Source organism: Homo sapiens, chromosome 20, assembly GCF_000001405.40.
Source record: "Homo sapiens chromosome 20, GRCh38.p14 Primary Assembly".
Classification (NCBI taxonomy): Eukaryota; Metazoa; Chordata; class Mammalia; order Primates; family Hominidae; genus Homo; species Homo sapiens.
In genome coordinates, this window is record NC_000020.11 from 57,034,260 (window position 1) to 57,097,925 (window position 63,666).

Consider the following 63,666-nt stretch of genomic DNA (forward strand, 5'->3'; position numbering starts at 1 on the left):
TACTTATGACTCTGAAGTTCTCTTGCTCAGTCATTTGCTGGCTTGTGTCTTTCGTGGCTCTCTCCATGTGGAAAGCCAATTCCAAGGTGCCCCCACCTCCTGCTATTCATGTCCTGTAAGAGCTTCTCCCCTTTAGTGTAGGCTGGCCTAGGGACTTGCTTCTAGCCAGTAGAAGATTCTAGCCAACAGTAGCTTCCAGCCACCTTGCATAGGGCAAAGTGATGAAATATCACTTCCATTATTAGGTTATGAAAGATTGTGACTTTCATCTTCCTAGTAGACTCTCTCTATGGCCTTCTAGCCTTGCATGCTTTGAGGAAACAGTTTGCCAGAAAGGCCTGTGTGGCAAGGAACTGAGGGGGGCCTCCAACCAGTGGCCAGAAAGAACATGATGACTTCAGTCCAACAACCCAGGAGGAACTGAATCTTGCCAACAACCACTGAGTGAGCGTGGAAGTGGATCCTCTCCAGTCAAGCCCTCAGATGAGACCTCATCCCTGCATGACACTTTGATGACAGCCTTGTGAAACACCCTGCAAAGTGGACACAGCTAAATTCTGCCCAGTTTCCTGACCCGCAAAGACTGTAAGATAACACATGTGTGTTGTTTTGAGTTGCTACATTTGCTGGAAAGGACTGTGTCCCTGTTTCTGGGGCAATGCCTGTACACAGAAGATGCTCAGCAAATGTTTGAGGAGTAAATGAATGAGGAGTTTATGCCATGCCCATTGCCTGGCAGTGAGGGTGCAGTAACGGACAAACGCCGCCCCTGACTTCTCAAACTTAAAATCTGGCAGAGGAATTAGGCCTGGTTATTCCTATGTTTCTCTCCCAACAGATTCAAGGACATGATAAAGAATTATAAGCCTAGAGAAAAGAGTAGCAAATTCTGATCTCAGTCCACGGGTTGAGGTGAGGCTATGGGAAGTACGATGGAGGAATGAGGGTTTAATTCAATGAGGATGAAGTAGCTACTATGGGTCTGCATGTGGGAGATCAAAGGGCAGAACAAAATCGTTCTTCTCCACCTGGGAATTTCTAATTAATACTACAGAGGACAGCATCAGGAAAGAAAAAAAACACTTTAATAATGAAGAAAACCACTGAAGCACAAACAATGGAAGCAAAGAACACCTGGGTTTAAAGCCCAGCTAAGCCATTTCTAGCTGTGCAACACAGAGCAGGTTCTTTGCCTCTCTGATCCCTGATTTTCTCACCCATAAAAATCAGCAACCTGCTGATAGGGTTATTGAGGGCAGGAGAGACCATGCCTGTAAAATGCTTTAAGGCATTTCTCAGCACAGAGGAGGTGCTTAGTACATAGGAACCGTGGGGACCACCCGAGGGAGACCAAGGGTGACGTGGAGCAGTGGAGGTGGCAGTAAGGGTTGTTCCATTCATTGCTTTCTTTGAGAGTTTATACCCTTTCTGATCCTTTATTTGCATTTTGGTTGGAACCTGCAGTGGGAGAAATGGTGAACATTGGTGATTAACCCACCATCTTTACCCAGAAGTCCTTTCTCTTTGGAAAATGGTTTTCTCTTGATGTTATGGTCCAGCGTTCCCACAGTCTCCTCCCCGGGCTGCTCCTTCTCTGTCTCCTATGGACTGAGGGTTTACACATTGGCTTTCAGGTCCAGTCAGGGAACCTCCATTCCTCTCACTCTCACTTGCCTCAGTGGTTTTACCTGCGACCGTGGCTCCAAGTTCCACCTCTGTACTGTGACTCTCAAACACACACATGTGCCTAGGGCTTTCCTCCAGGCTCTAAACTATCTGTCCAACAGCCTGCCTGATGTGCCCACTGGGTGGGTCAAATGCATTTCCGACCCAGTGTCCTCTAAAACCACACTCATGATTCTGTCCTCCCTGACATTTCCAGCTGCCCAGCTCTGTGACAGAATCCATATCCATCCTGGTGAGGCAGCCAGGATCTGAGGAGGGGTCTCAGCCCCTTCCTCTCCTCCCCACGTCCAGTTCATCACCAGATCCTCTTGTTTTTTCATCAGACCTTGAATCCATGCACCCGGGTCCTTCTCTTCCTCTGCCACTTAGCTGGAAGCATTCAGCTGGGACTGCACAGTCACCTCCTTGCCCTCTGTCCATCCTCTCCCACCAGAGCAGCAGAATGATCTTTTCACCATAAACATCAGATAAGGTGACCCCCCTGCAAAAATCCCAGCAATGTTTCCCGTTGCTTTTAGGATAAACACCAGACTCCTGGGAAAAATCAAACTCCTTTTAAGGGTCCATAAATTCCTGCACAATCCACCTCTGCCTATGTCTTCAGCCTCATGGGAAGCTACCCTCCTGCTCCCTGCTGGGTTCTAAAGGCACTGGGCTCCCTTCTGAAGGGCAGTCCTGAAGGCACCCACCCGTCCTTCGCCCCAGCCACCTTCTCTTAGTTGACTCTTCCTTCAGTTCTCAGCTCAGCCTTAACTCCCTAATGGAGCCCTCCCTGACTAGGTCAAATCCCCTCTCCTAGGACAGCGTGCATCTCCTATCAGTCGCACACCATCGTGATATTTCTTTCTTTCTTTTGTTTTTTTATTATACTTTAAGTTCTAGGGTACATGTGCACAACGTGCAGGTTTGTTACATAGGTATACATGTGCCATGTTGGTTTGCTGCACCCATCAACTAGTCATTTACATTAGCTATTTCTCCTAATTCTATCCCTCCCCTAGCCTCCCACCCCCTCAACAGGCCCTGGTGTGTGATGTTCCCCACCCTGTGTCCATGTGTACTTATTGTTCAATTCCCACCTATGAGTGAGAACATGCAGTGTTTGGTTTTCTGTCCTTGTGATAGTTTGCTCAGAATGGTTTCCAGCTTCATCCACGTCTCTGTAAAGGACATGAACTCATCCTTTTTTATGGCTGCAAAGTATTCCATGATGCCACATTTTCTTAATCCAGTCTATCATTGATGGACATTTGGGTTGATTCCAAGTCTTTGCTATTGTGAATAGTGCCACAATAAACACACGTGTGCATGTGTCTTTATAGTAGCATGCTTTATAATCCTTTGGGTATATACGCAGTAATGGGATCGCTGGGTCAAATGGTATTTCTAGTTCTAGATCCTTGAGGAATCGCCGCACTGTCTTCCACAATGGTTGAAATAATTTACATTCCCACCAACAGTGTGAAAGCGTTCCTGTTTCTCCACATCCTCTCCAGCATCTGTTGTTTCCTGGCTTTTTAATGATTCCCATTCTAACTGGCCTGAGATACACCATCTTGGTATTTCTATTGTTATTTGCACACATGATCCATCAGCATCTTTCCCCCACGAGACAGTAAACACCATGAGGGCAGAGATGGGGATCTCTGGATCCCTAACAATGAGCATAGATCAAGTCCAAGGTTGATGCTGAAACAGAACAAAAGAGTTAAACAATGTGCAAGAAATACAAAATAATAGTAAAATATAAAAAGCATGAATCACTGTAGTCTTTGGTGTCAGGAGAGCTCCCCAGTGTTGGGATTGTGCCCAAATGGAAGCTGGGGCAGCAAGGCCTTCCGCATCCTTGAGTGAGCCCCAGGGCTGTGGAGGTATAGCTGCAGCTCTAGACAAAAGCCAGGTGAGCTCTCCCCAGGTGTTCACTGCATCCACCATCACCGATTATTTCCTTGGCACCCACTCAAAGCTCCCTGCAAGTCAGGACTCTGCCCCTGTTGAAGCTTGAAAACATGCAGCATTAGCCTTGGGAAAAGGTGGGGAGAACTATCTGTCTATGAACCCTCCATGTAGCAGGGTGGAAGCCCGTCTGGGACACAAGAGAGCATGGAGGCTGTGGAGCTGGGTTCACAGTCTTGGCACTATTGATGTTGGGTTGCATCATTATCTGTGGTGGGGGCTGTCCTGGACGTTGTAGAATGTTGAGCAGAGTCCCTGATCTCTATGCACTGGTCATCAGTAGAAGCCCCCTGTAGTGACAAGCAAAAATGTCTCCAGACATTTCCAAATGTCCCAGGGTAGGGGGCAAAATCATGCCGGGTTGAGAACGACCATTCTGGAGAGTGGACCTCATTGACTGATTGATTCATTCATTCATTCCCGAGCTCCTACTGTGTGCCAAGCTCTCAGGATGCTGCAGGGAACAAGGCAGGAAGATCCCTGCCTTTTGAGAGCTTATAGTGGAGCAGGGGAGACAAGCAGACAAATAAATGCCCAAGATGAGTGCAGAGGGTGGTGAGCATCTGGGATGTGATGACAGTGCATCCGCTCCAGGAGCAGGTGCCGTGAGTGTCTTCTCACTGCTTTCCCCAGTGCCTAGCACAGAACAAGTGCCCAATAAAAATATACTGCCTGAACGACTCCCTGAAATAATCCATTGTTAGCTGCCAAAAGGGGCTGCTTTGGATAGGGTGGTTAGAGAAATTCCTCCTGGGGAGGCAGATTCACAGCTGATAACTGAATAGTGAGAATGAGCCACTGTGCAAAGACCTAGGGGGAAGAGTGTTCCAGGCTGTAAAAGCAGCATGTGTTTTGTTCCAGGTCTGGAGGGGGTTTGGTTTGTTCCGGGTGCTTATGTGTAATGTACTTGCCCCTCATTCACCTGGCTAAGTGCCAAGTGTCTGCTGGTTTCAGCTCAAACCCGGCTTCTTCTGGAACCCACCAGCCTGGAGGTGGCTCTGACAGGCACCCCCACAGTATTCTGTTCTTCTCCTTGAGTGTCCTGAGCACATGCCAAGCAGTTCTCCTATGTCTCACTGGATGGTGAGGTTGCTGGGGCCAGAGGGCCAGAGGCCACATCTGTTTCTCTTCACCATTGGAGCCGCAGCTTCAAGACTGTGTGCCTGGTATGCTCAGTGAGCACATGATGAATAAATGGATGGATAATGGATGGATGATGGATGGAAGATGAATGGATGGTTGCATGGATGATGAATGGATGGATGGATGGTTGGTTGGATGGATGGATGGATGATGGATGGATGGTGGATGGATGGATGGATGAATGGATGGATGGATGTTTGGTTAGATGCATGGATGGTTGGATGGATGGATGGATGGATGATTGGATAGAAGATGGATGGATGGATGCATAGATGGATGCATGGATGATTGGATAGATGATGGATGGATGGATGCATAGATGGATGCATGGATGATTGGTTGGATGGATGAATGGTTCGGTGGATGATGGATGGATGGATGGATGATGGATGGACTGGAAAGAGCCTATGTGAAACCCAAGCTTCTGAGAACCAAGAAAGTCCAAAGGTGACTCAAGAAAGAGAATAAGTCTCTTGGACTTTTAAACTCAACAACCTGTGCTCCATTCCCCAACCTGAGCCCAAGTCCCCAAGTTCTTGCTCCACATTCACTGGCAGATGCCAAGAGCTGAGATTAGTTTCAAGAAGAAGACAGGAAGTTGATGTCATCCTACCATTAAGGAGTGATTCAGAGAACAGGTTTTTGGTTGCCACAGCAACTTTAAGTATCAGAGCTCTCTCTATAGACTTTGGATGTGTGTGTGTGTGTGTGTGTGTGTGTGTGTGTGTGTGTGTGTGTGTGTGTTTAGGGATGGGGAGACTAGCACTCTTAAGTTCAGACAAACATTGAGACGACAGGATGTGAGCTGTCTATTAGATCTTGAAGGGTGTTGTCAAGGGGAGAAGCTGAACTTGTTTTCCAAATCCCAAAGTATTAAACCTCAAGGGCTTAGTTTGAGGGCAAATAAATATCTATCAAGTGGCAAGCTCACAAAATCCAGCATTCAAGAGAGCCTTGAAATGGAAGTTAATACTTCCAGTTTGGAGATGTAGCACAATAAGGCAGAAAAGAGGTGGGCTTGGAGACATGCAGATGAGATTTTAAATCCCTGACTTTGTCTCTTATTATTGATCTGGCCTTGGCCAGGACATAAGTCTGCCAAATCTGTTTCTACATTTGTAAAATGTGTAAAATGAGAGTAACTCCCTCTTAAGGTAATAAGGATCGAGTGGGTCACAGTGGGAGGCAGGGACTGCATGTGCAGAGGCCTTGTGGGGACTTGGGAAGCATTTCTGGTGAGTGAGGGAGACCAGTGTGAGACTGGCTAGAGTGATTGGCAGGAGCTGGACCATGAAGGGACACATGGGGCTCAACTGTGGTTGATGGTGGAGGGATTGGGCTGCATCTTAAAAACACAGTTCTCAAAATATAGAGCCAGGCCCAGCATCACCATCATCCTCTAGGAACTTGCTGGAAATGCAGATTCTCAGGTCCCACCCCAGACCTTCAGAATCAGAAACTCTTGGGGGTGGAGCCCAGAAATCTGTTTTAACGAGCCCTCCAGTGCATCCATTTGATGCACTTCTGAGTTTGCAAAGCACTGCTGCGGGCAATAGGAAATGGTTAAAGTGTTTTAAGCAAAGCAATGAGAGGATCAGATTAACTTTTGGAAAAGTTTCCCTTCTGTCTTGAAGAGTTTCATTGGATATGTATCGCCTTTGCTCAAAGAACAAGCACTGTTTATAGGTAGGGTTGCCAGATAAAAAAACAAGAGGCCAGTTAAATTTGAGTTTAAATAAACAACAAATACATTTTTAGTGTGACTATGTCTCAGAGTACATGTTATACTTTATCTGGCAGTCCTACCATAGTCACTGAATTTGGAGTCCCCCAGTGAGCTCTGGCAAAGGCATGGCTGGTTGGACAACGACTAGTTTCCTTGAAATCTTCTGGAACCTGGGGGTCATCTTTGAGATGAGCCCATCGATACAATTGCTCAGTGCACCATGACTTCCACGGGAATGGTCTCAGCATCTACAGAGTGACTCACACTGAACTGGTTAGTTTCAGAAAGAAAAAAATAATAACAAAAATGACTGCGTGGTTGTTTATTACTGGGCTGCATTTCAGACAGCTCCCGTGTTGCAATCTCGTGATTTATAGCTTTTTGCTGGGCTGACCCAAGCTGGGAGAGGAGGCCTGTTCCACCCTCTTTGCCTGTTGGGCCCTTTTCACGTGCTGGGGACATCTGTGAGGTTGTGGAAGCTGTCCTTGTTTAGAGTAGCTGCAGCAGCTTCCACCACAGCGCCAAGCTGTGCCCCGCTTCTGGCCCCTTGGGGACCCACTCTGGGCAGTGGGCACGGCAATCTTTTACTTGACTGCTGTGATCTTTGGTTTACAGATAAATACACCGTGCACCCCTTGCTTCGAGTCATAGAATTTTTGCCTGTTTTCCAGGCAAACACCTATCTGGGGGTTTTCTGTTCAACCCAGAGCTTCCTTCTGGTTTATGGAATTCTGTAAAAGGTTTGGAAGAAGACAGACGTGCACGTGATATTGGCTCCATCACTTCTTGGCTGGAGAAGATTACATGAGTTCCTTTATCCCTCCAAGCCTCAGTTTCCCATTCTGTAAAATGGGAATCATAATCATCAGAGCCCCTTCGTCACAGTGTTGCTGTGAGGTCTGAGTAAGGAAACGCCAGCAAGTGCATCTTTGGAGTAGGAGAACATGTGAGGTCTGGTTGAGGGGGCTCCTCACCCGGGGCAGGCCCCAGCCAACCACCCCGATGACGCCCAAGATGGAGAACATGGGGTGAAGCACTCCAGATGGGGAAAACAGGCTAATGCTGGTAAAATGCTAGGACACCGGAAAATTACTGCAGCTTATTGTGGCTTCAAACAATAGGAGGGAGGGATGAGAAAAGGGGAACATCTTTAGCAAGAAACAAATGAAGTCTTGTTTCTGCGCTTTTGAAAATGGAAGTAGATGAATCTTTTCTCTAGTTGGCATTTTGCTTTATGTGCTTTGTGTTTTGATATCTTTCAGGAGCCTGGGATTATGAAAGTGCCAATGGTTTCAAAAACAATCCCCTATTTTTTTAACTGCCATTTTAAGTTGTGAATTTCTTTTCTTCTAAAGGTGTCTTGCTTTAATGTTACACCATTTCACTGAATCAAATGCACTTCTTCCCTCACACCATACATAATGGAATATACATTCTATTATTTCCCCAAAAGTAAAATTAATAATACGTTTATTCCCTAAAAGAGTAGTGTGCTTATGTTGGAAATTAAGCAGTGGGGAAAGAAGAGAAAGGGGAAAAACAGATTCCTAGCACTCCAAGAGATACTCACTCTTTTAAAATAATGGTTTTGTTCCTGATTTTTATCTGAAGCAAAAGGTTATTAAAGTAAAAAATTTGGAAAATAAAGATATAAAACAGGTAGATTAAAACTGCACTACACAGAGATAATGACTGTTATTTACACACACACACTACAAATTTGAGTTCTAATTATATAAACTCATGACTAGTATAAAATACAGGTTTTAATCATTTAATTTTAAGCTATGAGAATTTCCCATGTTCCTTTGCTCTCTTGGAAAACAATTACTTCTGTGGCTGTACAATAGCCACTCTTTCCTGTGGCTGTGCCACCCTTTGACCACCCCTCATCGTTGGGCCGTTAGGTCGTTTCTAGCTTTTCTCCTTTGCATACAACTCCCCGAAGGCATTTGGCCACTAATCTGTGCCCACATTTCTGAACGTGGCCTAAGCACAGATTTCTCAGATGTCTTCGTCTTCAGAGAATGCAACTATTTTAAAGTTAAAATTAATTCAGTATGAATCTTCTGCTAATTTTATGTTGATGCTCTTAGAGCTAACTGGAATTCCCAGGGTGGGGATATGGAGAACAGGTTGCTGAATTCAATAATTTGTCGAACGTTGGAATGGTCTGAACATCTACCTGGGGAAAGTAAAATGAAATCTCGGCTCTTTCTGAAACATCTGTGCCTATGTTGCAGCTGCCAACACAAACTTTGGTGCAATGAAACCACAATGCTCTCCATCAATGCCGAACACAAAAGCAAGACAGCACTAGCTCGCCAAAAGAGGTTCTGGGGACGCTGGACTCCATTCCCAGAAATACACAACTTGCTCGCATTGCAAAAATGTCTGCCTGGAGTTTCCTCACAGGGCTTGCTCTGCCTGGACTCCACTCCTGCTGACTGGAGCCATAAGCTCAGTCCTAAACCTGAAGAGCCAGTGGCAGCTGTCCCAGGATTCACCCAGTTGCAATTTGGAATGGGTTGAAAGGCTGATTTTTATCTCGAGTGAATATTGCCAGGTTTCCTAGGATGAAAGGGAATCACAAGGATGAGACAGCCAGCAGCAGAGGTTTAGACACATGGTGTGGTCATGCCCCAGCATGAAACTCTAGGCTCCAGGTTCTCCGGACACAACCCTGCCCTCCCTGCTTAAAACTCTTAGCTCAGAGCACCTGGGCTTTTCAAAAGATGCCTTAAGCACCAGGCACTATTCCCAAGCCCATCTTCACCTATGTTACCTTCTCTGACAGTAAGATTAGCACATGCTTCGAACCCCAGGTTCTACTGTGTGACCCTGTGTAAGTCACTTAACCTCTCTGAGCACCACTTTTCTCCTTTATAAATTAGGATAATATTATGACCTTCCTTCAAGGGTTGGTACTAGGATTAAGTACATTAATGCAAATAAAGTACGTGTAAGAGGCCTACCGTGCAGTCATTACTATTTTTGTCACCAGAATGTGAGCTCCACGGGACAGGGACTTTGTCTGGTTTGCTGTGCACCGGAGGTGTGCCTAGAAGAGGTCTGGCACAACTTAGCATACCAAAATGCGTGCTGAACACACAAGGATCACTCACCCTGGACCGGCACTCTGAGCAGGGCGTCTGAGCCTTTGATTCCTATTTTCTGCTTCTAGGGATGCGTGCTGCTGCTTTAACTTCCCCACTGCCTTCCCCTGTCCACAGAGAGGGGCGGACATGCGGGACCAAAGACCGTGTTTCTGACTCTGGTCTCAAAGGTCATCCCTCGTTTCTTCCTCCAGCGACGTTCAGCGAGCCCTGGCTAGGGGCCAGGTACTGTGCTGGGACAGGCACTGGTGCCACAGCAGCGAGGAAAACAGACAAAAATCCCTGCCCTTCTGGATATGGATATTTGGGGCCCTGTGAAAGACCAAGCAAAGATGCACTGATTTTTCTTCTATGCCAAAAGAAAGCCTGAATGTATTCATTCAAACCCACGTTTCCATCTTTTGAGTACTTTCTACATGCCAAGCCCTGTGCTGGACCCGAGTCTAGCCCCTCTTCTCTGGAGCAGCTCTTGCCTCTTGGCAACACCGCATGTATAGAAAATGGTAGCATCTAGACAGTGTCCTGGGCTTAGGCAGCCAGGCTCTGGGGAGTCCGTTATGAGGCTTGGTGAAAAGCTTCATGGCATTTAAAGTACTGTGTAATGATAATAAAGACAAAATACAAAGGATTACGGGGTATATTTAATACTGAGTTTTGTTTAAAGCTTCCAAATAAAATCTTCTTACCTTAAAAAAAGAACTTGAACTTGCTTCCATATAGGTTCCTAGCTTATGCCAGATTTTATGCTTGACATGATAGCACACAATTTCTCAGCAAGAATTTTGTTAGGGATATCTGGAAATTACTAATTGCCACTCTTTATGAGAAATTTTGAATAAATAAGGAATATATTTTTTAAAATCATTTTTAAAACAATATTCAAAAAAGGAACATAAAAGAACAGGTGAAAATTATATTGAAAGAATCCAAAGATTCTTTTAACAACATAAAATATTGTAATTTCTTACGATTGTATGCAAGAATTCCAAACTGAACTTTTCCATACCACGTACTTCGAAATAACAGTGATGCTCTAATTTGGAGAACAGACATGAACTGTGAGTGCGGTGACTCTGAAGCCAGCTTGGATGATGCTAAAAGGACACATCAGCTGCAAATCAACACCAGCTGGGCTCTGGGCCATCTGGACCCTGCCCACCTGCAGCCTCCACCCAGCCTCCTGCCTCCACCTCCCTCCAGCTACACCTGGGGTGGCACATCATTCACCTTCAGCACCTGAGACACGAGCTCCCTCAGCGCCCCCAGGGGCCCTTGTCCATGAGAGCAGAGGTGTGCTTGCTGTGGGATGTGGACGAAGATGCTGAGATGCTGGAGGATCTCCTGGTTGAACCTGGAGCATCAGGCAGAGCAGAGTTTGTGCCGGTTGTGTGGGGAGTATGGGGCAGCCATTCACCTCACCCAGCTTGGGCCATCCTCCGAGGGTCCCTAGAGGAGGCTCCAGGCAGGGGATGGCTGGAACTGGAGCCCTGCAGACTTGGGTCTCTGACCACCCTAATCCCTGAGCACCATGTTATGCACTGGTAGCTCACCTGTAGGGCTAGAGCAGTGGTTCTTGAAGTGGGGTCCCCGGGCCTGCAGCATCAGCAGCATCGGGGAACTTGTTAGAAATGCATATTCTTGAACAAAAAACCAAACACCGCATATTCTCACTCATAGGTGGGAATTGAACAATGAGAACACATGGACACAGGAAGGGGAACATCACACTCTGGGGACTGTTGTGGGGTGGGGGGAGGGGGGAGGGATAGCATTGGGAGATATACCTAATGCTAGATGACGAGCTAGTGGGTGCAGCGCACCAGCATGGCACATGTATACATATGTAACTAACCTGCACATTGTGCACATGTACCCTAAAACTTAAAGTATAATAATAATTAAAAAAAAGAAAGAAAAAAAAGAAATGCACATTCTTTCCCCCCATCCCTCTGCACTCTGCGTTTTAACAAGTCCTCCAGGTGATTCGGGTGCATGTTCAAGTTCAAGAAGCCCAGGTCCAGAATTGCTTCTTGTGTCTTACCAGCCTTCTTCTCAGCTATCTCGATCTGTTGGAGGTCCCCCTCTGCCAGGGAACAGTAAGACCCTGCGAACAAAACTTCGCTATTGCATCACCTGGAGAGAAATGCAGATTCTTGGGCCCCACTCCAGACCCATGGGGGATGATTCAAAGGTAAAGTTTGAGAATGAGGGACAATCTTGTTAAAACGAGTTGCTGGTTTGAGAACCTGCAATTCTTTGTCTTTTCTCTTTTCTTTTCTTTTCTTTCTTTCTTTCTTTCTTTCTGTCTTTCTTTCTTTTTTTTCTTTTCTTCTTCTTTTTTTTTTTTTTTTTTTTGAGACAGGGCCTCATTCTGTCAGTCCAGGCTGGAGGACAGTGGCACAATCTCGGCTCACTGCAACCTCTGCCCCCGGGGCTTAAACGATTCTTCCACCTCAGCCTCCTGAGTAGCTGGGACTACAGGTGCTCATCACTACACCTGGCTAATTTTTGTATTTTTTTGTATTTTTTTTTTTTTTAGAGACAGGGTTTTGCTGTGTTGCCCAGGCTGGTCTCCAACTCCTTGACTCAAGAGATCCGCCCACCTCCACCTCCCAAAATGCTGGGATTACAGCTGTAAGCCACTGTGCCCGGCCAAGAACCTGCATTTCAAACATGCTCCCAGGAGAGGCTGATGCTATGGGCTTTGGCCACACTTTGAGTAGCAAGGTCCAAAGCCCCTAGAACAGGGCTGGTGAGTGGAGGAGGAAAGAAGCTCTCAGTAGGATTTCTCCTGCCTCACCCTCAAGCTCAAGTCCTGGAAACTTCTGGGAAGTGAACTGTAGTTGGAATCTCTGTTTCTCCACTGAGGGGCTGTGTGACCTTAGGCAGGAGACTTCACCTCTCTGGTCCTCAGTATCTTCAGCTATAAAGTGGGTCTCCTGAGAGTGACTCCTCCTAGTGCTGCTAGGAAGGGATGGAAGCAAATGAGCCATCAGGCACAGGGTGCAGGCGGGGGTTCCCCTCCTCACATGCTCTCCTGTGGACTAGTGATGCTGGTGGGTGGCCGAGGACGCATCACAGAGACCCCTCTGGAGTGGGTAACTGGAGAGGACCCAGACAAAGCCCTGGGCGAGCGCCCTGCACAGAGACCCTGCATGGAGGGGGAAGGAGGCCCTCCATTGATTGGGACATGCTCATCTTGACCATCCGTTGACCACCCCCAGCCTCAGGAATGCAGATCCCTGTGAACTGTCCGGAGACCACACCCCAGTGCTCCAACGAGTCTTGGATGTGCGGGTGGAGGGCGAACCCCCTCTTAAAGCTGGGGCCTACGGAGCAGTTGCTGAGATGAAATTCAGGCCTGGCCCCATTTAAATCCAGCCCCCACCTCCCCCTCCTTCCCAATTCGGCCTCCTCATCCTGCCCAACCTGCTTCACACCCCGACTCAGCCAGCAAACAGAGGTCTCCCTTTCCTTCCTCCAAAAGGGAAGGGGCTCCCCCAGGGCCTCCGCTGGAGTGGTTCTGGGTCTCCAAAGTCGGAAGTGCAATCGTGACCAACTCTCAGCTGCACCCTCTGCTGCCTGCAGCGGGTGTTTCACTTGCTCAGCAGGAATCCTGCCCCTGGTGACACCTCCACCCCAGGAGGCCAGCAAGCCCCTCAGGGAGCAAAACCAGTTGCTCTGGGAGACCTGGGCCTTCCCCACCGCCTCCCCCTGTCCACAGAGAGGGGCGGACATGCGGCACCAAAAACCGTGTTTCTGACTCTGGCATCAAAGGTCATCCCTTGTTTCTTCCTCAAGCGACGTTCAGTGAGCCCTGGCTAGGGGCCAGGTACTGTGCTGGGACAGGCACCGGTGCCACAGCAGCAAGGAAAACAGACAAAAATCCCTGCCCTTCTGGATATTACATCCCGGCAGAGAGACAGAGACAGCGTTCCAGTTACTTAATAAGTAAATAAAAATACAGTGTGTCTGGTGACAAGTTTGTTGGAAACAAAGCCTGATAAAGTCACGGGGGCCCGGTGCTATTCTAAAGAGGGAGTCCAGGCAGGCCTCAATGAGAAGGGGACATTTGAGTCACGACATTAAAAAGGCAACGCCTGAGCCAGGCAGGTATCTGGGGAAGGGCTCATCCGGGAGAAGGAACAGCCAGTGCAAAGCTGCTGAGGGCTTAAGAAACAGCAAGACCGCCAGCGTGGCCACAGCGAAGTGCCGGAGGGAGGGGAGGAGGGGAAGTCAGAGGCTCTCGTCACCTGCGGTTCTCAGGGGACATCTGGCGACATCTGGAGACATTTTTCCATTGTCATAATTTGGGGAGTACTACTTGCCATCGAGTGGGTGGGGGCCAGGGATACTGCTAAACACCCTGCAATGCCCAGGGCAGCCCCTGCTCAGAGAACGGCCCAGCCCAATGTCAAAAGTGCAGTAGTTGAGAAATTCTGCTCTAGGGCTTGGCTCTGCTCCGCTTATAAGTCACTGCGATGACCTTGCTGTCACCCTGAGAGGGGAGGAATCCATTGCAGGGGCTGGAGCATTAAGATCACACTTTGGTTGCAGCAGCACCCCCTGGCTGCCAAGTTGAGAATGGGCAGCCCAGAGGCCAGGAGGGCAGCAGGGAGCCCAGGGAGGAGGCCGATGGAACGCCCAGGTGAGAGGGTGGTGGCCCAGGAGAGGTGATAAAGGATCAGAGTCCCCACCTGTGATTTCATCTTCACCCAGTAATTCCAACCTGGGGCGCCAGCCTAAAGAAATAGGCACATACTGAAAAAAAAAAAAAAGGTTCACAAAGGAGGCTAGTATTATGATTGAAAGACAAAATTGGGAGTAACATCTCCATTCATTCAACAATAGGGGCCCAGACAGGCACAGCTGGGGTGGGAACTCTGAAAAGGTAGCCTGCTCTCCAAGGTGCCTCCTTGCCTGGAGAGGGGCTCCATCACTGTGTGTCACCTGGGCCATCAGGGAGATCATGGCCAGCACCTCCATGGGCTCCCACACACCCCCTCTGGAGGAGCTTGGGGGATGAACCTGTGGCTGGAACCCGTGGCTGGAAGGATGTGTGGAAAATGAAGACAGAGCTGGTTGAAGGATTTTCTTCTTTGTTTTGATATTTATTCAAGTAATAAAATCCAGGCAATGAGTACTCAGACAAAAGAGAACAGCCACACTCACCAGGCCCACCAGAGGCATGAGGGAGGCAGGAAGAGCCTGGAGGTCTGGAGAGGGGCAGGCCCACCTCTGGGGCGCGACAGGGGCTGGCCTGAGCCTGAAACCAGTGGGGTGGGGGTTTGGGATGGGGTCAGCACACAGCATCGCACCCTCTGAAGACCTGTCCCTGAGATTCCAGGGCCGCTCCTCCGCTTCGCTTCCCACTCATCATCCATGCCTCCCCCCACCCCCCACTCTCACCACCTTCTAGACCAAGTAGTGTAATTAAAGTCAGCAATTTTGTTGGGCTCAACCTGAACATGTGGGTACACGGGCTCCCGATTTGGCCTGCCTCCGAGCGGCGGGAGGTGTTTCCAATAAACTTGGGCGTTTTTAATGAGTCCTTTACAACTGCTAAATAATTAAGCCAAAGATTGACAAGAGCAACTGGTAGCCCCAAATCTTGGCAGCAAATAAGAGGAGCAGGGTCCCACCCTGCCATCCCCTCCAGCGGGCCTGTAAATTACGCCGCAAAGCACAAGTACAGCTGTCAGAGCACGGCAGCTTGAGCAGCTTAGGAAACTAACAAGCACCTATAGGTCTCACAGTTACCTGGGAGGCCTTATTTTATTTTTTCCAGGTTTGATGGGGATCTGCATTGAGGATGGCGTCTATGCCACTCGTACGGCGGAGACCCAGAGTTCCGCAGATGTGTGTGGTCAAGCCTGCCCAGCAGCGTGGCCAGAGACAGAGCAGATAAAATATAAGATGTCCAGGTCAATTTGAACTGCAGATAAACAATGAGTAACTCTTCTTCTCAGCACAAGCAAGTCAGGGCATACTTACAGTAAAAAAAGTTATTCATTGTTTATCTAAACACCCAATTTAACTGGCTATTCTGTATTTGATCTGGTGATTCCTTTCCACATGGAAGGCCTGTTTGAAAAAATATTTACCTGGAGAGAAATCCAAAACATGGTCACTGCTTTCTCACTGGGCCCTTCCACGGCGTATATCTTTGGTGGGTGCTGACACAGTGAGCTTGCAGCAGGCAATATCCACAGCAGCTGAGATGGGGCTTCATGGCCCGGGTCGGAGCCCTGACTCAGCCACTTGCTTACCTGTGTGATCTTGGGCAGCTTTTTAACCTCTGGGAGCCTCGGTTTCTCCCTGTGCAAAACAGGCATGATAATAGGAATACAGTGGTCCCCCATTGGCAGTTTCGTTTTCCTAGGTTTCTGCTACCTGCAGTCAACTGCGGTCCAAAAATATTCTGAAACTAGAAAATTCCAGAAAGAAACAATTTGTACGTTTTAAATCGTATACTGTTCCGAGTAGTGTGATGAAATCCTGAGCCATCCTGCTCTGTCCCACCGGGATGTGAGTACTCCCTTGGTCCAGGGTGTCCACATTGGCCACACTATCTGCCCTTTACTGTACAGGAAAAAACGTACATAGGGTTTGGTACTATCTGTGACTTTAGGCATCCACTGGGGGGTCTTGGAAAGCATCCCCCACAGATAAGGGAGGAAGACTGCCTTTCATAACATTGTTTTGATGGTGTCCGAACATACTTCATATTAAGCACTTAGTACAAAGCCTGGCACTTAGTAAGCCCTTGAACACATGTTAGCTGGAGTCATTTTGTGTTTTAAACTTCATTCCTACGGAATCCATATCCCAAACTTCTGATGGCCTTTCCATTAAAAGGACAAGATCAGAATGCCTGTGTTGGAACAAAACATGGCCCCTTATCCAGGCATGGTGGTACACACCTGCAGTCCCAGTTACTCAAGAGGCTGAGGTGGGAGGATAGCTTGAGCCTAGGAGTTAGAGGCTGCTGTGAGCAGTGATCACTGGTACTCCAGCCTGCATGACAGAGCAAGATTTTATCTCTTAAAATAAATAAAATGAAAAAAGAAAACATGGCCCCAAGGCTAATGTTTTGGGCTGGACCCCAAAAAACTAGGACCTTCTGCTTTCAAAGTCAGTCTGGTTGCCTTCGAGTGTTTATGGGGTCCAACCAGGACAAAACCATGACACACTTTGCACAGTTCCCCAGTAGCAACACAGGGACTGTGCTGGGGCCACCTGGTTAGAGGCACTGTTCCTGAATTTGAGAACCAGTTGAAAGGTAATCCTGACTGACTCCCCAGTCCCACATCTAACTGCTGGGCTCACTGCTATGGAGATCATACCAGGACATGGTGACTGATTGTGTTGGAAACTATTTGAGTCACTTGCCTTTCCAATTCCTGCACAGCTCTGAGCACCGGGCCAGGTTCAAAGTACAATCATGCATTGCCTAACGATGCAGATGCATTCTGAAAACAGAATCCTTAGGTGATTTTGTCGCTCTGTGAACTCTGTAGCATGTACTCACATGAACTTAAATGGTATATAGAAGGTATAGCTTACCACACACCTAGGCTACCTGGTACGGCCTACTGCTCCCAGGACACAAACCTGTACAGAATGTTACTATACTGAACACTGTAGACAACTGTAACACAATGGTGAGTACTTGTGTACTGAAACATAACTAAACATAGAAAATGGAATGCATTGCACTATGACATCATGGCAGCTACACTGTCACTAGGCAATAGGAAATTTTCAGCTCCATTATAATCTTATGGGACTCCATCTTATACAGTATATGCAGCCCATCATATATGTAATCTGTCATTGACTGAAACATCTTTATGTGACACATGATTGCAGAATCAGGAATCTGCTCTCCAGGAGCTGAAACTGTGGAAGAAGAGATGAGCTATGAGGGCAAATAAGGCTAAATCAGGCCAGGGAAGGAGCTACTCTTCACCGAACAACTATTATTTGTTGAGTGTCATTTGCATATGGCATGCCATTTAATGCAATTTGGAGGACAGCCCTGAGAGGCTGTGTACAGAGGGAACTCCCAAGACTCAATAGGACGAAGAAGGTGCCCCCAGTGTCAACTGGAAGGCAGGGGACTGAAACTCAAACCTGGACTTGAGGCAGCTTGAGGGATTGAGGCAATATTTAGGTTTAGAAATGGAGAGGTCAAGATGAAGGGCAGTGAATTCTCCCCTAGAAGCTTAAAAAGAAATTCCGATAATCTACAGAGAAGAAGCTAGTGCTGATCTATCCAATATGGCTGCCATGAGCCACGTAGGGCTATTTAAACTAATAAAAATTAAATGAAATTTAAAATTTAGCTCCTCCGTCACACTACCCACTTTCAAGAACTCAGAGACCACATGTGGCCACTGGCTGCCATTTGCATAGAGCAGGTATGGAGGCCTCTTCACTTCCATCATCACAGAAACTTCTATTGTTGCGCACTGGTGTAGGGACTAGGGAAAAGTTTCTTTTCTGTGTCTAAATATTCCAAGAAAAATTAGAAATGAAATTTTCAATTTTCAAATGAAAAATTCAATCTTAATATTTGGGTTGCTTAAGCCTGAGGATAAAACCTAAGTTCTGGGCTCCTGTGAGAAAGACTACACAGCCCTAAGAAAAAATTCAAGGGAAAAAGAGCACCAGAACCCCAAAACTCCCATGGTAAATGTAGAACCTTAAGAAAACAATCTAGCACTCTTAAGAAAGAGTACACTTCCACTGCAGGCTTTCTTCTTTTAACCTCTTAGTGGATTGTCTGATGAAATAATCATGTTCAGATATATATATATATCGTGTTCAGATATATATATATATAGTGTTCATATATATATATAGTGTTCAGATATATATATATCGTGTTCAGAGATATATATATATAGTGTTCAGATATATATATATATATAGTGTTCAGATATATATATATGTATTGTGTTCAGATATATATATATATAAAATCCCAGGATCAGCTTGATTCTGGGCACTGATTTCTATACGAATTTTTGGATGCCCAAGTCCACACAGCAAAGTTACAGCCCTGATAAACACCTAAAGTAGTATTGCAAATTACTTTCTTAAAGAAAGGAAATGAAGGTAAAAAGTATGTTGTTAGAATTCCATTTGATTGCATATAAAAGAGAACTTAAATAAGTGACTTAAACAAGGGGTACCTATTTCCTTTTCATCTAAAAGATGTCTAGAGAAGAGCAAACCTGGGCTGGCAAGGGCACATAGTCACTGAGAACCCAGGCTCCTTCTGTTTTTCTGCTTTTCATTCTTAGCATGAGATTTCTTAGAGTCGTAGGTCTCCTCGTCGTCCAGAATGGCTGCTGGAGCTCCAGCCATCATAACTTATTCCAGGCAGGAGAAAGAAGCAAGGGAATTGGCAATGAGAGAAAGGGCGCACTTCTCAGCTGAGCCAACTTGACTTTAAGAAGCCTACAGAGCAGCCCCATGCAATGACCCTGCCTTACATCTCATGAGCCAGCTCTACCTGCAGGGATTCCAGAGATAAAGTCATTTAACTGAAAGAAAGAAAGGAGGAAACGAAGGAGGGAGGGAGGGGAGATATTGGATAGGTAACCCACAGTCACACACGGTACAAAGTGTAGCTACTTTGCCTGCAAACACCTAGGAGCAGACAGGAAATTCATTCTGCTCAATGGTGGTAAAGGGCAGGGTCTCAGCCACCAATCCCTACGGAGCCAGGTGTGACAGCAGGGAGTGGTGGGGATTGCGGCAACCTGGAGGGTCCATGCCTGTGCCTGTCTCCAGGAGCCTCTGCTCATCACTCTGGCTGATTGTTGGAACCAGACCTACTGATCCCAATTTCTTGTTGTTTTTTTTTTTGTTTGTTTGTTTGTTTTAAAGAGCATCAGGCAATCTAGATTGTAGAGTGTGATCTCTTCGTTTTTAAACGCTGCTTTCGCAGCTACTAAAAAAAATTTTTAAACAATGTGGGTGACAAATAAAATCAGCAGGATTTGACCCAGAGTGAGGGGTGGGGCTGTTTCCTGTTTATAATCCTCTGATTATAAACAGGAAAATAAAATAACTGCACCTCATGGGATTATCTGATGAAATGTGTGTATCACTTGTCAAGCGGGAAGAGAGATGATTCACCAAACACAGTGAAACCCACTGAGGTTGAAAGATGTTTGAGACTGGGTGGCTGCGGGGGCGGCCAAGCGAGGGGTCCCTGGGCCCCCCACTCAGCCCTCCTTGTCTGCTATCACCACCCACATCTCCCAACCTCCCTAGAGGTGCTGGGGCCAGGCCACGTGAAGAGGGGGTGAAGGTGGAGGGTTGCACCAAATCATTTCATGAGTGCCTCGGGTGAGGGCGAAACCTGATCAAGTCCCGGCCTGCGCTCCCACAGCCAGCGCCTTCTCCCACATTCGGGGTGTATTCCTTTGGGGATGAGCCAGGTCTCAACCCAGGGGTCTGGGATCTCAGGGCCCACAACCCACACAGAATCGGAGGTCAGCCGGCCTGACCTGGAGGAGAAAGTTCTAGAGAAGGGGGTTCAGGGTTCCGGCTCTCTGGCTCTCACAGCTGAGGCCAAAACGTCAGGCGCCACACCAGTATCTCGGCTTGCCATTTCGTCACCAGCTGAATGCCAGTCGCAAACACAACCCAGTCTGTTGTGAGCACAAAGAGTGTTCGGGATAACCCTGCTGCCTGCTGTGTGGACACAGCTTCCCGCCAGCATCAAGGCAGCTCAACAAACAAGGCTAGGGAATGCGCCCCCAACAGAGGTCCACTGTCTGCCCCGACGCCCGCCTTCCAGGGAGAGCATTCCAGTAGCTGACCTAACCTTCTGGGCATTGGCAGAACTCCCAAGAACCAATTGCGGGCGGTTCTCTACCCATCGTGACCAACCGTCCTCGTTTGCCTGGGACTGAGGGGGTTCCCAGGCTGTGAGACAATTTTTTTTTTTTTTTTTTTGAGACAGAGTCTCGCTCTGTCACCCAGGCTGGAGTGCAGTGGTGCGAAATCGGCTCACTGCAACCTCCGCCTCCCAGGTTCAAGCGATTCTCCTGTCTCAGAACTGGGATGGGTTCGCCCTTCAATCTCCACCATTGCTTTCCACAGACAGCCTCATTTCCAGGGATGGGGAAGGAAAACCTGTAACTGCCTGCAAAGGGGTTAGAGAGTGCTGGTGTCTTCTCAGGGAAGGCTGAACACCACCCTTCTCAGGAAAGACTTAGAATCGGTCCAACCTACAGAAAACCACCAGCAGCCACGGGGCAAGAGTTTTACACCCAACCGAAAATAAACAGTCAGTACCCTCATGGGAGAATCTCACTTTAGAGGTATTTATTTTTTAAAGTTGCTTTTGTTTAAGATCATTCCCACTTGGGCTGAATTTTCCTCTTGTTCTTGGCACAAGGTGCAAGGAAGTCTATGTAGCATAATCCCAAGTGGGTTTAGAAACAAAACAGAACTGGAGATGGGTAATCATGTGCTCGTGTACGCAGAGTGCAGGGCCACACACACCCGTAAACAGCAGGCCCTCTGCAGAGGGGGATTGGGGAACTCGGGGGCAGCAGACCTTTATGTTAGACTGTCCTGTCTTGCTTACCTTTGTTCACCAATTTTTGAGACCGGAAAGCTATAAAGCAGAACTGAAATTTCTTAAAACGTAACACTCTTCTTACTGAATGCTCAGCAGGCATTCGCGAGAATGGGTGCTGAACAGGTGGGATATATTGGTCAGTGAAGAAAGCAGGTTGCAGCATGGAATATAGAGGATAATTGCAAGTCAAAAAAACAGATCTACTGGTTGCAGATATTTGTACACGTGTAGAAGAAAGTCTGGAAGAGTTCACACCAAGACCTGAACTGATGTTTATACCTGGGAGAGGGAACATGAAGGCATAAACTTGTAATTCTAAATCCACCCTCTTCTGTTTGGGTTAACTTTCTTCATCCAGAGAACACGTACTTCTTTGTTTTTGGTTTTTTGTTTTTAAACAGTATATCTTGAATGTCCAACTAACAGCAGGTGGCCTTCCTTTTAATAAAAACCTAAGGTGTGGAAACTCCAAGGTTCACAGATCTGTAGGAATGACAGGGTTCCTTCCAATGGGCCATCTCTCTGGTGCAAAATGGGACACATTTTACACACCTTTTCAAGAACAAATCCCTTGTGTAATTAATTAAGCCTATAATTATAGACCAATCTTTAAAAATGTAATTTGTAGTTTCCCCGTAATACTTATTTCAAATCTGACTTCTGATGTGGGCTAAATTATATTGGAACCAATTTTTACTACGTGGAGACTCAGGATAAACCAGGCTTCATTTGATTGATTTAAATATATTGTGGTTTCCATGTTTATTACTCAGTAGTAACTGGTATTTATGGAGCCAGGCTGCATACCAGACCCTGGACATGGGACTCCGCAGTTAATTTTTTTTTTTTTTTTTTTTGCCTGGATTTGATATCCCAAAGCAGTTCATTTCATTTAAACCTCACAGCAACCTTCTGGGGGCACTTACTGCTCTTACTCTTTTAAGGGAACAAAGACTCCTGAGAGGAAACTGATGTACCCAAAAAGCAAAAGGCAAGGGCTGGAGCCCTGATCTGAATCTGGGGTCTATGTCAAGGTCACAGTGCTTGGACAGACACATTTACTTTGTCCTGGTTTTTCTTAATTCCTTATTCACTGTTTCTCTTCCTTCTTAGGGTCAACAGTGTTACACGACACGTTTCTGCTTGTGGCATTTGAAAAAATCTCTGGATTAGAGTAGGATCCCCTGCGTAGGAGTCAAAGATGTGAGGATTTTTAAAAAGAGAGACATGGGGTTTGACCTCTCCCAGCCACCTCTTTCCAAACAGCTCTTGGGTGACCAGGTGCACGGTCAATGAGCGGGTCTGACGGTCCATCTGCTCTTTTGTCTTGTGGGAAGAAAGGATGACTCAAGTCCTCTGCACTCTGGTGTGTCTGTAGTTGTGGATTCTCTCCTGGCTGTTTAAAGTATAGGCACACCTTGGAGATACTGTGAGTTTGGCTCCAGACCACAGCTATAAAGTGAATATGGCACTAAAGTGAGTCATGAGCAATTTTTGGTTTCCCAGCGCATAAAAAGTTATATTCACACCAGGCTATAGTCTAAGTGTGTAATAGCATTATGTCTAAAAAGACAATGTACATACCTTAATTTAATTAATTTGTTTTTAAAATTATTATTGTTATTATTATTGAGACCGAGTCTCACTCTATCACCCAGACTGGAGTGCAGTGGCGCAATCTCAGCTCACTGCAACTTCTGTTTCCCAGGTTCAAGCGATTCTCCTGCCTCAGCCTCCCAAGTAACAGGCACCCACTACTGCGCCCAACCCGTTTTTTTGTATTTTTAGTAGAGACAGGGTTTCACCAAGTTGGCCAGGCCAGTCTTGACCTCCTGACCTCAAGTGATCCACCGGCCTTGGCCTCCCAAAGTGATGGGATTATAGGCGCGAGCCACCCTGCCGGGCCAATTTTAAACTACTTTACTGCTAAAAAATGCTAACAATGGTCTGAGCTTCCAGACAATCTTTTTGCTGGTGAAGAGTCTTGCCTCAATATTGGTGGCTGCCGACTGATCAGGGTGGCAGTTGCTGAAGGTTGGGGCCACTGTGGCAATTTCCTCAAGACAACGACAAAGTTGGCCACATTGATTGACCCTTCCTTTCACAAAATATTTCTCTGTAGCATGCAGTGCTGTTGGATAGCATTTTATCCACATAGAACTTCTTTCAAAATTGGAGTCAATCTTCTCTAACCCTGCTGCTGCATTATCAAATGAGTTGATCCACTATCCTCAATCTTTTGTTGTCATTTCCACAATGTTTGCAGCATCTTCACCAGGAGTAGATTCTATATCAAGAAACCACCTTTTTTTTTTTTTTTTTAAAGACAGAATCTCGCTCTGTCACCTAGGCTGGAGTACAGTGTACACTGGAGCAATCTCCACTCACTGCAACCCTCACCTCCCAAGTTCAAGTGATTCTCCTGCCTCAGCCTCCGAGTAGCTGGGATTACAGGCGTGCACCACCACACCCCGCTAATTTTCGTATTTTTATTAGAGATGGGGTTTCACCACTTTGTCCAGGCTGGTCTTGAACTCCTGACCTCAGGCGATCCACACACCTCAGCCTCCCAAAATGCTGGGATTACAGGCATGAGCTATCTCACCCAGCCTCAAAAAATCCCCCCCCCTTTTTTTTTTTTTTGCTTATCTATAAGAAGCAACTCCTCAGCTGTTCAAATTTCATCATGAGATTGCGGCAATTTGGTCGCATCTTCAGGCTCCACTCCTAATTCCAGTTCTCTTGCTATTTCCATCATATCTGCAATTGCTTCCTCTGCTGAAATCTTGAACCCCTCAGAGTCACCCATGAGGACTGTGATCAGCTTCTTCCAAACTCTTGTTAATGTGGATATTTTGACCTCCCATCAATCATAAATGTTCTTAATGACATCTAAAGTGGTGATTCCTTTCTAAAAGGTTTTCAATTTACTTTGCCAAGATCCATCCAAGGAATCACCATACATGGCAGGTATAGCCTTATGAAATGTGTTTTTTAAACAAGACGACTTGAAAATCAAAATTACTCCTTGATCCATGGGCTGCAGAATGGATGTTGTGTTAGCAGGCATGAAAACATCATTTATCTCCTTGTGCGTCTCCATCAGAGCACTTGGGTGACCGGGTGCACTGCGAATGAACAAATATTGTGAAAAAAACCTTTTTTCCCTGCAATTGGTTTCAACAGTGGCCTGGAAATATTCAGTAAACCAAGCTGTAAACAGAGGTATGGTCATCCAGGCTTTGTTGTTCCATTGCTAGAGCACAGGCAGAATAGATTTAGCATAATTCTTAAGGGCCATATGATTTTCAGAACGGTAAATAAGCATTGTCTTCAGTGCAAAATCAACAGCTGCATTAGCCCCTAAAAAGAGAGTCAGCCTGTCCTTTGAAGCTTGGAACACAGGAATTGAGTTCTCCTTTCTAGCTATGAAAGTTCTAGATGGCATCTTCCAATGGAATGCTGTTCCATCTGCATTGAAAATCTGTTTTTTAGTGTGGCCACCTTCCCCAGTGATCTTAGCTGGATCTTCTGGAGAACTTGCTGCTGCCTCTCCATCAGCACTTGCTCCTTTACCTTACACTTTTATGTTACAGAAATGGCTTCTTTCCTTAAACCTCATAAACCAACCTCTGCTAGCTTCCAACTTTTCCTCTGCAGCTTCCTCACCTCTGTCAACCTTCACAGAATTGAAGAGAGCTAGAGTCTTGCTCTGAATTAGCAATCCTTGGGCTTAACAGAATGTTATGTATGGTTGATCTTCTACCCAGACTACTCAAACTTTCTCCATATCAGCAATAAGGCTGTTTCACTTTCTTTTTATACATGTGTTCACGGAAAAGTTCATTTCCTTCGAGAACTTTTCCTTTACATTTACAACTTGGCTAACTGTTTACCACAAGAGGCTTAGCGTTTGACCTGTCTCAGCTTTTGACATGCCTTTCTCACTAAGCTTAATCATTTCTAGCTCTTGATTTAAATTGAGAAAACTTTGGGAGGCTGAGGTATGAGAATTGCTTGAGCCCGGGAGTTCAAGACCAGCCTGGGCAACCTAGTGAGATTTCATCTCTACTAAAAAAAAGATTTTTTTAAAAAATTAGCCGGGCATGGTGGTGCTTGCCTGTAGCCCCAGCTACTCAGGAGGCTGAGGTGGGAGGATCATTTGAGGCCAGGAGTTCCAGGCTGCAGTAAGCCATAATTGCACCACTGCACTCCAGCCTGGACCACAGAGAGAGACCCTGTTTCAAAAAATACATAAATAAATAATAAAGTGAGAGACATGCGACTCTTCCTTTCACTTGAACACTTGGAGGCCAATGTAGGTTTCTTAATTGGCCCAATTTAACATTGTTGCATCTCAGGGAATAGGGAGGCATGAGGAGAGGGAGGAGATGGGGGAATGGCCAGTGGAGCAGTTAGGGCACACACATTTATCAATTAAGTTCACTGTCTTATACGGGCACAGTTCGTGGTGCCCCAAAACACTGCAATAGTAACATCAAAGATCACTGACCACAGATCACGATAACAAATATAATAATAATGAAATGATTAGCTCTATTGTGAGAACTGCCAAAATGCAACACAGAGACACCAGGTGAGCACCTGCTGTTGGAAAAATGGCACCATGAACCTTGCTGGAGGCAGAGTTGCCACAAAACCTTCAATCTGTAAAAAATGCAATAAAGCAAATTGCAATAAAGAAGGTATGCCTGTATAAATGTAATGCTGGGAGACACAAACTCTTTTTCAGAATATTAGAAAGGAACCATCTCAGGACAGAGGCAATGGGGAAGTGGGTGGGGTGCGGGTGAGCAGGGCTGTGAAGTCTTGAGATTTGCCTCTGCGGTTGCTGACAGAGAACGAGTTATTATTATTATTATTATTATTATTATTATTATTATTTGAGACAGAGTCTCACTCTGTCGCTCAGGCTGAAGTGTAGTGACACAAAGTCAGCTCACTGCAATCTCCACCTCCCAGGTTCAAGCAACTTCACCGTGGAGACAGTTTTCTTATTAAATTGCTTGTACTCTCTTAGAAGGATTACTCATTTGATCAGCGGGAGGAACCACTCCCAAAATACCTTTTGAGTCATTTGGGGTTTCTATTGCCTTTTGCATAAACTTTGAATTATTCTTTTTGTTGAAAAGGTTACTATTAGGAAACACGTTCACAGGCAGTCTGTAAATGTCATCATATTTCAGCTGGGGACAGAGCTACACGAGGGTTTGGAGGAGGCGGCTCAGGGAGAAGGCAGCACCTCAGCCTGTTCTCTCAATGCACTGGCTGCAAGGAGCAGCTGCAACCCAGAGCCCACTGGGCCCAGACACCTAGCTGCCACATTTCCAGGGGTGGGCCTGCTCATGACGCAGGCAAGACAGGAAAACCGGGACAAGCTCCTGACCAGGCAGAGGTCAGGGACAGCTGCTCAGGTGCCACCAAGCATGAGGCAGGGCACCACCCAAGGCTTCCTGCCCAAACCTGTGGCATGCCCTGTTGGTGCTTTGCTGAAACTGTCCTTCTCTAAGAAGGCAATGAAGACAGTTGTCCCAGGCCCCAAAAAGAAGCACTCACTCCCTTTCCCATGAGACCACCAGTTTCGGATAGAGATTCTGTTTGGCTGGCGTTCTCAACTCATTAGAATTGGAATTAAAGAGCAGGGATGGGAAGTGACATTACAAACTCCGATGCCCAGGCCCCATCCCCGACTAACTGAATCAGAAATGCTGGGAGGCGAGCTCAGGACATTATGTTTTTAAAACGCACCAGGTGAGGCTGACACGCAGCCAGGGCTCAGAACCATGGATTTCAGCCAAAAAGGCTTTAGCCCAAGAAGACCGTGCAAATACAAAATGCCAAAGGGAGGGTCATCAGGTGAGTTTCATAGAATTCTGATTCTCCTCCTAATAAAGTACGTCCCTGGTAGCTGAGAGATGGGAGAGCAGCTCCACATGTGGGACCTGCCAGGGGGATTCGGCATTCCTGCGGCCCCCTCTGCTGGCCATGATGCTCTCAGATTCTTTGCTGAAAGGGAACGGACATAGGAGCCATCCCACTAAACTCTTCAAAGGACGCTTCTCAGATGCCGGAGTCCACAGAGTAGGGCAACATACAAAGCAAGCACCCAAAACACTGGGGGTGAGAGTCTCAAACCTTGTACTCTGTAATTACATCCAGCATCACCATCACTTCTCAAAAGAGAAGACACTTTCCCAGCAAAAATAGAAAAGGAAAGCAGTTGCAGAATAGTTAAGACTGAGCCCTGAGACATCAGTTTAGCCTTGAGAAAAAAACTACTTCCATTGTCCACATTTTTCTTAGCTGGATTCCTACCAATGAACCCCTGCTGGGACTTGAGTTTGGGGGGCACTGAGTGAAGTAAGAACTTTTAGTTAAGAAATTATTCTTTGGCCGTGGTTGTAATATCGTAGTCAGGGATGGCTTCACGGGCATGTGTCCAGGGCCCCACACTTAGAAGCATCCTGCCCTGGGTTTAATGCTCTCTTGAAATTCTTCATAATTTTTGGACAAGGAACTCCGCCTTTTCATTCTGTACTGGGCCCTGCAAATTCTGTACCCAACCCTGATTTTCACTGGTGGATTTATGTAAACGTGTGTCTTTCAGTTAGTCAATAAATATGTCTTGGACACTTATCGGTGCCGGTTTCCGAGGACACACCATGTGCAGTATCGCTGAGGGCAGGATCCAGAGTGTGCCTGCCTCAGAAAGCTTTGCTTCTGGAGGGGCCACAGGGAAAATGTTCACCAATAGGAAAGCCTATAAATAAGATCATTGAAAAGATTGGGAATCTGACAAGGATATCTATGTGAAACAGGAGAGTTCCCTGAACCCCCTTGCAGGATGTGCAACAAGGGTACGGCTCATGTGTGTGCTCAAACCCCTTACAGGAGGGAGAGCACGCAGACAGGCAGGTGCAGGAGATAGGGTGAGCACCCCTGGGCTCCAGCCCCACAACAGCATCCAGGAGGTGGGATCCTGTGACTCCCGAAGCCCAAGTAGGCGTGTGTTACAGTGTGCTCTTTTAGCCTTGCCATCCATGGAGGGCTTAAGTGTTAACCAGCTCAGTCTTGGTACACAGGTCCTTGTCCAGCATTCAGGAAGAATCAGGTCACACATGGACTTGAAGGATGGTGAATGCAGGGATTTTATTTGGTGCTGGAGGTGGCTCTCAGCAGGACAGATGGGGACCTGGAAAGGGAATGGCGTGGGAAGATGATCTTTCCCTGGAGTTTGGCTGTCCCTGGGCCGATCTCTCTGACTGTCCCCAGCAGACGTTCAGACGCTCCTTCTCTTCTCTCCTCCTCCACCACTCCATTCTTCTGCTCATCTGCTCGTGGAACCTGGGTTTGGGGTTTATATGGGTACAGGATAGGGGGCCATGGCAGGCCAAAAGGCAACATTTGGGCATGAAAACAGGAGTGCCTGTTCCCATTTAGGGTTGCAGGTTTCCAGGCTTTGGGGCGGGGCCTCTGCCAGGGAGCTGCCCTCTTCCACCCAGTATTTCCCTGTCTCTTGTCTGTGTCACATGGAGGCTATAAAATGGGTAAAGTGTGGCAGGTGGCAGCAGGTAGCAGAGGCCCAAGAAGCCTTTTTGAAGGAGATGACATGGGAGCTGGGACTGGCAGGAAGAGGAAGCCATTATTTAAAGAACAAAGCAAAAGCGGCCGGGTGAAGGTGCATGTGGGAGGCTGGCAGCAGGTAGGCCATGGGGGAATGTGGGTTTTGTTTACAAAGAAGAGTAGAGAGGGGTCACTGAAACCATTTAATTGGGGAATCATAAGGTGAGGGGACATTTAGGGCAATAAAGAGCCAGTGGCAGCTGGCAGACCAAGGGGGCACGTGGCAGCTGTTCAGCCAAGGTGGAAGACGCTTGGCCTAGACTAGGGTTTCTCCACTGGGCACTACTGAAATTTGAGCCAGGTAAGTCTTCACTGTGGGGCCGTCCTGTGCAATGTAGGATGTTGAGCTGCATCCCTGGCTTCTCCTCACCAAACACCAGTGGGTCCCCTCCCCCTGAGCTGTGACAGCCAGAACTCTCTGCAGACATTGTCAAATGTTCCTTGGGCATCAAAATGGACCCTGGTTGAAGATCACTGGCTTGGGGTGATGAGAGTGGACAGGGAGAGAGGGAATAAAGTCAGGATGTATCTTGGAAATAGGACTGAGAGAATTAAAACTGATGGGTTGAATTGGGGGAAGGGTATTAAGGGGAAAACTGACTCTGTTTTCCAACTGGAAACATGATGAACAGTAGCAAAACGTAATGAACAGCAGCAGCATCTGTGCTGAGATCTGCTCGGGGCATGAGGAGCAGTGTGGGTATCAGGGAGAGATCATTACCAAGAATTCCATTTCAGCCAAATAGATTTGCTTTCTTCTAATCAGACAAAAACTTCCCACCACACAGCTGCTGGGATGATCCAACTCTAGCAGACAGTGTTGACTGGCTATTAGGGCTGCCAGAAAGAATACAATATGCCCAGTTAAATTCAAATTCTAGCTTAACAGTGAATAAGTTTTAGTATAAGTATACCGCCTCACCCCACTACTAGGCTTCCTCCTAGCAGCAGCAGGCAAATCGGCTCAATTAGGCCTTCACCCCTGCCCCCAAAACTGCATGGGACGTATGCCAAAAAGTATTTGTTATTTATCTGAATTCAGATTTAACTGGGCGTCTACAACATTTTTGGGTTTTTGTTTTAGTTTTCTAGGGGGAAGGCGGGGATGGGGCTTTGCTCTGTTGCTCAAGCTGGAGTGCAGTGGCGTGATTACATCTGCGGCAGCCTTGACTGCCCCGAGTCAAGCAATTCTCCCACCTCAGCCTCCTGAGTAGCTGGGACCAAAGGTGTGCACTGCCTCGCCCGGCTAATTTTAAAAAATGATTTGTATAGACGAGGTCTCCTTATGTTGCCCAGGCTGGTCTCAAACTCCTGGGCTTAAGGGATCCTCCCACCTTGGCTTCCGAAAGTGTTGGGATTATAGGCAAGAGTCACCAGGCCTGGTCCACAACATTTTTATTTACATATTTTTGCTGTATCTGAAGCCCTGTCACTTACCTGTCTTTATCCTATTTTGGTTCAGTTATCTGGAATCCATGGGCTTCGGGGGTGGCTCAGTTCAACAGTGAAACTTGATTGGTCCAAGGTGGTCATAGTAATTCCATTTCTTGCTAGTGATTGGCTTAGGTAAAGAGGATGTGACACAATGTTAGCCAATAAGAGTTGACAGAACATCTGGAAGCTGGGAGCTTTGGGGAAGTTTTTTCTTACCACTCTTAAGCGGGCTCATGAAGAAGACACTGCTCTCCCTCCTTCTGTGTTGGTATGAAGATATTATGTGTGGAGCTCTGGCAGCCACCTTGCAACCACAAGCAAAGCCTGAGGATGAGGACAATTTGGGGAGTATGGCAGGGCTGAAAGTTGTGGTCTTAGTAGCACCACTGAACCTCCAAATCTGCCCGTCCTTGAGCCACTGACTCCTTTTCGGGCTTCATGTTGGTGAGGTAACAAATTCCTTATTATTGGAGCCATTGGAGATGGTTCTTCTGTGTCTTGCTGCCAAGCACATCCTGACTGCTACGTCAGCCAGCCACTGTGCCACAGGAGCCATGAGGCTAGGTTTTGCCACGGGAGATACCGAACACAAGGGAAGAGGCTACAGGATGATGAGTGAATAGCTGGATTAGAGCTTCCTAGCATCTCAGCCTCACACTCTGACAACATCAAAGAAACATCTTTCTTGACACTTCTCCTCTTCCTGTTTCATTCACATTGAGAGAAAATTCTCTATGGTGTCTCCCATTTCTGCACATCTTGTGAGCAGAGGCACTGACAGCTTTTCTTCTATACTGTCTTTACAAGAAAACAACTTAGTAGACAGAAAAGTGTCTCCCTCTGGGGCAGCAGCCAGATTTGTTTGCCGTTGTTTACAAAGTTGATGTCTCCCTCCAGGGCAAAGGCTGATCATGTTTGCTTGCCCATCATCAATGATTTGGATTTTCTAAGCTCAAGATTCCTCAGCTGTGGAATCGCCACATCCAGCTGAGGACAGCCCTCAGCCTCAGCGGCTCTCAGACTCCCCAGGGACCCTGGCTCCCACCATGCCCCAGATGGCCCCTGGGCTGTTGAGTGACCATGGAGGGCCACCCCTTTGTATCAGGGGTTTGGATTTAATTAAAGTCTTAGAAAATATTATCTGTCACTGAGCAGCCCAGAAGGGTAGCCCTGCTCAGAACTGAGAAGCTTCTTCATGTGGCTCTCGAAGCTGTCAAACAGGCCCTCTGCAAACTGAGACTGAGGCCGTGTCAAATGCTTGTGGTTTACCTCGGGCTTTGTTATGTCCCAGAGTCTGGAATCCTGGTAATTACAGAAAAACGTCGGGTGGGGGGTGAAGGGAAGGCGTCAGAAAGTTATCTGTCTCAACAAAAGGAAGAGAGGAGAGGGAAAGAAAGGGAGAGAGAGACAGACAGAGAGAAGAGAGAGAAAGAGACAGAGAGAGAGACAGGGGGACCAAGGCTGCACGCTGTGAGCAAAGATTCTCAAAGGAAAATCAGAGCAGTCCTGTCGGAAGGGAGGATGGAGCTGGCCTGGCTAATGAACAAACAGAGCGAAACAGTCCCACAAAACAGATAGCTACTACACCATGCTTTCCAATGTTGAGAGCGCCGATGAAGATCATCACGTTCAAAAAGCAGGTCACCAAGCAGAATGTAAGCATGTATTTCATTTTTCAAAAAAGAAACACCCATTCTATACCAGTCTATCAACTGTGATGCTCTGCGGATGAGTCACAGTAGAGGTTTTAAAACAATTTTCTGTTGGTCTGCCTGCATCTGCTAATTTTCCTACAATGGGCATATTCTAGCAGTTCCCATGTCATGAACCCACCAAAGGAATAAATAAAAGACAGAAAACTGAGCAGACACGCAGATCCTCCCAAACCCTTTCTCCTTGTTAAGTTCTGTCTGCACAACAAAGACCAGTGGAGAAATGAAAAGCTGCAGTCAGTTTTCTGACTTTGCTGGCTGGGAGAAGCGATCTGGACTCATCTTTTCCAGGTGTTTGGGAACATGGCTCTGTCCCTGGGTGAGGAAACCTCAATTTCAGGCTGCTGATCACAAGTGCACCTTCCGTGACAATCTCCTTAGGGCTGCACTTTCAGGGAAGGAATAACATCAGGGCTGCAGCCCACACGGGTCGTACCCTTGGCAGAACCTCCTGGAGGCCCTGCCGGGGTTCCTGGGGTCCCAGGGATGGAGACATCCCTTTGTTTCCTGTTTAGGGTGGTTCTGATTACAGATGAGGCCAAACTGGAATAAATCACAACCAGACCTCCTCTAGCCAGTGGCTCAGGGCTCTGTTGATTACAGTATCATTAGCAGGAAGGAAGAGTTAACAGGGAAGACACAAGCTGATGTGGCTTGGATGTTGTCCCCTCTAAATCTCATGTTGAATTGTGATCCCTAGTGTTGGAGGTAGGGTCCAGTGGGAGGTTTTTTGGTCCTGGGGGCGATCCTTCCTAGCAGATGCTGCCCTCATGGTAGTGAGTGAGTTCTCACAAGATCTGGTTGTTTAAAAGTGTGTGACACCTCCCCCCACTTCTCTCTTGCTCCTGCTCTGACCTGTGATACACAGGCTGTCCCTTCACCTTCTGCCAGGACTGTAAGCAGCTCAAGGCCTCCCCAGAGGCCAAGGAGATGCTGGCATCACACTTCCTGTACAGCCTACAGAACTGTGAGCCAGTTAAACCTCTTTTCTTTGTAAATTACCCAGCCTCAGGGATTCCTTTATAGCAACACAAGAAAGCCCTCATAACAGCCTTGGGCTTCAGTAAGGGCTCCAAAGACAGGCAGATGTGAATTCCACCCCAGGAAAAAAGTCCTCCTGGCTGGGGGACCTAGGACAAGTGTCTTCACCTCTGAGACTCAGTTTCCACCCCTGGAAGACGGGGATGGTAAGTGTATTAGTCAGAGTTCTCCAGAGAAACAGAGCAATAGAAGATATATATATATATGTATATATATATATGTATGAAGAGGAATTGGCTTACATAGATACGGGGGCTGAGAAGCCCTGCTATCTGCCATCTGCAAGCTGGAGACCCAGGAGGATCTGGGATAATTCAGCCCAAGTCTGAAGGCCTGAGAACCTGGGGAGCTGATGTTGCAAATCCTAGTCCAAGGGCGAGAGAGGATGAGCTGAGATGTCCCAGCTCCATTTGGTAGACAGGAAGCAAAAGGGTGAAGCCCTCTTCTCTCTGCCTTTTGTTCTATACAGGCCCTTAAACAATTTGGACAAGGCCCACCCACATTGGGGAGGGCCATCTGCTTTGCTAAGTGAACCAATTCAAATGTTAATCCCATTTGGAAACCCTCTTACCAACACACCAAGAATCATGTTTAATCTGGGCATTAATTGTGGCCCAATCAAGTTGACACGTAAAATTACTGTGGTGGAAGGAAGTCTCCCTCATTGGCAGGATGAGGGGAGATGAGTGTGGGAGTGGCACACAAGTTCTTCACCTGTGGCAGCCTTTCTCATGTGACAGAGTAAAGATGAGGCATTTACCAACAACCCCTCCTTTGCTGGCCAAAGGGGCGTTAGTCCAGTTCAACCATCACTTTGTCTCCTGCCCTCTGGGGAGACTCACTCTCTATCAAACCCTTTGGGTTCTTGGACCTCCTTTCTGGGATGCCAGAAGGTCAAGAAAGCCTGGATTTGATGGAAGGACAGAGAAAGGCTTTAAAGAGACTGATTAAGACAATCTACAAAATAAAGAGCTGAGAGAGAAAAGAGTGGGCAGAAAAGGTAAAATTTTCCTGCAGGATGGGGGAGGGAAATGGCACTGGAGATGAGGAAAGAAGACACTTAGGGAACATAAGTGTCAGACAATGGGAGAATAAGGAAAAGGGGATCTGAAAAAAGTGGCAGGAAGTCAAGCATTGGGGAACTTTGAGTGATCTAGGATTCTTTCGTTGCAAGCAACAGCAATCAGTCCTGGCTGACTTTAGAAAAAGGGAATTCACTGGAAGCATCACAGAACTGAGGGCAGGCTGCAGATGTGGGACTGAGAATGAGTAGGAGCAAGGCAGGCTGCAGGCTATGAGGCAGGTAGCAGAAACAGTCTGATCAAGGTGCAGTTTCTGCGATGGAATGAAACACCAACAATGTCAGCCTCTTTGTCCCTTTGCTTGAGACTCAGGTTCCAAAGTGGGCTATCTGACTGACTTGGTGTGGTTCATGTGCCTACTTCTGTCTGTCTTGTGTGGAGGGGAGGGGTGCTGTAAGCCCAGTGCCCTATCTGTAAATGGAGGAGGGCAAGCCCTTGAATCAAAACTGTCATGGTTATGAAGGGGAAATGGGGCCAGGCAACCAAACATGATGAATTTCCATTACGCTCTTTATGTTCTTTTGAAAGTAGCAAATGGAGGTGCTTTCAAACATCGTTCTGGCTGCAGAACTGTGCATCTTGCACACATCACTTCTCCAAGGTCTTGGTCATTGACCCTCATGGGTCACAGCTTCCTTAAGGTTACTTTATTATTAGAAATACATAAACTGGAGAGTCTTGTGATAGACAGGTGAATAAAATGTCATAGGAATGCAGAAGAGGCAACCTGAGGAAGCCGGGGAAGGCTTCACTGAGGAGGTGACTTTTGGGCATGCTTATAGAAGTTTACAGGGCTAAGCAGCTGATAGGTAGTAGGTGGTAATAAATGCATCTCAATACTTATTTGAGATAAATCAATCTTAAGCAAAGCATGTAGGATTGAAGCCAATCCCCTTCTTCCTAGGAATCTGGGACAAGACTGTCTTGTAACTTGTAGCTTCACCTAACCCAGATACTTCTGGTTATAACTGCAGGCTTTTATGGACAATTTCACTTTTTCTTTTAAATAACTTTCATCAAGACCAATGACACTATTTGACATTAAGTCAAATCGTGCAGAGAAAAACTGGGGCAAAAGTCTTATTTTGTAATTTGTCAGAATGGGTTCTGAAAAGCTGTGCTTGCTCCCAAGGGTTTCCTGCAGGCGAAAAGGAAACTTCCCTAAGACAGAAGAGGGAATCCACCATTTGGCCCCGGATGGATGGTCTCAGCCACAGGACAGGAACAAGGACAGGAATCTGCTCACAGGTCCCCGCCCAGCTGCTCTCTGACCGGCCACAGTATTCAGGCCAAGACACTCAGCTGTGACTGCGAATGCTACTTGTCTGACCTAAGGATCTAAGGACTGTAGCTGCCTTGTTTGCATTTCTTACTCCAACGATAACTCAAAGAAAAGAAAATGAATCACCGTGGAAAATGAGGGGAGGGTGCAAAAGTAGTGCCGCAGAGCCTCAGAATCCTCCCACCTGCCCTCCACCTGCATCTCCACCAGCCCATTCTCACCCTTCCCCACATCGCAGGAGAGGAACCGCCCAGTTTCCGGGAAGACAGGGTCACTTGGTTTAGCTGGAGTGGTCCCACTCTTCCTAAGTACCTGGTCTTCACAGTAGCTGCTGTGGCAGGGAAGGACGCAATCCCAGGACTAGACTCTTATCTTCTCCTTTTGCCCAGGCCCCACCAGCTTCCACACTGAACAACACGGGGCCTGTGGATCCATCCTCATCCCCTCCCTAAGCTACTGACCCACTCCCCTCCCCCTCCTGGCATTGATGGGCTGTCCTCAGGGAAGCCAGTGACCCTAGTCCAGGGCCTCAGACCAGGGTCAAGGGGCAGAATGTCTACACCAGGCCAGGGATCCCTGCAGACTGGTCTTCGGGAAGTGCACCCCCAGATGCAATCAGTTCACAGAGGAAAACCACATTTTGTTTAGTCTTTTCCTAGTCTAGAAGGCCTAGTATTTAATAAACCCTGGAGCCAGCCCTGAGGGGGACTGGCTTTTATGGGCTCCAGGCAGCTCTCTCAGCCTCTTCCCAGGTGGGGGGGCTTGGCCTGTTGGCAGCTGACTTGAGTTTTCTTCCCAGCCCCACCTCGCCCAATGCCCCCACCTTTTCCATGAGATGAAGAGAAACTTGGCCTCCAAGGGTCACTCTTCTCCCCAGGAATGTGTGGCCCAGCTTCTCCAGTTTAAAAGACTTTCCTCTGCTCCAGGGCTGACCCCAAACAGATGGGAACCTCTAGAGCTTGGTTGGCCAATGCCATGTTCAGCCCAGTCACAGCTGAGATCTTGTCACCTAGGTGAGTGCTTTACTGCTGGAGAAGTAGCAATCAAGAGAACAGTTCTTTTTAACATGGACATGAGAGATTTTAGGGACCAGTCCCCAGTGCTCAAATCATAGCAGGTCCCACCCAAGAACTTGGCTCATCCACAAACCAAGCTCCTGCCAAGCCCTGGCTTATGGAGATGGACCAGACATTCCTGGGGCATCATGGCAGGCGGCCACTGATGCTGTCTCAAATCCTGGGGTTCCATATTACGGAGAGAATCAGCTGCAAAAGGCAACAATTGTCTTTGAGTCACCCCTGCCCTTCCAAAAATCAGGCTTTCAAGAGTTGAAGGCGTGAAGCGTAATGCAGGGAATTTCTGACAGTGCAGAGGGTATCTGACAGGCTGGGATGTTCCAGCGATGACTGAACACGCAGATTGAATGGAACACTGATTACATTCTTGGTTAGCCGCCTATATAGCCCATACTGGGTCCTCATTACATGTGCCCTAACAACAAACATTATGTTTCATTAAAATATTACACACTTAGGAAAATACTTCTAAAAATGCAAAGAGGAGAATAAAAACTACCGCAAGTGCTATACTGAGACCCAGCGCTGTGGCAAGTTCCCCTGACCTGTCTGCAGGGATCATTACAAGCCGATACTGGCTGCCCAGCGGGACCTGATGAGACATCAGAGAGCTCACGTGACCTCCATTATCACTGTCACCGCCGTGCGTGCTGTTCACACAAACATCGGAGATGTAAGTGACACTTTACAACAATTCCTGAGCCTTCCATCATGTGGCTCAGAATGTCATGGCCCAGATGATGTCGGGGGGTATTAAAACAAATAAATGAACCATCGAACAAGTAAATAAATAAATACACAAAGGAAAGCGGGGAGAGAGAGGGAAGGAACCGGTTAGGGCACTCACACAGTGCAGAGGAGTCTGAAAAGGAATGCTGCCTGCTGGCGCCCTGGCTCTCTGTCTCTCTCCCTGTCTTTCTGTCTCTGTGTGTGTTTTTCCTCACTCTCTGTCTCTCTCGCCATCTAGCTGTCTCTCCTCTCTCGGCCCTTTCTCATCATAAACCCCCTTACATGTGATCTCCTTTAATCCTCACAACAGCCTGATGTAGTCACTGGCTTTCCTCCTATTTTACAGCTGAGAAAACTGGAGCTCTGAGAGATGGACTACCTTGCTCCAAGACACACAGGTGAATCCTAGTGGAGCTGGAGTCAGCCCCAGATAGCTCTATGCCCACCCTCCACCTCCCCCTCCAGCCTGTGTGTGCACGTATGTGCGGGTGTGTTGATGGGAATATACCCTAAGTCAGATTGCAACTTGCAATCTACAGCTCACGGACCAGAAACCTTAGCATTTCCTGGGAGCTCTGTAGAAATGCGGTGTCCCAGACCCCTCCCCAGACCTCCCAAGTCAGAAACTGCATTTTCACAGGATCCCTTGGGAACTCCTGGGCATGTGACAGGCTAAGAAACACCTCTCTACATCTCTCTACAGCCCTTCTCCCACTGCCAGGCAGGACTGAGTTACTGCTTTCCTGAGAGGAGGGAACTACATCACTCCCCAAAAGGAAACTGGAGACCACGCTAGGCGAGCACAGCTTTCCTGAATGCCAGCATACCAGGGCTGGAGGTGCAGGTTTGGTGCTGCCTCCGTCACCCTAAGCCCTCAACATCTCCATCCCCTGGTCTCTTGGTAAACAGCTAAGCCAAGATGGCCAGAGCTGGGAGGATGATTGGGCTGAGTCATGTCACTGTAGCCCACAGACAAGTCTGCAACCCATTAAAGACTTCTCTTCTCCATTAATTTCAGAGACAAAGAGACGTTTGAAGTTTAATGTCATTCTCTTGCTCAGCCTTCCTCAATGAGGCCCCCAGAAGGGTGAGTGAGGGGCTCTCGGAAGGAGTGGGGCTACTGCAGGGCTGGCTCCAGCCGCAGTGTGGGAGTACCCAGGTCTTTGCTTGGAACAAACACCTATTTGACAGACAGCAGTTGGGTCCTGGGTAGAACCATTGAGACCAGCTACCATTCCTGGTTCTGAAATTTAATAATGAAATAAATGTAATCACACATATTTAATTAAGCCATTTCTTAATAATCATTATCATAGCATGGCACACTCCCCACACGCCTGGCATAGCAAGGCACTATCATACGCATAGAAGCATAGACCTTTGCTGAGAGCGTCACTCCGTACCAACCCCAGACTCAGTAGCGGTGAGAACTTGCCCAAGTCAAAAGCTTCCCTGCGGCTCATTTCCTCCTCTGTAGAACGGGGGACTGAAAACAAGGAACAGGCATCGGGACAGCGGATCATGAAACTGGTGCCCCATGCAGTGGGTACTCTAAAATACGAAGGAGCAGGTTTCGGGTGCAGCAGCAGCAAGGATAGAGCTGAAACACAGATGCCTAAGGGAAGGACGCCAGACCTGGAAGAGGACAAACGGGGTGATCTTGCTTACATAAAGCTCGAAAACAGGCCAGAAGGCCAGAACCAATCTGCAGCCAGAAAGCAGCACCACGGCCACCCAGGGCAGAAGGAGGTGGGGTCTTCCTGGGGTGAGGGGGGCCGTGTTCCACGTCTTGTTCTGAGTGTGGAAGGGTGTACATGTTTGCCACAATGTATCAAATGCCACCCTTAAACTCTGTGCATGTTATTGTATATAATACTTCAATAACATTATTTTAAAAGTGTTGACCAATAGTTCAAATACAGTTTGTTGCCAAGACAAGTTTTTAAAAAACCATGAAATCTGAGTATAATACGATTTTAAAACAGAATTATACATACTGTTTGTAGCCAACACTTTTTTTAAAAAACATGTAATCTGAGCATAATAAGATTTTAAAGCAGAATTACACAGCGTTTTACATAAGTTAACATATTTATGGCACTTGGCACAGTGCCCGGCACACAGGAGGAAAATGCTGGAAACTGTCATTTCATCATCCGGATCACCTTGGGTTGGTGCCCTTATACCTGTTTCACAGATGAAGAAACTGAGGCACGGATAGGGTAACTTACATTAGTTTCCCAGGGCTGCCGTAACAAATTGCGGTTGTGGTTTAAAACAACAGAAACTTGTTCTCTCGCATTTTTGGAGGCTAGAAGCCCCAAATCAAGGTGCCCGCAGGCCAGGCTCTTCCACAGGCTCTAGAGGAGGACGCTTTCTGGCCGCTTCCAGCTTCCAGTGGCTGCTGGTCATCCTTGGTGTTCCTTGGCTTTTGGACATATCCTTCCAACCTCTGTGTCCTGTGTCACGTGGCCTTCTTCCCTCTGTGTGTCTGTGTCCTTTCTTTTAAGGACACCAGTCACTGGATTTAGCACTTACTCGATCCAGTATGACCCTATACTAACTAGTTACATCTGCAAAGACCCCATTTCCCAATAAGGTCCCATTCACAGGGATCAGGACTTGAGGATGTCTTTTCGGGGGACACGATCCAACCCAAGCACTTACCCAAGACAGCACAGAGATTAAATGGGAGGATGGAGATCCGAGGAGATCCAAGCCCAGCTCTGCCTGATTCCGGAGCTCCCCTGTGGTCCAGGACCCTTTACCTTGCTGTGCTCACCTGGCTGAGAGGCCTCTGCAACTGGCCAGGCCCTCAGGAACTGAATTCTGTCCCGGCCTCGGGTGCTCAGCCGAGCAGTGGAAACTGGGAGAGTAACCGAGGGCAACATGAGCATGCTTCAGTGTTTAGCGCGGATGGCTCCAGGGAGGTGCCAGGCGCTGTCTGGGAACGGGGCAGGGGTCAGGGCAGATGTCACCCAAAAGGACACTAGCTCTGAGGTGGAAGGACAAGGTGGGTTGTGTGGGGCCCAGAAGAGGGCATTCCACTTTGCATAAGCAAAGTCCTGAAGGGGACACTGGTGGCCTGGCCTGGTGGGTGCCGGTTAGGAGGGATCCAAAGCTGAATGGTGAGCAGGCAGCCTCCCGCCAGTGCATACACCCCTCCCTCCACAGCCTACGCTGAGGCGTTTGCTTTGAAATTGTTGCCAGTGAACGTGAGTGGCTGGAAGGTGGGTGTTGGCGTTGGGCGTTGGCATTGGGGATGCCTCGCTCCATCCTGGACATGTCAACATCTCTTCAAGACTCCCCTGCAACGTGGGGATGGTGATCTTCACTTAGCCAACCTCAGAGGGGATTTCAAGGCTCTGAGAGGGACTCTGGCAGCATCTAGGCTTAGAGAAGACAGGAATATGTAAACAGTGGCTATGCAGAAGAGACCTGGGGACGGGACCTTATTTGGAAACAGGGTCTTTGCAGATATAATCAAGGTAAGATGAAGTCATAGTGAAATAGGTTGGGCCCAAATCCAGTATGACTGGTGTCCTTGGAAGAAGAGACACAGAGACATAGACAGACACAGACATGCAGAGAAAACGTGATGTGATGATGGAAACTGAGATTGGTGTGACATGGCTGCAAGCCAAGGAATGCCAGTGATTGCCCAGAAGCCCAGGAGCGTGGAGAGAGGCTGGAACAGACTCTCCCTCAGAGCCTCCAAAAGGGACCAACTTTGACGGTTGCTCAGGATATACAGTCCCTAGTATATCCTGGGATGTTGGGATCACTGGATATACTAGGCAGGTGTCAGGGAGAGGCTTAGGCAGGAGATGGAAACTGAGAAATCTTCAGGACAGGAAGAGGCTGGATGAGCTCACGAGGGAGTGAGTAAATATGCATAGAACAAACAGAGATCCAAGGATGCACCCTGGGGCCCTCCAGCGTTCAGGAACAGCAAAGGAGACCTCGAAGGAACAGCCAGAGAGAGGTGAAGAAGGTTAACCGTGACTATCTCTGAGCTGTTGAATGATGGTTGATTTTTCCCCTTCTGTAACCAGCATTTATTACAATGAGAATGTGTTACTTTTTATAAACGTCTAAAAACTAATTCTTTCTTATAAATTGACTTCTTTCATACACACCCATGGGATTATCAGCTCAGCACCTCATCTCTAAGAATAGAAAAAGAACCTTCCCAAGAACCCCTCACCACCATTAACTTGGTGTCAGTAGAAGCAGCCATACTGTGTTATGATTATAACTTCCTGGTTTCCTTTGATTGGTCCAGAGATGAGCACAGGATTCAAGTTGAACCAATCAGTATACTTCCCTGGGAAATACTCTTTTGGGACCTACATGGTAGAATGTAAACCTTGGATGTTGCTGATGGCCATGAGAAGTTAAAGAATCCAATCTTTTCTAGAGAGAAGAGAATGAGGCAGAGGTTCAGAGACAAGAGGTGCTTGAGTCCTGATTGCTGGGTTCCCTTGGCCTGGTTGCATGCTGCCCTTGGAGCATTCTGTCAGATTCCCCTGTATCTGAAGCTGGTTCAGGTTGGGTTTCTCTTATTCAAGACCAATAAGCCTGGTAAACACAGCACCAGCCCACGTTCATCCAAGAGTTATGTAGCACCCACCAAATGCTGGGCACCAGGGATAAGATCTATGTTTTTGGCCTCCAGGAGTTTACATTTCAGTTGCACACAGACCTCCTGCCTCACAGACTTATGGTTTGGCCTTGGAGGTCCACAAAGCACTTCCCTCCACATTATCTCTTGATCTTCAGGGCAACGCTATGGGATGACTCAGAAGAAGAGACTGAGTTTCAACAGACCTGTCCGAGTCCACGGCTGCAAATGACAGGCTGCTTTTACCAAAAGTTCTGGATTCTTTCGACTGCCTCCTGACTTCTGGAAACTTCAAAAATATGGAAACACTTTCTCACATATTATCTTGGGCTTCCCGACCTCTCAGGCGGTGCTCCCTCTCCTGCTGACGCCTATGCTGAGCCAAATTCTGTGCCAAATTCCAGGATCAGGCCGAGTCAGTACGTGCTGACTCACCAATTGCTGGCTGGGCCCGGGTTGCATCAGGGGAGTAGATATGCCCAGCTTCTCATCGGCTTCATGGTCCCCTCCCAGACCCCACTCACTAATCAGCAGTGTGGAGGTCACGCCTTCACCACACCCAGGGATTACAGTCGGAGCTGCCTGTCTAGACCCTGTTCCAGCTCCTTTGGGTCCCTATGACCCAGGCCCTAATCATGAACTGAAATTGAAATTGGAACGCCCATTCTCTGCTGCAAGTTGCAAGCTGAAAATCAGCCCAGGTGGTTAGGAGTGTCCAACTGGCTAGGTTCTCTTAAGTCTCAGAGATAGAGGATCTCCCCAGGCTGTGAGAGGAATGGAAGTGGTCCTAGGGAGTCTGGCTTTAGGAAGGTGTGTCCTGCTCTGTGAGATCTAGGACAGCTAACCATCTTGTCCATCTTTGCTAGTGGCCCTACCCCATGGAGTGTCACCATCAAACCCATCAAACTCTCTGCTCTCATGGAGCTCTCACTGGAGCTGGGGGTCACAGGAAATAACACAATGACGCATTTCACCAAAAGCTATGAAGACAACAAAGCCAAGGAGTGTGGAAAAGAATGGTTGGGAAGAGGGCCAGTGTGGATTTAGTGGTCAGGGAAAGTTTCCTGGAGGCAATGGTTTAGATCATGAGATCTAAATAACAAGAGGAGCCGGACTTGTGGCCATCTACAGGAAGAGCATCTAGGCAAGGGGGGTTGCAAGTGCAAAGACCCTGCAGTGGGAGGGAGCTCAGAGTGTTGAGCCATGAGCAGCTCCACGTGGCTGGGATGAGGGAGCCCAGGAACCATTCAGGGAGATGACGCTGGAGAGACAGAGAGGAGAGGCCAAATGATGCACGGCTTGGAGGCCCAGGGAAGGAGACTGGGCTTCATTCTGAGACAATGAGAAGCTACTGGAAGATTTCAGCACAGGGTGACAGTGGCCATGCCAACTCCCCTGGGAAGACTAAAACCGAGGGCCCGGAGAGGGACCACATTCCCACCAAAAGTTGTTATTTTCTGGGCTTTTTAATAGTAGCCATTCTAATCGATGTGAGGTGATATCTCACTGTGGTTTTTGATTTGCATTTCTCTGATGAGTAGTGATGTTGAAGCATCTTTTCATGTATTTCTTGGTCATTTGTATATTATGTTTACGGAAATGTCTATTCAAGTCTTTTGCCCACTTTAAAATCAGGTTACATGATTTTTGTTGCTGAGTTGTAGTTCTTTTTATATTTAGATACTAACGTCTTATCAGATATATGGTTTACAAATATATTCTCTTATTCTGCCTCTTATTACCTTTTCTCTTATTACCTTTTCTGATTGTGTCCTTTGAGGAAAAAGTTTTTAACTTTAAATTAGTCTCATTTGTGTATTTTTGCTTTTTTTGTCTGTGCTTGTAGTGTCATATCCAAGACCAAATTCGTGTCATGAGGATTGCCCCCCTAAGTTTTTTCTAGGAGTTTTAAACATTTGGGTTTTTTGTTTAGATATATAATCCCTTTAATTTTTATACACAGTCTAAGATAAAGACCCAACTTCATTCTTTTGCACTTGGATATCCAGTTTTCCCAACACAATTTGTTGAAGAGACTGTCCTTTTCCCATTGAATGGGCTTAGCATCCTGTTGAAGATCAGTTGAGTATACATATAAAGGTTTATTTCTAGACTGTTTATTCCATTCCATTTGTTTATGTAACTGTCTTTATGCCAGTACCACACTGTTTTGATTACTGTGGCTTTGTAATATGTTATGAAATCGGGAAGTGTGAGTCATCCAACTCTGTTATTTTTCTTCAAAGCTTTTTGGCTATTCAGATTCCTTTGAGATTCCACAGGAATTTTAGGGTGTTTTTTTTAGTTTTGCAAAACATGCCATGGGGCATTTTGATAAGGATGGCACTGAATCTGTAGGTGACATCTTAAGAATTTAAGTCTTCCAATACATGAGCATGGGATGTTATACCATTCCTTTGTGTCTTCTTTAATTTCTTGTGCAATGTTTTATAGTTTTCAGTGTACAAGTCTTTTACCTCCTTGGTTAGGTTTATTCTTAATATTTATTCTTTTTGATACTATTGTAAATGGAATTTTTTAAAAAATTCCTTTTCTAAATGTTCATTGATAATGTATAGAAATGCAACTGATTTCTGTGTGTTAATTTTGCATCCTGAAACCTCACTGAATTTATTTATCAGTTCTAACAGCTTTTTTTGTGGAATCCTTATGGTTGTTTACATATGAGATTATGTCCTCTGTAAACAGGAACAATTTTATTTCTTCCTCTCTGATTTGAATGCTTTTTATTTCTTTTCCTTGCCTAAGTGCTCTGGCTAGAACTTCCAATACTATGTTAAACAGAAGTAGCAAGAAAGGCATATTTGCCCTGTTCTTGATTTTGGAGAAAAAGGTTTCAGTCTTTCAATGTTGGTTATGGTGTTAGCTGTGGGCTTTTTAGCTATAGCCTTTATTGTGTTGAAGTAGTTTTCTTCTATTCCTAGTTTATTAAGTATCTTTATCATGAAAGGATGTTAAATTTGTCAAATGCTTTTCTGCATCATTTGAGATGATTAGGGTTTTTTTTTCCCCTTCATTCTGTTAATGTGGTGTATCACACTGATTTATTTTCATATGTTGAGCCATCCTTGCATTCCAGGAACAAATTCCATTTGGTCATGATGTATAATCATTTTACTATACTGTTGAATTCAGTTTGCTGGTATTTTGTTGAGGATAATTACTTCAATATTCATCAGCGACATGAATCTCTAGTTTTCTTTCCTTGTAGTGTCTTTGTCTGGCTTGGTATCAGAGTAATGCTGACCTCATAGAATGAGCTTGGAAGTGTACTCTCCTCTTCAATTTTTTGGAGGAGTTTAAAAAGGATTGGCAGTAATTCTTCAAGTGTTTGCCAGAATGCTCCAGTGAAGTCATCTGGACTTGGGCATTTTTGTTGCTGGGAGGTTTTTTATTACTGATCCAAAATCCTTACTAATATTAGTCTGTTCAGGTTTTCTATTCCTTCATGATTCAATCTATGTAGCTTGTGTGTTTCTAGGAATTTATTTATGAAAATCACAGGAAGTAGCAGATTATTCATTTCTACTAAGTTATCCAACTCGTTGGCATAGAATGCATATTTTAAACAACTAGCAAACTTGTTGAAAATGCACATTCTTGAGTTCCCCCAAGAATGTTGACTCATAGGTATCCACTGGGGTCTGGTGGGGGGATAGTGCATTTTGAAGCTCTCCATCCAGGGGATTCTGACTTTCCCTGAGCAGCAGAGAATATCTCCCTGGCCCCTTAAGAACAGAAATCATGCTGTGCCTGCCTCCCCCTTCCTTCCCTGCTTAGTCATACCTCTTCCACCTTAGATCTGAGTCCTCAGACCCCTGGCAGCCCACAGCCACAAAGTCATGTTTTTGTTACTTTGTCCCAGTTTTCCCCTCTGACTTAGACTTAAAATCTGCTGAATTATCCAGAACTCCAACTATCCTAGGGCTCAAATAACCTGGAATGTTTTTTCACACTCCTTTCCCATTGATCTGGAAAGTCTGAGGGTTTCCTATGTACCTTGGGGATTCTCAAGAGGGAGGGATGCTTAGTGTCACCCCGGTATGGTGTGTGTGGATTTTTACCCTGCCAACTTTTAATCCTGTGGAATCAAGCATGGGTTCCTGGCACAGTGGCAATTTAGGAAATTTGTGTATCCATTTAATCAGAGCACTGTGTGCAGAGAGAGGCCAAATTTAGGGCCAAGTTGAGAATAAGGGGAATAAGTTTGCTTTCTGAGTTTTTCTCACTAGTCTCTCCAGAGAGAGACTCTCCTCTGTCCCCTCCTGCTTTACAACCCAATGTCTGCCCATTGGCACCCATCACTTCCTGAATTCTTAGTTCTTCATTTTGTCATTACCTGTTTCCCACACTGGAGTGTACACCTCCATGGGGGCAGGGAACACACCTGTCTTGTTCACCAGTGTATTCTCAGCACTATCCCAGGGCCTGGTGCATAGTATATGCTCAATAAATGTGTGTTGAATGAGGATACAGTGAGCAAATGCACAGCTTTTGGTTTTTGTTCCCCTTCACTGAGCTTCCCATTGAAGCTGGTAGGGCACCTTTGGCAAAAGCCATCCTAGTGCTCCAGAGAGACAGAAGGTGTCTTCATCTGGCTTAGCTTCCATTTTCTCAACTAAAAAATGGAAGCAATAAAATATACCTTGTAGGGGTCTTGTGAGGGTCAAAGGAGATCTCATCAGTAAAAAGTCCAACAAGTGACAGATACTGGAAGCTGTTGTCAAAGTGAATGAATGAATAAATAAATAAATCTGAAAGACAAAAGCCTCATTGTAAGCAGTCAGTCACTCTGGACAGTCTAATGCTTTCAGCCCCACCTTCTGGCTGCTCCAAGGAATAGAAGGATCATGGATGTTCCAGCATTCTGGCCCCTTGGAGGTCATCTGCCACATGTTGTTCCATGAAATGGGCCAGGTCAGATATGAGTCACCTGCCAAGGATGCCAAGTCCAGTGGATACCTCTCCAGCAACCAAACATCTACATGATCCAAGAGGCTAGCTCAGAGGCTGGGGGATGCTGCTTGAGATATTTTGCAGAGCATCTTCAGGAAAATGTCAAGCTGCTGTGCCCTCAGAGTGCTCTCTGCTCCTAGGTGAAATATTACAGCATGGGCCAGTGTTGTTGTTAGCTCTCCAATCAAGCCATGAGTACACTCACCTTGGAGCCTTTGCATGTGACATTCTTCCTGCCTGGGACACACTTCCCATGACCTCAGCTTAAATGTAGCCTCCTCCAGGAAGCATTCATTGATCCCTCCAGCCCCAGGCTGAATCAGGGCCCCTGTGCATCCCATACCACAGGTTTCTAACTGCCTGGGGACCTGAAGAGCCGAGCCTCCCTTCAATTATGAGAACTGTTGGTGCCATCATGAGGGTCACTGCGAGATCCAGGCTCTGGGGTCAGGCACCCCTGAGAGTGAATCCCTGCCCATCACTTCCCACCTGGGAGATGCTGGGTACCACCCTGACCTCTCCAAGCCTCAGTCTCCTCTCAAATGGGGCAGGTGATTTCTACCTGGGATGTACACAAGATGCCACCAAGCATCAAAGCCTCAGCAGCACCTGGCACACATGTGTCCTGTTCATCCTGTAGGCAGGATCACAGACAGCAAGGCACCCGTCACCCACTCCTGCCCTGGAACTTCAGCTTCATGAAATCTAGATTCTTGGGGCTAACGCTGGTGAATTTTTAAAAGATGCAACAAGCCTAGATTTACTAAATGTGAAGTTCCAGGGTGGGATCTGGAGTGTGTGCACATTTGAGGGGAGTTCCCACCGGGAGCCCAATACTGGATGTCCTATGGCCAGGCTCCTGTCTGGTCTGCGTGGTCCTTAATCTCAGTTTTCTGTGCTGAGAACACCAGGATGTCCACCCGCCTGCCAAGGGCTCTCTGCCAGCAGCTGCCAGGAGGGCTCTGAAGTCATACCTGTGGACATGTCCAGGTGCCCTCTGCTGCTTGCTTCAGTGAAGCCTAAATGTGGCTTCGTGAGCATCCACAGACGCTAGGCAGCCAAGAACTTCCAGAAACAGACGTGGGTGTGGGAGGGCAGGGCAGGGACCTGGTTCTGCACACAGACACACAGGTGGGGTCCTGTGCATGCAGAATTCTCCCCTTCTGTGACTCCCAGATTTGGGGGACCCTGAAGACTTGGGGTTTGGAGTGGCACTAGGGGACACTGACAGAAGGTAGTGGTTTTGCAAGAGACAGCTGTCCCGCCGAGACGGGTGGGCTGTCATGTGGCCAGCAGGATCCCATCCCCTTTTCTCCCAGGTCACCCCAGCACTCTGTATGGGCCTGTGAGATGCTGAGTGACATTGATTTCTTGAGCACTCACCGAGCCCAGGCACTGGGGCTACAGCAGTGAACACAGCTGACAAGATCCCTCCCTTTAGGGGGGCAGATGGAAAGTCATCAAGAAAGCTATGTGAAGCGTGAGGAGCACCAGGTGGTGGTGAGGGCCACGGAGGCAGATGGAGTGAGGGGAGGAAACAGAAGTGCAGGTGCTGCTCCAAACAGAGTGGCTGGGGTGGGGAGGCCAGGAGGGGAGCTGGTGAGCATATGGCGGATGCAGGGCAAGGGGCTCCGGCTGGCCCAAGGGGATGGCACATGCAAGGCCCTCAGGCAGGCACGGGCCAGGGATCTGGGGGCAGGGAGGGGCCGCTGTGGCTGGAACAGAGCAGGCGAGGGGAGCATGGAGGAGGTGAAGTCGGGCTGGGGGAGGGGAAGGATTTGGCAGGCAGAGCGGGGACCTTGGGGTTCACTCTGAAAGGAGGGCATCCCCTGTAAGGCCAAGGTTGCTGGGGATGCGTCTGTCCCTCACAGTCTCAAAAGTGTTCCCGGTGTCCCCAAGGGTCTGAGTGGTCACGAGACTCTCAGGAAGACCTCCTGCTGAGTATGTCTGAGTGTGAGATGTATGCATGTGCACAGTGTGTACACGAGTGAGTGTGAATGTATGTGACTGTGTATGTGTGGGTATACATGTTAGTGTGTGTACACACCTATGTGTATGTGTACATGAGTGTAAGCATACATGAGAGCATGTGTGAGTGTGTGCATGTGAGTATATGAGTGCACATGCATGTGTACATGAGAGAGGGTGTGTACCTGTATGTGAGTGTAAATGTGTGTGCGTGCATGCTTGCATGTGTGCATGTGTGTGCATGTGTGTGAGTGTGTGCACATGTGAATGTATGTAGGTGTGTGTGCGTATGTGTATGTGGGTGTGTGTTTGTGTGCATGTGTGTATGTGTGCGTGTGTGCACACGTGTGTGCATGTGTGTACGTGCGTGCGTGCATGTGTGTGTGTGCATGTTTGTGTGTGTGCACGTGTGTGCATGTGTGTGCGTGCATGTGTGTGTGTGCGTGCGTGTGTGTGTGTGTGCAGAGAGGCACTGGGGAGTCTGGGTAAAGGGGCTGCAGGACTTCTGCAATCACACCCGTCACCCTAATACCTCAGTGCAGATTTTCTAAGATCAAAGACATTCCCCTAAATAGAATTACTCAAATCAGAAAACCCAGCCTCGATATAACTCTGTAGCCTCCAGGCCCTGTCCAAGTTCCACCAGCTGCCCCATGAGTAACTTTTATAGCAGTTTCTTCCCATCCAAGATCAGATGCAGGCTCAGGCATTGCCTTACTTGCCACATCCCTTGGCCTCCTGTCATCTGAGTGACGCCCCGGCCTTCCTTGGTTGTTGGTGACACTGGCCCCTTTGCCAAGGGCAGGCAGGGCATCTGGCCCCATCCTCACTCTGGCTGCTCTGCTGCATGTCCCACTGTATCCAGGCTGTCTGGCTGGATTCATTTGCAGTGTGTTAATTTCACCCCCAAAGTGGCTTGAATGGTGGCCTCCAAAAAGATGTGTCCATGCCCTAACCCAGAAGCCTGTGACTGTCACCTGATTGGGAAAAGGGTCTTTGCAGATGTAATCAAGTTAAGGATCTTGAGATGAAACTATCCTGGGTATCTGGATGGGCCCTAAGTCCAGCACCAAGTGTCTTTGTAACACACAGAGGAGAGACAGAGAGGAGGCGACAGCCGTGTGAGGACAGGCAGAGACCTGAGTGAGGCCACCGCAGCCAAGGAACGCTGGCAGCCACCAGAGGCTGGGAGAGGCAAGAAAAGAGCCTCTCTCGGGCCTCCAGAGGGAGCGCAGCCCCACTCAACCTCGGGCTTCTGGCCTCTAGAACTGAGAGAGGCTCCCTTGCTGGAGCCCAGCACATGTTGTCAGCGGTAGGGGAGCTGACCTCTCCTACCCGAGGCCACCCAAATGCTAGTAGCTTCTCCCACACACCCCCGGCCAAGGCCAGAAACATTGGATGCCTCAAGATGTCTTGACATATCCTAGGCTGTGGCGGCCACCCCAAAATGGGAAGTTGTTTTAAGCCCCTCTGTGGATGGTGACTTGTCTCACAGCCCTGGGAAATCCGCACAACCTCTGCTTTCTCTCAGGTCGGTTCTCCGGCCACTCTTCCTATAATGCCGTTCACAAAGGTGACAACTCAGTCCTCGACTGTCAGCAAACAGTCCCGCTCCCACAGTCTGAGGCCACGTGTCTTTGGATGAGGGGATGTCTTCTCCATCCAGAGGAGTGACCAGGGGAGGAGACCATGATGGTGGAGCTGCTGGGTGACAGAATGGACAACTGGCCTGGGAAAGACCCCGCTTCCCATTTTGGGGTGGCCGCCACAGCCTAGGATATGTCAAGACATCTTGAGCCATCCAATGTTTCTGGCCTCGACCACGGGTGGGTCAGAGAAGCCACTAGCATTTGGTGGCCCTTGGGTAAGGAGAGGCCAGCTCCCCTACCACTGACATGTGCTGGGTTTTAGGCCAGGCTGGGCCCCAACAGGGCTCAGAACAGGAGGTGGGGGGTGGGGGCAGCTGCCCCAATTCAGGCACATCCTGCCACCTGACAGTCACAGGGCGGGGTGGCATCTTCCTACTGGCAATGCTGAGGTGCGGACACTGGGGCCTCACAGCAGGCTCCTCCACTGTATCAGGAGGAAGCGGATTCAGCTGGGAGTGAGGAGGTTTGCAGACCCTCAGGGGCTGGGTTTCCCACAGCTCTGTGCCCAGGTAGGTGGCACACGGAGACACCATCCTTGGCCTTGCAAAGCCTGGATTCATCTTGCATGTCACCCTTGGATCCCCAGGAAGATCCTGCCTGGGGGTGGGGTGTGGGGTTCAGTCTGTTGTGGGGCGGACCTCAGCTGCACTGGGACAACCATGTGGCTTCAGGGAGGGGCTCTTTCTTCTCTGCCTTCTTTTACTCATTTTGTTTTTAATTTTAATTTAAAAAAAACATAAAAAGCTTTAATGAACTATGGGAAGTGTTTCTTTTGTACCATAAAGAAGAGCTGGTAGAGTCCCTGGGGCGGGGGATGGGGTGGCCTCCACTTTATGGGAAAGTCCCAGGTTTATTGTGAGCATCAAAGCCAGGGAGGCTCCTCTGTTCCAGGGCCCATCTCCATCCAGATGCCCGTGGCCCATATAGCATTGTCATCGGGTCATCATTTAACTTGTACACTCACTTTGTCACCACCCCAACCTCAAGATGAGACCCCACTGTGCAGGAGTCTGCGCTGAGTGATAGCAGTCAGTGGTCCTGACAGAAGCAGCTTGAGAGACGGCTGGGTCGTGTGATGCTTTCAAATCCCATCTCCAAGAATGTTGCGTGTGCATTGAACATCTACTACATGAACCCTTGCACAGCCTTCCTGAGAAGTCTGATACCAGGATGCTTTCAGTGGCAAAAACCAGAAACTGCCATGCCCATCATCTTAAACCCTCAAGAAGTGTGTTACCTCCCTCCCCAGAGGCCTCAGGGCAGCCCCAAGCTGGTGAATGCAGCAGCCCGCGCGGCCTGGAGGAGCCGGGTGCTTTTCGCTTTTCCACTCCGCCACCCCAGACTGGCTCCCTCGTGGTTTCAGGATGGCTGTTTTGATTTCAGGGGGTGGAAAAAGAGGATCCTGGCCTTTTGGGGTCTTTGGATCAGTGAGGACACCTCTTCCAGGAGCTCCCATCAGACCTTTCCTCACCCCTCATTGGCCAGAACTGGGTCACATGCCCATCCCGAAACCGATCACCATCAATAGGACCCGGAGTACCACGACTGACTCACAGGAACCGGGACTGGCACCTGCGCTCCCAGGGGCTCATGGGCCTGAGAGCTGGACCTGGAGCTACATCAGGGGCCGTTAGGACACAGGAAGGCAACCAAGGGTGCCTGCTGCCATGACCTTGTTCCATCCTTGAGTAGCAAGCACATCTGTGAGTGTGTGTTGGGTCCACAGGCTCAATAGTAACATACAACGGGAGCAACCCCTGTGGTAGGCAGCAGCACTTCCGAATCCCCACTCCTCACCGGCCGTTCATCACCAGAAACGTGGCTGAGTCTTCCAGGGCAGGACGCTCTGCCCACCCAGGCCATTCTCTAGTGGACAGACCTGCCTTCTTTTAGTCTAGCCCTGGGATCTTAACTGGGGAGGATTTTGCCCCCCTGGGGCATCAGTAGCTGATGTCTGGGGACATTTTTGGTTTTCCTGACTGGGAGGGAAGATTGCTAGTGACATCTCGTGGGTGGAGTCCAGGGATGCTGCAGATGCCCCACAATGCACTGGCCGCCCCCACCGTGAGTTACCCAGCCCCGAAGGCTGATGGTGCCATGGCTGAGAAAACTGCTCTATCCCAGGGTTTTGCCATTACAAAGTCATGCTCACAAATGCGTGAACGCTGTTACTTATCGACATTACAGGAGATTTTCAAAAATCGTGTTAACAGAATGCAAATGTTAGCATCAGAACGTAAGATCCAGCTTTGCGGCAACTTCGCTGTCTCAGGGGCTCCCTGAAGAAATCCTGCACCGTCTCACTTCTCACATGGCCCGTGCAAAGCTGCTGTCTAGGTGGAAAGCTCTCCCCACCCCAACCCCGACCCCTTCCCCATTCCCTTCTAACCGCCCACACCTTTCAGGGCTTGGCTGAGAGGCCTCTTCCTTCAGGAAGGCGTCCCTGACCTCTAGACCTCAGTGGTCCTACTGCCACCCGTGTGTGCTCCCTGGTCACGTGTCTGCTGTTGAACAGCCACTTGTGCGTGCTCCCTGGTCACGTGTCTGCTGTTGAACAGCCGCGCCCGCCTCCCTGCGGCCTTGCTCCTGCCCTTCCTTCAAGGGAGCCTGTGCGCATGCTGGGCTGTCTTTGCAAGCTCCCACGCCACCTACCTGCCAACCAGGTGGCTTGAGAGGGCTGACGAGAGCTCACCCTGCTGCACCTCTCTCTATGATCAGACACACACCTGCTCCGCATTGAGACTCGAAAGCGCAGGCTCCAGAATTGTTTTTTTATAATGATTTATAAAAATAACATAAATCAAAAATTACTGCTGGGAAGCTGTCCGTTTCCACACACATCTGTACCTGTGGCTTTGTGCATACAAGGCTGACTCACAGGCTGCCACTGAAATCCTCTGGAATAAAATCAGGTTGGCATTTCTTCTATTCAGCACTGTACAGAATAAACCCAGGCAAGACAGGAATCAGGAGGCTTTTAGCTACAAAGGAACACACTTCTACCAGAGATGCTTTTAATAACTCTTTATCATTTTCATCACGAATCCAGAGGAGGGTGGCAGTGCCAGGTTGCTCGCTGATGGACTCAGTGACATTATCAGAGACCCAGGATCCTTCTACCCTCCACATGTCAAGTTTGGTCCTAAGGCTCATCTCCTCATGGCGCACGAGGGTTGCACCAGCTCCAGCCATCACCTCCTCACTAGCTATGTCCAGATGTAGAGAATAAACATTTCCTTCTAGAGTCTCTTTTTAAGACTAAAGAAACCGCTTCCCAAATTCCTTCTGTGGACGTCCCCTCTGGACTTATGAACTTCAGCCTGTGTCTCTTCCTAACGACACTTGGCAAAAGGAATTGATTGCTCTGGTTGGCTAAGACCAGGGGTGGCAAACGATGGCCCGGGGCCAATTCCATCCGCCATCTGCTCTTGTAATAGCCACATCCTTGTGCTTGCTTGTAGTCTATGGCTGCATTCACACTACAGTGTCAGAGATTATATGCCTAAAGTATTTACTAGTTGGTCCTTTACAGAGAAAGTTTGCCAGCCCTGGTTTGGACTCAGATGGATGACCAGGGCAGGACAGGGCCATCCGTGAGCACATAGAGAAAGGGGTTGGTGTCGGGGGTGGAATCATTCAGGTGGGAACACAGAGGTATCTGGTTCAAATCTGGCTTTGCCTCTGACAAGCCATGTGTCCCTGGGGACCCCCTAATCTCTCTGAGGCTTAGTTCCTCCGTCTGTAAAAAGTCAAACCTTTCACCGTTTCTGTGTGGATTAAACAAGGTAATAGACACAAAGCACCTGGCACGGAATAGACCCTAAGCGTTATGTTCCTTTTAAGCCTTTCCTAATGGATTCTATGCTGTTAGACTCACCCCAAAAGAGAGGCTGCCACAGGGATTTGCGGTTTGCTAATTGGAATCCAAACATTGCTTCTGCTGTTACAAAAGCCAAGTTACCCAAAGTAGAATTGGTTTTAGGAGCTTTTTTGAAACTAGAAAGAGCTGACAATAAAAACTCCAAAGGAGACTTGTGCAACTGGTGATCATGGGTGGGAAGGGGTGGACGGGATGTCTTTTCTTGAGGGTTTTAGGATCCAAGAGTGTTTTGCTCCCAGAGATCTTTGTTGTTCGCTGCATGTCAAGGCAGGGGGCTGAGCAGGAAGGATTGCTGAAGACGTCCTGGTGACACGCATTGAAGGCTGGGGTCCCCAACTCCAAGCCCTGAGAACCTCTTATAATATCCTGGCCACCCCCTATTTTGGAAGAAAATGGCTACCAAACAAAATGTTTTCATTAAGTCATTAATTTTATTTGTTTTTTTTTTTAAACCGATCAAAAACATATGTATTAGCCAATCTGGACTTCTGCTGAGACCAGAAAGCAAGAGACACAGGGTAAAAAGAAGAGGCTGTGGGTCTAGACAGACCTGAGTTTGCATCCTGGTTTTCCACTTTGGCTGTGTACACCTGGGGCAGGAGACCTCAGGTCTCCAGACTCACTTTCCTCATCGGTAAAATGGGGATCAGAACAGCACCTCCTTGCTAAGGTTCTTGAAAAGATTTGATAAGCCCAGTTAGGAGGTAATATGATGATGCAGGAAGGGCGTCAGGGCCTGGTGTATAGTAGATGCTCAACAAATGTCAGAGACTATGTTTTCTAGTATATATATGGCTCCAGCACTGCAAGGCAGATACTAATGCCATTTTTCAAAAGAGGATACCAAGACTCAGAGAGGTAAAGTAATTTGTTCTACGTCACACAGCCAGGAAGGGCCAGAGCACAAGTCTGGGTGGCTCCAGGACACCAGTGAGTAGATATCAGGCTACTTGACCACCGGACAGTGACCAGGAGACCCACTGAGTGGCCATGATTCCTGCCTGAAGCAGAGCCAGGCGTTGTTTGAGTCGGGGCTGCCTCACCTTAGGAGGTGGCCTTCTATTAATAGCAGTGTTGACAACAGCCTCTAGGTGCACATGCCTGAGTCCACCCCAAAGTGGGGACCAGGAAGATCCCCAACCCCAGGGGAACCAGGAAGAGGCTGCCCCAAGCAGCCACAGGGCACCCTGGAGGACCCCCCGGCGGCCAGCAGAGGGCAGCAGCCACCTGTAAGGGAGGAGGCCCTTGGGTTGACACAGGCAGGAGAGGGGCTGCCCAGCGCCAGGTGTCCCTGCCTGTGTCCTGACAAAGTTACAACAGTGGGGACCCTCACGGTTCTGACGAGGTGCCAGGACAGTCCTTTTGGAGCAGGCACTGCTGCTATGACCAGGCCTTTCACAGAAGGTGTCTAAGTGGCACGGCACCGGTAGGGAGCTGGGCCCACGCCCTGACAACCTCCCCACCCCCAGGGCTCCTTGCACTTCCCGCAGATCCAGAGGCAGGAACCGTGCAGGTGCACACAGCCCGGGAGCTGGGATCCTCCGAGGCCAGCACAGCTCATACCTGTTTTCGAGACGCAGGAGCTGAGATTCAGAGTGGGAAGTTATCTACCCAGTGTGATTCACGGAATAATGTCCAGAGCCTGTGAACATGTCACTTTACATGGCAAAAGGGACTTTGTAGGTGTGATTCAATTAAGGATCCTGGGGTGGGGAGATATTCCCAGGTTAGCTGGGTGGGCACAGTGTGATTCCTTATAAGACGGAGGTAGGAGGGTCAGAGTCACACCAAGGCCATGTGACAGAGCAGCGGAGGTTGAAGTGATGCAGGGAGAGACTCCACCGGCCACCACTGGATTTGGGGAGGGCGGAAGGGGCCACAGGCCAAGGAATGTGGTGGCTTCTAGAAACTAAAAAGGCCAGGAAATTGGTTCCCCCCAAAGCCTCAGGAAGGGATGCAGTCTGCCACTCCTTGATTTTAGCACAGTGAGGCCCACTTCAGACTTCCGAGCTCCAGACTATGAGATCAAGTGTTGTTTTAAGCCACCAAGTTTGGGAAAATTTGCCACAGCAGCAAGAGGAAACGAACGCACTCAGGTGCTCCTGCCACACACACTCACAGTTGCACAAGCTGGTGCAGCTCCAGACCCACACACCTCCACCACCACACACTCCGCCATGCACACACACCTCCACGCACACACACCTCCACCCGCACACACACACACCTTCACCACCACACACTCCACCCACACACACCTCCACCCACACACCTCCACCCACACACACCTCCGCCCACACACACCTCCGCCCACACACACCTCCGCCCACACACACCTCCACCCACACACACCTCCGCCCACACACCTCCGCCCACACACACCTCCGCCCTCACACACCTCCACCCACACACACCTCCACCCACACACGCCTCCACCCGCACACACCTCCACCACCACACACACCTCCACCCACACACACCACCCATGCACACACCTCCACCCACACACACACACCTCCACCCACACACACACACACCTCCACCCACACACACCACCCACACACACCACCCATGCACACACCTCCACCCACACACACACACCTCCACCCGCACACACCTCCACCACCACACACATCTCCACCCACACACACCACCCATGTGCACACCTCCACTGGCACACACCACCCATGCACACACCTCCACTGGCACGCACTACTCCACCTGCGTGCGCCTCCCACCTGCGTTCACCCTCCACCTGTGTTCGCTCCCACCCACTCATGCCTCTCCACCCGCAAAAGTGTGAGTGCTGAGGCTGGGACTCAACCTGAGCCGCTGGCTCTGGATTACTGGGTCCTGCCGGGCTGGCCAGGCCTGGTCACAGGCCGGGTCCCAGTCAGCAGCTCTTTACCTCAACAAGGAGAAGGTTGGGAGGTCGCTGGGATTGTCATTACTTGTCCACATTAGTCAGGGTTCTTACCCTTCCCTCATCTCTTTCCCCATCCCCATGCCTCCCATTCATTCATTCAGTCATTCATTCAGTCAGTCAGTCATTCCTTTTCTCAACAAATACATATTTACTAAGCACTTACTGTGTGCCAGGCAATACAGTACTGAACAAGGCAGTCTGCTGAAGGAGGCAGACACAAGCCCCGAGAGGGGGTGATGTGACATCATGGAGGGCTTCCTGGAGGAGAGAAAGTTGTAATGACGAGATGCCAGGCAGCCAAAGCAGAGAGGGGTTCATCGAACGACCACATATGAGGCACTCGCCATGCCAGCGGGCTGGCAGCTGGATAAAGTGAGGTCCTCCGGGACTCAGGTCCAGTAGAGAAGTCAGGCACAGCATAGGGGGTGCTGGGAGGTGGACCCCCAGGAGAGGGGGGAAGGGGAGGAGACAGAGGTTACAGGAGGAGCCCAGGGAGGGCAGCGTGGAGAGAGCATAGGCTCAGGGGGCACAGCCGGTGTCCCTGCACCTGACTCGCAGTGCGCGCTCGGGGAACAGCTGCTGGGTGGCGAGTCAGGGGCAGCAGGCCCGCTCGGCAACCACAGCTTTGGCTTCATTCTCAGGACCTGCGTGTAGCGAGCGACTCCGCACGAGCTTGCCCTCCGCAAGGGCCTGCAGAGAGAGCCGCTCCCCCGCACGCTTCTTGCCACCGGCTGAGAATATGCTGAGCACCCACCAGAGGGCGTCCGCACTCACTGTGCCCCCGGCCTGCGCTCTCACAGTTGACAAGGGACACGCGGGCACGCGCGCAGCCTCATGCTCACGCACTCACACGCATCCAGTCCCTCACACACTGAAACACATATTCACACACATGCTTGCTCACACACAGACCCCTGCACATTCACTCACACACACACTCATACAGATGCACGCTCCAACATGCAGGCTCGTGCACACACACACTCAGAAACACTGTCACACACACCCCTTTCCACACAGCCAGCATGCCAGGACAGGCCTGTCATCCCCCTGAGAGTTGCCTGTGCCCTACCCAAGGTGCCCTGCAAGAGCCCTGCCCTGAGCGGTGACCCCAGAGCCTCAGACTTGCGGGGAGGGGTAGGGACCTGCCAGGTGGCCATAACATCCCCAGAGGCCTGCGAGTCCTGCCAGGGCCAGAGGGCAGTGAGGGTCCCCAGGCCGGGACACACCCCGACAGGGATCAGTCCGTCCAGCTGGGAGGACCTCCCCTCTGACCCCTCCTCCACGCAGGCCCAGCTGGAGAATAAGCACAGGCACACACACTTCCAACCCACCGCCTGCATCCATTACAACCACCCTTCCACCCGCACAGACTTGCTGGGAGCCGGGAAGATGCCAGCCTGCTTTTCTGCTCTCCCTCCTTCAATCCGCACCGGGGTCTAGGGAGCAGGCGCTGTCGTGATGATGCCCGCTTTACGGAGAGGAAACTGGACTCCAGGGTATGGGGGCTGCCAAGAGCAGCACAGGAACCGAGCCGGTGGGCATCCGCACCAGCCTCCTGACCCTCCCCTCTTGGGTTCCCTGAGTTGGTGGGAGAGCACCCAGCCCCTGGGCAGGGAGGCCAGGTGCCCGGCTGCCCAGGCGTGGGAGGGGCAGAGCCCTGCCCACCTGGGGTGGACACGGCACTCCAGGAGGGTGACAAATTCACTGGACCTTGGACAGGCATGAGGGTGGGGGTGAGTGATTGTGTAGGAATATTTGTGGGGAGGTGCTTGTCTCTCCGCACTGTGAAATGGATGCTCAGAGAACTCCCCACGAGGCTGGTGGGAGGGTGGGTGGGGGAGGGGAACGCCTGTGTGACGTAGAAATAATGACTCGGGCAGTGCGACGGCTCATGTCTGCGGGCACCTACGTGCAGGCTGTACTCCTCGTGTACACATCTATTAATTTGTTTAGCCCTGATGGCCACCCTATGAGGCAGGCACTGTTGCCATCCCCCTTTACAGAGGGGAAACTGAGGCACAGGGCAGTTAAGTCAGGGTCCTGCCTGAGCTAGTGAGCAGCAGAGCCAGGGTGCAGACCTGAGGAGCTTCCCTCTAGACCCAGAGCTTCCTCTGTCACAGATGGCCATGAGCCTGGCGGCGTAAAACAACACCCACATGTCACCCTACAGCTGAGGTTGGATGCCAGCTGTGCCCTTCTCTTTTCTGGCTGCTCCGAGGCCTCATCCCCATCTTCGCCTCTCAGAGCGCATTTCCCTTGCATCTCCAGTCCCTTCTCCCTCCATGGGTGCTGCTGTGTCCCCGTCTGCGTGCTCCTTCCCTGTGTCTGTCTGTAGGCGTCTCTATGCATCTCCATACGTGTTTCTGTCTCCACCCCACCCCTGCCCTGCGCTGTCCCTTTGAGTGGAGCAGGATGGCCAGGCCCTCCCATGTGGACAGATCTTGCTGTTCCTCATGGAAATTCAATGTCCCTGGGCCTTGGATCTCCTTCCAATGTGGACCAAGCCTGGGTCTTGCTGTGTCTCCGGGTATACCGGCTGCAGCCGCCTAACCTGAGACCCTGCTGAGGGACTCAGCCCTGATCTCCGGGGCACCCTCTGCCCAGCTGTCCTATCCCCCCCTTTGTTCCTGCCTGGTCACCCCCACCTCAGTGACACCCCCCACCCGCCACTCAGTAGAAGCCTCAGACCTTCCCTGCAGATGAAGGGGAGTGGGGGCAAAGGGAGGCCTGGAATCAGGGGGTTGTAAAATCGTGTCCTGGAATTTGCTGGAAGCAGAAAAGTCCCCCATAAAAGTCTTTGGATCCCTCATATTCGGTTTCACGAGCCAGTCATCCGGGAAATGGCTAAGAGCAGACCAGCATCAAAGCAGCGGCCTCTGCTCCCCCAGTCCCAGCCCGGTGGGCGGTCAGGCATGGGAGAGGCCAGGGCCTGGTCACCGAGCCTGTCCTTTGCTTGTGGCTGCGAGATGCTGAGTGGCCATCTGCAGCCCAGGATGACTGTCTTGGGTGGGTGGCCCTCCCGGCCAGGCCCTTGAGTAGTCTAGAAGACAGGACAGAGACCCGGGACCTCCGCCTCTGTGGGCACACAGACCTCAGTGGCACGCCTCAGGCTTGGCCAGAACCCTGACCTGGGTTGCACCCCTCATTTCCCTCCACAGCAAGTTCGTCCCACACTGGGTTTCCTCACCAGAATAAAAGTCCCCACTGCTCAGATCACCCGGGCAGCTCCTGATGGGTGAGGACAGGATGGGGCAGGTGGGAAGTAAGTAGGTGCTAGAGCAGGCTGAGAATCTTGGCTAAACAAATTCATTCATTCATTTAAGAAAGTATCTCTTGAATGCCGGCTAGGAGCAATGTTCAGTAAGCCTGGGCAGGTGGGGCTAACAACACCTGCCTCGTGAGGTCGCTGCATCAATTAATTAATTGCTCATGGTAATCAAAATGGGCTTAAGGTCAGGCTCAGTTCAAACCTCAGCTCCACCACTTACTAGATGGGGTGTTGAGGTGCTCAATTTGACGCATGAACCTGGTGAGGTCGCAGTCCCCTGTTATTCAACCAAACACTCATCTAGGTGTTGCTACAATGGCGTTTGGTAGATGTGATTAAAGCCCGTCATCAGCTGACTTTAAGTAAAGGTTGGCCTGGATGACCCGGCGAGCCTGATCCAGTCGGTGGAAAGGCCTTAGAGCTGGCGGAGGCTCCCTGCAATGGAAGAAATTCCGCCTGTGACAGCGGCCTGAGCAGTGCCCCAGAGACCCAGCCTATCCTCCACGATTCCCAACTTGCCTGGCCAGGCCCCACCATCGCCTAAGCCAACTCCCTGCAATAAATCCCTGAATATCTGCCTCCTACTGGTTCTGTTTCTCTGGTTGAACCCTGACTGATACAGGGGCACTGGGCAAGTTACTCAGCCATAGTTTCCCCAGCTGTAAAATGGGAGTAACAATCTCTCATCAAATTGTAGTAAAGAGAGTGGGATCTACATAAAGACCATCTGATCACTTTCTAGAACATACTAAGCTACTTCCTGCCTCTGAACCTTTCTGGTTGCTGTTCCTTTTACCCGAAATGCCTCTGGCTTTCTGTGTGATGGGCTTCCATCTTTCAGAACTTACTTAAAGGTCACCTCCTCCAGGAAGCTCTCCCTGACCACCCTGGCCAAAGTAGCTCTCTTTGCATTACTCTTGGTCGGATCACTCTGTTTAATTCTTCTGCTGCCCTTAGCATAGTTGAATTATTTCATTGATTATTATACCGATGGATTCAGATGCATTTATATAACTTGGTCAACTTGTTTATTGCTCATCTCTTCCTCTAACCTGATGTTTCTCAATCTTTCTTTTTTTTAATTAATGTCTCCCCTCCCCCCGGGAAGCTTTTTATTTTACTTTATTTATTTATTTATTTTTTTGAGATGGAGTTTTGCTTTTGTCACCCAGGCTAGAGTGCAATGGCATGGTCTCAGCTCACTGCAACCTCCACCTCCCAGATTCAAGGGATTTTCCTGCCTCAGCCTCCTGAGTAGCTGGGATTACAGGCACCCACCACCACACCCAGCTAATTCTTGTATTTTTAATTGAGACCGGGTTTCACCATGTTGGCCAGGGTGGTCTCGAACTCCTGACCTCAGGTGATCCACCTGCCTCAGCCTCCCAAAGTGTTGGGATTACGAGCGTGAGCCACCGCACCCGGCCAGGGAAGCTTTTTAGACATTTTTTTCTTATTCATTTCCCCATAAAGTGCTAATGCCACACACACACCGCCTACCTGTTTACCCACCATACGTATATCTATGCTTCCTACATAAAAATACTAAGATTCCTTTTGCCCCTCAAGAGCCCACTGTCACTCCCCATCAGCCCCTGCATGTTCCAGCCCCTCAACACTCATAACATGGTCCAGGACAGTCATGTCAGAGCCCCAGGAGCGGGTTAGAATGATAGACTGCCCTGCTGCGTGGCATTAGCCTCCTTTTTAACAGGGTCCCATGACCCATGCCCATGTCACACTTTGGGAGGAAATGCTCCAGACTTTACAGTTTTCCTTGCTCATCTTGGGACCCCAGAGCGTCACTCAGAGCCTGGCACACAGACACTCTAGATATGTGTGTTCCAAATTCTCGTCCCCTTCCTCTCTGTTACCTCTTTCACCCCCTGCTTCTCCAACAGAAATAGGGCTGCCTTAAGGCCCAAAGCCACAGATATGAAAGACCAGAGACTCGGAGGTCTGAATCACCCAAGTCTACACCACCTGCCTCCAGGCTGTGAGCAGAAACCTCTGCACAGGAGGGAGGGCAGGCACCCAGTCCTTTCCACGTGCAAGATACAGGCACGTGTTTTCACCTCAGCACCATTTTACAAAAGAGACAAAGCTTGGTCTCTTTTTCCTCCCTTAACTTGGAACCTACCAGCTACTCTACCAAGTCTCTACAACAAGACAGGAAACGTCCATTCCTGACACATGGAGGTAATGGGCATAAGGCTGCCAGATAAAATACAGGATGCCCAGTTAAACTTAAATTTCAGAAAAATGACAAATAATGAGTTAGTATAAGTATGTCTCATATATTGCATGAGATATACTAAAAAAATTATTCATTGTTTATCTGAAAATCAAAATTAGTTAGAAGTCTTGTATTTTTACCTGCATGGGATATAGTTATGCTACAAGAGTATTTGTTGTTTATCTAAAAATCATATTTAATTGGGGGTGCCATATTTTTATTTGCTAAACCTGGTAACCCAAAATGGGCAGGAGTGGCTACATAATTATTAAGAATTATTAAAGATTTCCAGATGGTGCCAGGAGAGTTTTAAACCAAGCCTGGAGAACTTGTGAGCATGGCCCTGTGCAACTGCCAGAGTTGTACACCCTGGAAGCCAGCCACCCTGAGCCCTGCCCGTCCTCCCTCTGGTCACATGGAGGGAGTGTCCTAGGCACTCCCACTCTCTGTCAAGCAGGACAGGGGATATGGCACCTAGATAGGTGACAGAATTCAGGTGATATCTCAAGAACCCAAGGAAGAAAGGTGAGCTCAAGAGTTTCCCACCGGCTCCCGTCCCATTAATGTCGGATAGATGGCAATTTCGAGTCTTGTGCTTGCTATTATAAGCTGCTTCAAATCCTTCAGGAAAGCAGCTTTAGATAATGATAATTCCTAAAGGGGCCATGGGCATGGGATTAGGGAGGGAGTATGGGGGCCTCAGCTGTTTCTGTAAGGATTTAATCCTTTTAAAAACAAGTCTGAGACAAAGAGGGCAGCCTGCTAAACGAGCAAGCTGGATGATGGGAACACAGGGATTCACATTAGTAACTAAAGGTTTATTTAAAAAAGAAAAAAAAGAGGCACGGGCCACACACTCGATCTAACAAGGTCCTCCCACTCGGCAGGGCATGGCCAAGC

At 48.7% G+C, this 63,666-nt stretch overlaps 3 annotated features.

Moving 5' to 3' along the window:
* Positions 10,460-10,961: an enhancer, noted in NCBI's record as "H3K4me1 hESC enhancer chr20:55619775-55620276 (GRCh37/hg19 assembly coordinates)". NCBI's record gives its function as "activates a minimal SCP1, AML or CMV promoter by ChIP-STARR-seq in naive H9 embryonic stem cells {active_cell/tissue: H9 hESC(naive)}" and the evidence as "EXISTENCE:reporter gene assay evidence [ECO:0000049][PMID:30033119]".
* Positions 30,836-31,337: an enhancer, noted in NCBI's record as "H3K4me1 hESC enhancer chr20:55640151-55640652 (GRCh37/hg19 assembly coordinates)". NCBI's record gives its function as "activates a minimal SCP1, AML or CMV promoter by ChIP-STARR-seq in primed H9 embryonic stem cells {active_cell/tissue: H9 hESC(primed)}" and the evidence as "EXISTENCE:reporter gene assay evidence [ECO:0000049][PMID:30033119]".
* Positions 36,834-37,397: an enhancer, noted in NCBI's record as "OCT4-NANOG hESC enhancer chr20:55646149-55646712 (GRCh37/hg19 assembly coordinates)". NCBI's record gives its function as "activates a minimal SCP1, AML or CMV promoter by ChIP-STARR-seq in naive and primed H9 embryonic stem cells {active_cell/tissue: H9 hESC(naive and primed)}" and the evidence as "EXISTENCE:reporter gene assay evidence [ECO:0000049][PMID:30033119]".